Genomic DNA, 72,089 nt, shown 5'->3' on the forward strand with positions numbered 1-72,089 from the left:
TACTCTAAGAATTTGAGAGTCATTGGCACACATGAGTTTTCCCAGCTCTACCAGAGACATTATTACAAATAATGTAAACATTATTTGTCCTTTCTGAGCCTATGATGGTGTAGATAGATAATTACTATTTTTTGTATCGTTATATTATACTAAAATCATCCCCTGTATGTATTCTAAAGGTTAGAAATTACACCTGCTTTTCCCACTACTATTAATTCTTGTACTTAACTACTGGAACTTTCTAATTCATCTTCACTTCTTTTTCAGTACTGAGGATTAAACCCAGGGCCTTTTGCATGCTGTGCAAGTGCTTTACCACTGAGCTATAGCCTCAGCCTTCTTATTCATATTTGTTCCTGTGTATTGCCTACCTCTGGTACCTAGTAATAATAATCGGTCTTTTGACAAAACTTTAAAATTCTAAATAATTCTTTTTGCTGTATTTATCTAAAAATTTTGTCATTATGATGTAGGTGTCACATAGAGAGCAGTATTTTAAATTTATAGTAATACTTAACAGCCAGGTGTGGTGGTGCACACCTGTAATCCCAGCAACTTTTGGGAGGCTGAATCAGGAAGATCATAAGCTTGAGGGCCAGCCTCAGCAACTTATCAAGACCCTTTCTCAAAAATAAAGAAAGAATAAGAATGTAGCTTAGTGGGAAAACATCCTTGGGTTCATTCCCCAGTACAGAAAAAGAATACTTAAATATCAAGAAATACTAGCTTGTTTGAATCACATGCTTTTTCCTCTACCTACAAAGCCTTTATGACCTCCTCCTTGTCTTCCTAGCAAATTACTGTATTCATACTTCAGAATATAATTTAGATTATAAATTCACCCAAGAGGTATAAACTTAAAAAGTAAATTTAGTCTGCCATTCTATTTTATATGATAAATCTCTATACTTTCTTGAGTTTATTGAGCAGTAAAGTTTAAAGGAAGAAACAGTGGAAAATAATCCAAGATTTGCAACTTATAATTTGTTAAGAAAACACATTTTTAAACTATCAGCTATTTTTTTAATTAAAGAATAATCTTTATGATGAAATCTTTCTCACTCTAGTACTGGGGATTTAAACCAAGGAGTGCTTAAACTTTAATCTTCACTTTTAGCTCATTTTATTTCATTTTTTATTTTAGACAATGTCTCACTAAGTTGCTGAGACTGGCCTTAAATTAGGATCCTCCTGACTTAGCTTCTTGAATTCCTGAGATTATAGGTGTGTGCTGCCACACCTGGCTTATGATAAACTTTTAACATTGTTCTTTATTTTCTTGTTTTATCATGAAATGAGAAAAACTTTGTCCCAAATAACACTTGAGGACTGAACTAGCCTGTGAGCATTCTTTTACCAGGTATGGTATACATGTGAATTTATTAAGACCCTTCTTAACTCCAAGAAGTCTTGCTAGATCTTTTTTAATTCTCATCTTAACTGCATTTGACACATAGTAAACAGTTAAAAAGTTAATACACATTTGAATTAATAAATCCTACTGAAAATTGTACAACCACTTTGGAAAGCAATGTTGAGATTCCTTAGCAAACTAGGAATGGAATGATCATATGACCCAGCTGTCCCAAAAGAACAAAAATCAACAAATTATAGTGATATAGTCACTTCAGTATTTATAGCAGCACAATTCACAACAGCCAAATTATGGAATTAACTCAAATATCCAGAAGAGTGAAATCATGGCATTTGCTGATAAATGGTTGGAAATCATGCTAAGGGAAATAAACCAAACTCAGAAAACCAAGAGTTGAATCTTCTGCCTCATATGAGGAAGCTAAAGCAAAATGAGGGGGAAAGAGAGTGGGGGAGAGGATAAGATATGATAAAGATATAGTCAGGCAAGATCAGTATAGTAGAAGTGGGAGAATGATAGGGAGAAAAAATGTAAGGGGAAGGGAAAGACAAATGAAATTAAACTTAACAGAATCATATACATAGATAAATATACTGAGGGAATTTCTGTATAAGTAGAAAGTATTAACCAAAGGAGTAAAACTAAGATAAGTAGAGGAGGGGGAAAAGGGGAAGGAAAGTGGGGGAAATGGAAATTGAAATCAGATTTATAGTATGTATGATTTTTTACCATAAGAACCCCAAATACAGGGCTGGGGTTGTGACTCAGTGGTAGAGCATTTGCCTAGCCTGTGTGAGGCACTAGGTTCAATTCTCAGCACCACATATAAATAAATAAAATAAAATTCCATTGACAAAAAAAAAATATATATATATATATATATAATCTCAAATACTATGTATAATTTTCATGCTCTAATAAATAAAACATAAATGAACACATAAAAAAATGTTTGTAGTCAGGTTTGAATATTTTAAATGTTTCACCATCGTAGATGTTAGTAGACATTTGTTATATTCTTTGTAATAAAGACTTGCTTTCTTTTTCTCTTAAAAGATGATTAGGTGCTCACCTGTAATCACAGTAACTTGGGAGGCTGAGGTGGAGGATTAAAAGTTCAAGGTCAGCCTTATCAACTTAGTGAATTGCTAAGCCACTTAACAAGATCTTGTCTCAAATAATTTTCTTAAAAAATAGTCTAGGGATGTAGTTCAGCAGTAAAGTTCCCCTGGGTTCAATCCCCAGTACAAAAATAAGGGAATAAGATTTTTTTAAAATACTCATTGTAATAAGTCAGGCACACTGATACATGCCTGTAATGCCAGCTGTTCTGTTTCAGAAGCTGAGGCAGGATGATCACAAACTTAAGGCCATTCTGGGCAACATCATGAGACCATGCTTCAAAATAAAAAATATTACAGGCCCAGCATTATCAGTTATAGAACACCCCTTGATTCAATTCTCAGTAATACTGAAAAAAAAGAAGAAAAAATATTTACCATATTGAAATCAAAAGTTTGCATGCTTCCAAAATTTTCTGTGCTTACACATAAATATAAGGTTTTTGGTTTGTCAGCATTTTAGAACAATGACCTTGTTTCTTCAAAACTACAGCTTTGTTGATAAAGATTTTTTTTATTACATATTGACCATAATAGAATATGAGATCCCATAGGAATTAATCAGAATGTTTTTCATTAGTCACAAAAATAAGCAAATCCCTTCATCTCACTGAAACTTTTTACTCAAGTGTAAAATAGAGGTTATGATTCCTGACAACCATACTCTATAGTTATAGGAACCAACTGAATGATAATGGTCATAAAAGTTCTTTATAAATTATGAAATGCTATGAGTCCAAACCATTGTTAGGATCACCGCTTTGAGGACAGGGAGAATGCTGATTGAGTAAAAACTCTGAAAATTTTCTGTTTCCTTTCCCTTGTTTTACAGAAAACACACCAGGAAAATCACTATTAAACTTTCCTGTAGCACACAGGAAACATTCCCAGTTTTCTGCTCTTAACAGTTTTGAATAAAAAGCTGGGTTTGACTCCTTCAAGAATACTGATCTAGTCAGGCATTCTGCTATTCTCATAAATCAATTTTAAAAGATTTGGCTTTCTGATAGTCTTCAATGACTAATTTGAAAATGCTCTTCTATATTTTAGGAATACTCAAGAAGTTTGTGGAAGAAGATTTGGATGACATTTAAAGGAAAAGATTGAAGGACTCAAGTAAAATTCCTGGAGCCCTGTGGCATATTTATGCTTGAAAAGATGTGGGAAAAGATAAGAGAGTTTCTTCAAATGGTATAATTTATGTTGCAGACAATATATTTCTTCAATTTGAGCAAGGGCTCAGTGATTTTTAGTTTGAAGGGATGGAATTTTTGTTGAAAATGAAAAGCTCCTTTGTCTTGCTTCTTTTAAAGGCCTGTTTATTTTGAGGTTTTTATAGTGGTACTTTGTATTCTTTCATTCTGGATTTTCTTACTTAACAAATGCATTTGAGATTCAGCCATGTTATGTATGTAATATTTGGTTCCTTTTCATAGCTGGGTATTTGTTTCTTTTATTTATTTTTTCATATTTGAAAGGCTGTTTTTTTAAATCTCTTTACTAACTGAAGTATATTTGTAATATTTTCAGTTTGAGGCTACAGAAAATAAAGCCACATTTGTGTATAGCTTGTGGGTGAACACAGCTTTTCATTTCTGTTAGTGCTTAGTGAGATTCCTAGAAATGTGAATTATAAACTGCCAGGTTATTCTTTAAAGTAGTTATACCATTTTCTTTCTCCAAAGTAGTGCTATATGCATTTTAGTTCCTCTATGTCTTCTCTCAATGCTTGTTACTATCAGTTTTGTTTCAAAACTGATCTTATAATTTTGTAGCACCATTTCATTGTGGTTTAAATTTGTATTTCCACCCTTGGTATGGGGATTGAACCCATGGGTACTTGACCACTAAATTAAATACTCAGCCTTTTTATTTTTTATTTTGAGACAGGGTCTTACTAAGTAACTGAGGCTAGCCTTAAACTTGAAGTTCTCCTGCCTCAGACTCCCTAGTCAACTAGGATTATAGGTGAGTGCCACCACACCCAGCAATTTGTACTTTCTTAATGTCTAAATATAATTTAAGTTTCATAAAGTCAGAGAATTTTGGTTTTGGTTTGGTTTCGACCTTTTATTTTTTGCAATACAAGGGATAGGGATCAAACCCAGGACTTCACACATGCTAGGCAAACTTTCTCACTGAGCAACAACCCCAGCCATAACATTTGTGTTTTTCAATGTCCCTTTGCCATACTTAGAATAATACATTTAAAATAAATATTAGTAACTCTGTTTGTAAAGACTTGAAAGATATATTGTCATATACAACATATTTTTCAACAAAATTGTACTTTTTTATAAAATTTGTATATATGTATAAACATGCACATTCGTGTGTGTGTGTTTGTGTGTGTGTGTGTGTGTGTGTGTGTGTATGTGTAGTGTTCTTTGTATACACACGCAGAGTTATACTTCTTCCTGTATTTTCTCTGGGTACTGTGGAAAATTCACCTGAGTTGGAACTTAATTTTAATTTTCACTAGGTACAAATAAATATCAAAAGACATAGTTTCTTTGGAAATGTATAGAAAAGCCAGATAATTTGTAGAAAGCAAATTTTATATTTTTTCTCATGTCTGCCACTAAAGTGATGAATGATCACACTTTTAATTCTGTGCTCCAGATTTTGGCAAAAAATTGGCTATAAAAGCAGGAGATTCTACTTTCCCTTTCCTATGTAGTATGATAATGACAGCACAGTCACAAGTTGAGAGGTTGTTGTCCTTTATTTAATATAGTGGTAACGTATTTTGCTTTGTTTTTCTTTTGTTTTGTTTTGTTGTTGTATTTTGTTTGTTTTGGCAGAAGTAAGGATTGAACCCAGAGACACTTTTTTTTTCATACATATGATTGAACCCAAGGGTACTTAACCACTGCGCCACATCACCAACTCTTTTTATTATTTTTTTTATTTACAGATAGGGTGTCACTAACTTTAAGTCTTTTAGGTTGGCCTTAAACTTGCAATCCTCCTGCCTCAGCTCCAGAGTCACTGGGATTACAGGCATTAGCCACTGCACCTGGCTCCAGCCCTTTTTTATTTTGAATCAGGGTCTCACTAAATTGCCCAGGCTGGTCTCAAACACGAATCCTCCTGCCTTAGCCTCCTAAATTGCTGATAATACAGGAATATGCCACCAGGCCGTGCAATAGTAATGTTATTTTTAGAGAGAATTCAAGGAAAGTGATAAGAACTCTGTTTACAATATTAATTTTGATTTGATATACATTATTTCCAGCCTATTAGGGTCTTAGCAGTACTGCAAATGTTCATTGATGGTTCAAAACTTATATGCTACAGGTGGTCCTCAAAATAGTACAGACTCTAAATAAATATTTCTTATTCTTTAGCATACATTGGAATTTCCTGGGCAGCTTTATCAGACACAGATTTCTATACACCACCCTGAGTTTCTAATTAATTAGATCTAGCGAAGAAAGAAATTTTTCCCAAGGAATGTGTAATGTTACTGTCAGGCACTACACTTTGAAAAACCATTCAAATTAGAAGCCCTTGTAAGCCCAACGTACCCATCAAAAAACTTTCAACCAAGTGATATTCATGACAAGATCCAGTAATGCTAGGAAAGAAGCACCATTCTTTTGCCTGTAAAAAGTAAGTGCTTCCAGAAGCTAAACTAAGAGAGGAGTTCTGGTGTGTGTCTTGTAGCCACAGCACTATCATTGTATGAACCACTGTAAAATGGCAAACTTAAAAATATTTTGTAGGGCTATGCATGATGGCACATGCCTGTTATCCCAGGGACTCAGGAAGCTGAGGCAATTTCAAGTCTCAAGCAAGTCTCAGCAAATTAGAAAGGCCTTAAGCTACCTAAAGAGACCATATCTCAAAATTAAAAAAAAAAAAAAAAAACTGTAGCCAGGGATAAAGTGCCCCTGGGTTCAATTCCCAGTATCAAAACCCAGCCCAAATCTTTTTTTGGTCAACAACTCAATTTGTGAAATTCTTCCTTTACATCCATAGAAAGAACAGCTAGACTTTGACCTCCAATGTTTACTTTGTCACAGCCAAAGCTTCTGAGTGACCTTTATTTAAACTGCAACAATTAAACCTCAAGCTGGGAGTGGTACAGCCAGTGCTCTAACACAGTCCTTGGCAAGCTAGATATATATATATATATAGATAGATAGATACATCTTTTTTCCCATGCATTTCTCTTTTATTTTCTGAGGAACCTATAAGGTAAAAAAGTAAAATTCTTCCAATTTTATAGAGGATTAAATTATGTTACAAAAAATAAGTAATGAATTTGTGATCTCAAACCATGTGGATTTTACATCTTTAATGATAAATTTTCCCTAAATTGCTTAAATTGCTGCATTGTGCAATAGTCATTTTGTAATCAGAAAATTACTGCCAAATAATTATAAGTTGTAAGATATAAAGTAGATACTAAATACAGACACTTAAATATTTTGTTGAAGCTATTGCCTGTATAATTAAACATTTTCAAAACGTGTAATTTATTTAAAATTGTCTCATTTTGGAAAAAATTATGTGAAGTTTTAAAAGCTATTCATAATGAATTTATAATATTTTAAAGATGTATATTTTTTGCATTTATATGACCAGTTATATATAATTACAACTGATTCTTTAAGAGAAGTATAAGAAAGATAGTGTCTAGGAAGTGAAGTATAAATTACTCAAGACATGGCAGAGAAGAGGGATGAGTAGCCATCTTTAGAGGAACATGCCTATAATCCTGGCATCTTGGGAGTCTAAGGCAGGAGAATCACAATTAAGGTCAGCCCCAACAACTTGGTGAGGACTGAGAAACTTAATGAGACCTCATCTCAAAAGTTAAGAGCTGGGAATGTAGCTCAGTAGTAAAGGAAGCTATAAATCCCCAATACAACAAAGAGGTGGGGAATAAATGGAATGGAAAGGTTTGATGTCTTTAAAACTTAACCCTTACCTCTTAAAACTAACCCTCAGTCCTTTAAAGAAATATATCATGTGAAAACAGAGTAGCATCCTGTAAGTGCTAATAGAACTCAACATTCTGGGATTTGGATTTTATTTGTTATGGGGACCGGGTACCAGGAATTAGAACCCATAGGCACTTAACCCCTGAGCCACATCCACAACTCTTTTCATTCTTTTAAATTTTGAGATAGTGTCTCTCTCACCAAGTTGCTCAGGACCTCAGAGTTGCTGCCATTGGCCTCAAACTTGAATTACAGCTGTATGCCACAACACCCAGCTAAAACTCGACATTCTGAAAATCATTTTTAAATAACCATAAACTGTCAAAAATGGACAGAATCAACTTTTTTTTAGAATCTGGAATTTAATCCAAAACTTTTAATAACCAAGAGACTAATGAAGAAAAGGGCAGCTAATTTTTTATATCAAGGGAAATCTTTTTAGGCACTGATGACCACTAAAATAATGGAATACAAACTTCAATGACTACACCAAACAAGAAATTCAGCCTTTGAGAAGAAATTGGTACAACTTACTAAACAATGACTGTGGTCCTCATTGATAAACAACAACAAACTCTGAGGCAGGGGAGAATCTGATTATTACAGTTAACACATTTACAAAGTTCAGATACCCAATTAAAAAAAAATACAAGGCATGCACACAAAAAAAGGAAAGTGTCTCATTCAAAGGAGAAAGATATATTGACAGAAATATTTCCTGAGGATTGCAGATATTGAAGTTAGACAACAGTCAAATATACTCAAAAAGCTTAAGGAAAGTCTGAATAAATAAAGAACTAAAGGAAACCAGGAGAATGATGGATGATCAAAATGAGAATACAAATAAAGAATTTGTATAACCTACTAGAAATTTTGGGACTATAAGTGATTTTAAGACATACTAGAACTAGACCTACCAAAAGGCATATACTGAACCATGCGTGGGTAATACACACCTGTATTCCTAGCTACTCAGGTACTCATGAGGCAAGAAGATCACAAGTGTGAGGCCAACCTGAGCAACTTAGACCCTACCTCAAAATTAACATTTTAAAAAGGGCCATGGAAGTAGCTCACTGGTAGAGCACTTGCTTAGCATGCACAGAATCCTGGATTCAATCTCCAGTACCAAAAACCAAAGGTATATACTAAAACTTGTTTTTTAAAGAAAGGGAGAGAGAGAGAGAGAGAGAGAGAGAGAGAGAGAGAGAGAGAGAGAGAGAGAGAATTTTTTAATATTTATTTATTTATTTCAGTTTTTGGCGGAAAAAACATCTTTGTTTGTATGTGGTGCTGAGGATCCAACGGGGGCCGCATGCATGCCAGGTGACTGTGCTACCACTTGAACCACATCTCCAGCCCCTATACTAAAACTTTTTAAGGACATACTCTTTACCCTCCTTGCAGCTTGTTCAAGTAAGTAAAAAGAGAAAGAGCATTTAGAAGCTCTGTGATGGAATTAGACACTTAATGAAAGTTGATGTCAATAATATCTAATATAAAACATCTATTAGACAAGATTTCAGAGAAGTTTGGCTTCTGTTGACTTGCTTTTCACTGGATGATTTGTCTTAAAACAAGAACTGAACATCTCACCCATAGTAGGCTGTTCTGTGAAACAGATTATCTGTTGTATGAACAAATGAAGAGTCAGTAAAACTGTACATAACAGATAAAACTGTCAATCATCCACAATGCACTATATTGGCTGGTTTCTTATTAAAACTTTTTAATCAGGAAAGAGAAAGCTGTTTTGAAAAACTGTTGTACTAAAGTCACAGAAAATTGGAATCTATTTAATTGGCTAATTTGAAAGAAAGATGCAAATAACCAAAATTATAGTACAAATTTGAAACTCATTTGTGGTCAGTTTTCTTACTCATTCCTAAAAAAAACTGAACCACATTTCTTTTTCTTTATGCTCTGCTATAAGTTAACAGTAAAAGCCAAAGAAACAGCATCAAACATACTCAGATTTTGATTGCTTTGTTGATTCTTTCTAGTTGTCAGTCTAAAAAGTCCAACTTAACAAAATTTAGGATCCAATTATCAGGTTTTGCAAAGGGTTTCTAAAGTTCTTTTTGTTGTTGTTGTTTATTTTTTATCAATTAAAAATATTTCTTTTACCAAGTCACTTTCAATGAAGATTTTCAATGGAAAGTGTGGTGTTCTGCCTCAAAATCCATTTGATTCTTGGGAAAAATTAAATCTAGCTAAAAATTAAATCTCTGGTTAAAATTAAATCTCTATTGGTTTCAGACTGTGGCTTTTCTTTGCTCCTACCTCATTAGATTTATATTACACAAGTTTTCTTTTGGAAATAGGTAAAGAATTTTCACAGCTTATTCAGGTAACTGAAGACTTTGTGTCCCCAGAACATCTTGTACAGTCATTTCACTTAACACAGGAACTGAGACTTTTGAAGGAAGAAATCAATTATGATGATAGGCTCCAGGTAAGAAATGAATGTTCAATCCTTTTATATTCAGAAATTAAAATATATGCATAATACTTTAGGCAGTCATTTTCTGGTTTGTCACAACAAGGTAACTGAAGGTTAATATTAATGTATATTTAATTGTTTGAATTTTAATGACCCTTATTATAACTTTTGGTTTAGAATCACTTTTAGATTTTGACATTTTTGTTATTGAATTTGGCTTTCCTAGGTCCCCATTAAAATTATTAATATTTTTAGCATGGTAATTGTCATTTGTCAGTTTCTCTCCAGCTTAAGTGATGAGAAATGTCAATATCTCTTTCAGGTTAAAAATATCTTGTATTATGCAGTTAGAGAAATGGTGAGAGCTTTGAAGGTACATGAAGATGAAGTAGAGGATATGGAAGAAAATTAAGTGTGTCCTGTTGGATAATTTTAGACCGGATTACCTCCCCTTGAATAATGACATGTGTGCACACTAATTTAAGCTTCACAAAACCTTCAGTGCCAAGAAATTCTCTTCGTAATGATTACTTGTTACTGACACCAGAGCACTATAGCATATGTCACAGCTCCTGTGATTAAATGTCATGAAACAAGGTAAATTTTAAAACAGCAATTCTGAGCTGTTTCTGTATCATAGTGTATATGATGTTTGTGAAAATGTCAGATTTAAAATGATGTATTTATTTTTGGTATAAAATTCTATGCTATATTGTTGATCAAGTGTAAATGTGCCCTTGTACAGTTTTATAAGATAACTGGTAGTTTTCACTACATTGAGACAGTTGCTTTGAGAATAGGACATGAACACCAGCTATTGCCTGCATTTGGGGAATTGCTGAATCGCTCAGCAGTCATATCATAATTAGAAAATTACTGCCAAATAATTGTAAATTTTGTAAGATATAAAGTATATAAAGTAGATACTAACTATAGACACTTCAATATTTTGTTGAAGCTATTGACTGTATAATTAAACATTTTCAAAAGGTGTAATTTATTTAAAATTGTCTCATTTTGGTAAAAATTATGTGAAGTTTAAAAGCTAAATATTAAACTTAATATGCTATATAAATATAGACATATATACATTTAATGGTGTATTTTTTTTAAAACATTAGCTTGCTTTTGTTAAAGTGCAAGTGTTACATATGGCTTTGTACATTAAAGTTAAAAGGGGTTTTACATTTTCCATTAAGCAGACTTTATCAGAAATTGGATTACTTAGTTTGTCCTCTTTTGACATACATACTGCTGGGACAGAAAAGAGCTTGCCGTTGAGAGTTTGGATATGCATAATAAAAAACTGTGTGGCCCCAGTAAGTAGCATTAATTTAGAATCTTGATTTTAATAGCTGATGACTATTATCAGCTATCTACTTGAGGTGTGTATAGGACTAACTATGCAAAATATTATTAAAAAACAGTTCCAGGTGCAGTGGTGCACATTTGTAATCATAGTGACTTGGAAGGATCACTAGTTCAAGGCCAGTCTCAGAAACTTAGCAAGACCCTGTCTCAAAATAAAAAGGCTTTGGGATATGGATGGGAGGGTTAGTGGCCCTGGGTTTAATCCCCTGTAGAAGAAAGGGGTGGGGTAGGGTGGGAACCGCCCAAGTTCTGGCTATTTTTCTGATTGTTTGTTTTCTTTTGTTTGTTTGTGTGGGTGGGTTTTTTCCCCTACCATTTTTATCTCCACATAGACTATTTTGTCACTGTTTACCCCAAAGTTCAGCCAGGATTGTGAGCAAATACCTTTCATGTGAACTCCCAACACTTGGCACAAGGACTAATGAGATAGCTAACTGGCCAGGAAAGAAAATTCTCTAAAAAAGGAAATTGGGCTAAGAAATACTTAATATGATTTGGTGAGCTATGACTTTTTAAAGATTACCCTGTTGATGAACAAGAGATGTAGCCCAGTGGAAGAGCATTTACCTAGCATGTGTGAGGCCCTAGGTAGGTTCAATCCCCAGCACCACAAAAACAAGACTTCCCTGTTGATTCACTTATTTTTACACATTTATTTTTGTGCTGCTGGGGATTGAACCGAGGGCCTTTAACCCCGAGCTACATCCCAAGCCCCATGAGCTTTGACTTTTTAATAACCATTTTTTCAAATATGCCTCAACCAATTGTAGTTTCTTTTGCCTGATGCTTTTGTATGTGATATCTGATTTAAGTTTTGATATGAAATTAAAGACAAGACAATTCTGGATATTACCACATGCTGGTCCCCTGGTCTGCCAAGGCCCAATTGTCTATGATGATTTTTCTCCCCAAAAGCATTTGCCTCTTTCAGTATTGCTTAAGCCACATTTTAACCATACTACAACCCCTTTCATATATCTGAAGCCAAGGAATTTCTGGCCAGGCAGAGGCTGAAAACTTGATTGATGAGATTATTCTATCTATAGTCTGAAAAAAGTTGCCATGCTCTGAAATTCATGCTAGTGAACTAAATTGTACTAAGTCTATGGTGGAGAGAGAACACTGTTGTGCTTATATCATAAAAGATATTTGTAAACTTTGGAAGGCTGGGGAATTGCAGGTATATCCTTGCCCCTTTTATTTTTTTTTATGTTGAGGCTGGCCTCAAATTTGTGGTCCTCCTTCCTCAGCATTCCAAGTCACTGGATTTGCAGGCATGTGCTACCTTGCCTGGCTAAATGTGTAAAACAGAAAAATCAAGATCAAGGAAATGTTTAGAGTGAAACTTGTGCTGAATAGTTTGGACCTTCCCATTTTATTATATAATGTTTTATGGATTTCTTTTTCTGATTAATGAATTTACGAGTATTGAAATCCATTTCTTTTCTAATGTGGGAATTTAAACACATTAGAAATCAGTATGTTACTTCCATTTTGGGGGTATGGGTTTAATAATGAGATAAAAAATATTGGTGAACGAAGAAAAGTGCTCTCATACCTCTATTTTACTCTATATGCATATATTGAATATATAGAGATAGATAGATTCAGTATGTTCTGTTCTAGATTCCGACCTATCAAAAATATTCTGAAGACCTGATTAGATAAGCACTTTCATCCTTGGGGAGGAAAAAAGAGAAAGTGGTTTAGTTAACATTCAATACACTGTGCATTATGAATTAAGGTGTAGCACATTGACCAAAATACAAAGCTTATACCATTCTCATGTTACCAAGAGTCAGACTTGGAAGTTTCCTAATTGTGAAATTATTAAAACCTTGGTTCCTTAATAGGTTTACTTAGGTAATTATACCTTGAAGTCACATGGGAAGTGTGAAAATACTTAGATTCCCACAGTAACCTATTTTGTATTTATTTATTGGTACAAGGGGCGGAACCCAGAGGTACTTTACTACTGAGCTACATCTCCAATTCTTTAATAGTTTTTTTTTTTACATGTTGTTGGTCCTTTATTTTATTCATGTTTATATGCAGTGCTAAGAACCAAACCCAGGGCCTCTCTAAATTACTAAGATTGGACTTGAACTTGTGAGCCTCCTGCCTTACCCTCCAGAGCTGCTGGGATTACAGGCATGCACTTCCACACCCAGGTACCTGTTTTTTTTGTTTTGTTTTGGTACCAGGGATTGAACTCAGGGGCACTCCACTGAGCCACATCCCCAGACCTATTTTGTATTTTATTTAGAGACAGAGTCTTACCAAATCTCACTTTTGCTGAGGCTGGCTTTGAACTTGCAATTCTTCTGTCTCAACCTCCCAAGCCACTGGGATAACAGGTGTGCACCACCGGACCCATCCCAGCTATCATTTTAAATGAAAGTTGTTACTTAAAAATGAAAAATGTTGGCAGGCTATATCCAGGTCACACTAGCTGTATAGGAAGTTGAGTTCCCTTTTGTTAATAGGGTGGTTTTCAGAGCAGACTCAGCTTTTACATAAGCTCAGTAGGCTTGGGATGTAGATCAGTGGTACAGTACTTGCTTACTATGCATAGGACCCTGGGTTCAATCCCCAGCACCATCTAAATCAAAAGTCAACTCAGTGTAAATGAGCCATCCAAAATGCAGTCAGAATTGGAGGATTGCCCTATTGTGGTTTTTGTCTTTGAAAATACCTCAGCTCTGTAGCCAATGAAGGGATGTCAAGGATGTGCTATATATGGGGATCAGAGCTGGAATACCTTGAGGAGATGCATTCTAAGGACAAGTGAGGAGTTAAATTGTGTTTCCCAGCTCTCTAGTCTTTGACCCTAAATTTGACAGGTATGGATGATGTAAACAGCAGGGGGGGTGGATGTCAACAAATACAAATGAGAAGTACAAGCCAGATAGAACTGACTTCTTTCCCAAGGAGAGCTGTGTGATCTTCTCTGCCATCACAGAGGATGGTGACTCCCTCTCAGGTCTGTCACACTGTTCCAGAAGAGGGAAGAAAAGGAACAGTTCCTAAAAATCACTGCACCATCTGAAGTTCACAGTGAAAACTACAAAACTTATAAGGAATAAAGCTTTAGGGCATAACACTCATAAAACTTCAACAATGACACTCAAAAAACTTCAACAATGATACATTATAAAAGAAAAAAAAACCTGGGATTACACTTTTGGTGATACTAGGGGTTGAATCCAGGCTGTGAAGCATACTAAGGAAGCTCTCTTCTGTTAAGCTACACTCCCAGTCCCATAATATTTTAGATTTTCACCACTAACTATAAGAGGAAGGCACTACAAGAACAATTTTAGAGAAAAAAGTTTATTTGGGGCTCAAAAGTTTCAGAGGTCTCAGTCCATAGATGGCTATCTCAATTGCTCTGGGCCCAGTTGAGACAGAACATGTGACAGAAAAGCAGCTTTACAGTCACACCCTACCTGTCCACAGTTAACCATATCAGTGAATTAACACACTAGTTATGTGTAAGCTCTCATAAACCCAGTCATTTCACCTCTCACATGTGAGATTTTTGGGGAACAACTTCCATGTAAGCCACAATGTGCATCGAATGTTTAAAAATTATAAATAATACAAATACAGGCTTCCTACCTTGAAGACCTAAAGTTTGCTTATGGAAGTAGAAAGGGTTTGTTTTGAGTCATGAAGTAACTAGTAGGAGGATGGTTATGTGAGATTAAAGGGAAAGGTAATAGCAAACATAATTGGGTACAGATCACTACTACCACCATAACTAGGAAATAGTTTTGTGCATTCGTTTCAGTTTTGATTGAAGGAGAAATTGCCAAGTAACCAATTCACATTCTGCTAAAGTTGTCCCCTTATATATTAATCATATTGGAACCAATTTTGCATGTTCAAACTAAACCATGGCCTGACTATACAACAGGAGATTCTTTGAATCAAAGCCTTCAAAGCCGATGAAGCCATAGGATCTCAAACATTAGAAATTTTGCACATCTATTTAGTGGTCATCATATAATATAATCTATCATTTTCACGTTACCTCCCATGAGATATGAGTAGCAATTCAACCCTTTTAGATTAAGTCAAGTGCCAGTGTCACATATCTTCTAAGTACAATACAAGCTGCAGAATATTTGTTACTTTCACATATTCAGAGTTAGGGATGACTTTGTTAGAAGTATTCCATTCACATCTCTCAAACTTAAGTAGTTAAATTTTTCAGAGTCAATCTAGTGTGTTCCAGTATTTGAACACATATTCCACAGTGCTCAGTGGGCCAGGAGCCAGTATTGTCAACTAAACTTTGGGGAGGGATTTGATTCAAAGGTAGAGGGCTACGGGGCATGACTCAATGTAGAGTGCTTGCCTAACGTGTGATGCCCTAGATTCAATCCTAGTACCAAGAAAGATTCTCATTTTTAATTGTATCCTTGGTTCCTTCACCCTTAATCGTATCATACCCGTAATGCCCCACCCTTTTTAATTCTATTCCTGATTTAGTACATATGTTAGAGAAGCAGGCTAAGAACTGCAAAGATTTACCCAACCTTCACTCCAATTCATGACTACTGAAAAATCCTAATGAACAAGACTATTCCAAATATTTTTTGATTCTCCAGACCCAGTACCTAACTGTGCCCCCCTCACTTTTAGAAAAATGGAAGGATAATCCACTTAAGACTTCTTTACTTTTTTTGAGAGGGAGAGGGGTATACTGGTGGACTTTACCACTGAGCCACATCACAAGATCTTTTTAATTTTTGATCAGAGCCTCACTAAATTGCTGAGGCTGGCTTTGAATTTGTAATCCTCCTGCCATGGCCTCCAGTAGTTGCTGGGATTATAGGCATGGGCCACCATGCCCAAGGTCCCCATTTTATTTTTTGATAGGATATCACTAAATTGTTGATGCTGGTCTTGAATGGGACCCTATACCTCAACCTCTGAATTCACTGGGATTACAGGTCTGTGACACTGAACCTGGCACAGGTCAGCCTTGAGTAAACCCTAGCAGCAAAACATGAAAAGTATGAGCAGACAGAAAATAAGTGGGCAAGCCTCTCATCCCTGAGCTAAGTTGGCCCAGTTCTTAATGGCTTTTATAAAAGGAGGCACACTTCCCACTTTAAGGTGAAAATACCCTTTAAAAAAAAGAAAAAAAGAAAAATCCAGGTGCAGCAGCTTTTAAGACTGAGAATCACAAGTTCAAAGCCAGCCTCAGCAACCTAGTGAAATCCTATGTCTAAATAAAATACAAAATAGGGCTGAGGCTGCAGTTCAGTAGTTGAGTGTCCCTGAATCTGAAGCACTAAGATTCCAAGTTCAAAGCCAATCTGGGTCATTTAGGAAACCCTGTCTCAAAAGGGCTGTGGATGCCCCTTGGTGGTAATAAGCTTGCATACCATGCATGAGGCCCTGTGTTCAATACCTACTACCAAACAACAAAGACAGCAGTGGCACAATACTGTACTCCCAGTGACTCCAGGCAGTTCAGCCTATGGACTGAGACAGTAGGAACCTGAGTTCAAAGTCAGCCTCTGCAAATTATTGAGGCCAAAGAAACTTTGGGATACCCTCTCTCTAATAAAATATACAAAGATGCTTGGGATGTGACTTAATGATTAAGTACCCCTGAGTTCAATCCCCAGTACCAAAAAATAAATAAAGAAAGAAAGAAAGAAAGAAAGAAAGAAAAGAAAAGAAAGAAAGACAAGGCATTTAAGTTAAAGACACATTCAAGGTTATCCAGTTGACCTGTGAATAAGGAAAACAACTCAGTGAGACCCTGTATCTAAATTTAAAAAAAATACAAGATAGGGCTGGGGATGTGGCTCAGTGGTGGAGTGCTCCCAATTTCAATCCCAAGTACAAAAAAAAAAATGTATGTATGTATATTCACACATATACACATAGAATATGTAAATATTCTATGTAAATAATATGTAAATAATATATTTGTATGTGAGACACAAAAGTACCCATTGTAAAAAGCAATAAGTTCCAGTATTTTAATATCTTGAACTCACTTGAAAAAATATGTGCATTTCAATAATCCTGATAAAACACTAGAGAAGAAAACATTTTTTTTAAATTAATTTTTATTGTTGGTTGTTCAAAACATTATATAGTTCTTGGTATATCATATTTCACACTTTGATTCAAGTGAGATATGAACTCCCATTTTTACCCCGTATACAGATTGCAGAATCACATCAGTTGCACATCCGTTGATTTACATATTGCCATACTTATGTCTGTTGTATTCTGCTGCCTTTCCTATCCTCTACTATCCCCCTCCCCCCTCCCCTCTCCTCTTCTCTCTCTACCCCCTCTACTGTAATTCATTTCTCCCCCTTATATTTTTTCCCCTTTCCCCTCACTTCGTTTTGTATGTAATTTTGTATACCCCTGAGGGTCTCCTTCCATTTCCATGCAATTTCCCTTCTCTCTCCCTTTACCTCCCACCCCTCATCCCTATTTAATGTTAATCTTCTAGAGAAGAAAACAATTTTGAAAAAAAAAATTATTATTTTTTTTTGGTACCCAGGATTGAACTCAGAGCACTCAAATACTGAGCCCCATCATCAGCCCTATTGTTACATCTTATTTAGAGACAGGGTCTCACTGAGTTGTTTAGAACCTCATCATTGCTGAGGCTGGCTTTGACTTAAATATTCTCTTTTCTCAGCCTCCCAAGGTGCTGTGATTACAGGCATGTGCCACTGCGCCTGGCAAGAAACTGATTACTTTGCAAATAACACCCTCCTATTATGTTTCTTTTAAACAAGATTTCCAGGTTGTATGAATTACCATGGCACTATGATCTAGAAGTATTACTCCATACTATTGGGTTTTTCAAAGAAATGTTTTCTGAAAAGATGAAAATGAGAACTTGGGATCAGGCGTTAATACCCAGTTACTTATCTGGATTCAACAGGTAAGTCCAGGAGGACTTCCAAGCTTGATGCAAGCCAATAGATCAGGAGGCAGAGGCAGGAGGATCAAGTTCCCAGGCCAGGCTCAGCAACTTAGCCAAGACTCTATTTTTAAAAGGGGTGGGGATGTGGCTCAGTGGTTCAACAGCCAGGTTCAATCCCTGGTACCCCCAAAAAGGAACAGTACAGTGAGAGAGCACCACTAAGAAGACACAAGACCCACCTTACTCATACAGAACAAATTATTTGGGGGAAGTAAGCTATTCTAAATCCCTTTATTTGCCTCATAATAAACAGAAAAGATATAAGAACACCTAGCAATCCTAGCCAGGAAATGTCCAGAGACTACAATGTAATAAAGAAAATAAACATTATTTAAATCTACTTTGGAATGTATTCTGCTGCAAAGGAACCATCTCAGTCCTAGTCAAAACACACATAAACCAGATGCAGTGGCGTGTGCCTGCAATCCCAACAACTCAGGAAGCTGAGAATTGCTTCAGGTCAGCCTGGGCAATTTGGCAAGACCCTGTAAAAGGGAAAAACAATTATGAGGCTAGGTTTACAAAATCTGGGATGTTATAACACTGAGATGAACAAATTAATTAGAATAACTTTTAAGATGGTTTCATCTGCAACACAATAAGACAGGAAAAATCTGACTTCTGCATGATCTCTTCACCCTTCCTACTTAGGCTACTTTCCTCATGGAACATGGGAGCCTAACCCTACCCACTGAACCCAATGAAGTCCTCACTCCCTCAGGAAGCAGTATGTGCCTCAGTCCCACAATTCCACACAGGAAGTACATGCTTTAACATACCTAGTGATCTGCAAAGAAATGTTTTGTTAAGATCCTCTTCTTCTCCAACCCCTTCTCCTAGAAAAAAAACCACTCACTCACTGTGCTCCACTGGGTAAAGGTGCTACAAGAATGGCTGCAAGCTGCTTAGAGCAGCCCTGGGCACTTTCCAGGTGAGTTCCACCAAAGAAAGACTTGGAACATTTAGCTCTTGTGGATTTTCACTTGATTTTTTCCAAAATTTCCTCAGGAAATTCTACACTCCCCTTCAACACCTTTAAAGAGGAAAGGGATTGCAAAATAATAGGGGAAAATCTTTAACACACCAAAATAATAATTTGATAGCATCTGCTTAAATTCCTATTCAAAGTTTACAATAGCCAGATGCCATACAGTTCCTTGCTTTTCAACCACCAACCAGTCAACAAGGGTATAAAACAATTATTTTTTTGATTTCTTACAATCAAATACTGCCAACTAGCATTACTTCTACTTATGCATCATTAAAAACAAAGGATCATTCCTTAGTATTTTTAATGATGAATTATATAACAAAGTTAGAACTTAAAATGCACCCTGATTAATTATGTAAACTGGTAATTTTTTTAAAAAAAGCATAACGAATAATTTGGTTCCTTTCTTCATAAAATGGAAATTTAAATATTTCTCCTGATAGTCTTGAGGTCAGCATTATGTTATTAGTGCAAAATGTGGGTATTAGTTTCATCTAGAAAAGTGTGTAACCTATACACCTTACTTAAACAAACAAAATGTGCATAACAAAATGCATACAGTCAATGCATGATAGAAAGCATGTTTCAAATATATGGCAGGCCCTCAGGCCACCATATTATTTAGGTTTTACATTATCATTTATGGCATTATAGATTAATTATACATAACACACTTTTATACATTTTAACCCTGAAGAGAAATAATTGGTGATTGAGAAAATTATTCTAGGTAGCCATTTGGTTTGCATCGGGAGAAAGTGAATCTCCAAGAGTTTACTGTCTGTAAGGTGGGAACCATTAGCTCTAGTGGGTAGATCAGCTACTCAATATATTTCATAGTGACTGATTCTCACATCCTGGCAATGCTGCTCCTGCCAATCAGCCAGATGGTAAATCACATCTGGAATTACTCTTGTATGTGGTTTTCCCTTTTTTATTGTTCCTTCTTTTCTGGATTAACTGTGTTGCTGTATTTCTTCTGATCTCTCCAAAAGCCTTCCATTTCAATTGTTCATCAGTCCTTTCAGAAAATCCTTAGACAGATCCATAAGTGGAAGTTGTGGAGATGGAAAATCCAAGGGAGGAAGATTGGGTATTGGAATATCCTTGGCTTTCCCAATATTTGCTGCAAATTTGTGCCAGGTTGAAGAAGGTGTGGCAGTGTCCGAATGTAGTGGCAAGCTCTATAACGCTGACTTTTCTATAGAATCAGCATCCACATCCAGCTCCTTATCTACTGGACCTTGTACAAGTCTTGCTTTTTCAGCTTTTAGTGCTTTATTTTCTTTCCTTAATCTTTCATTCTCAGCCACAAGGAACTCCACATGCCTTTTCAAATCTGCAATTTTGGTTGCCTGCTTCTCAATAATTGTTTTATCATCCTTCGGGGCTTTGCTTCCAATACATGGTTGTGTTGGCTCACTCTTTTGCTGAAGTAAAAATAATAGTGTTTCTGAATTCCTGTCAAAGACTCCATGAATCTCAGAAAGGTGTTTTTCTGTACAAGGGCTGTAGTTCTGAGAAAGAAGGGGACTCTGACCCTCTGCATCCTCAGCAGAGGGTGTGTGAGATGCCTGAAGTTGGGTAGCTACATCCTTGTCTGTGTTCTGAGCTTTTGATCGTTCTTCACACTTTGCCCTTTTCCACTTCTCCTGGATGAGGAGGGACTGTTTTATGTGGCTATCCCTTTTTAATTCCAGTGATAAATGAGCCTATTTCACAAAAGGAAAATTACAATTTGCAGAGTTAAATATTGGAAGTCTTTTTACTGTTAATATATGCTATTCCAAGAGCCTTTCTGACTTAACACTTAAAATTTTTATACTGTTTGTGATTTAATAAAGATTCAATAACAATATCAAAATAATATAAATTAGAGAATGGTGTATTTTTTTTTTACTTAAGTGAAAGCACCATTCATTAAATTGAAGTCCTAATCTCAATAATTCAGACTTTTTCTGACTGTGCCTTACACTTCCTCCATCTGCAATGCCATGCCATTTGTAATCATCTTAGAATTGGAGAAATTCTTTCTCTTTAGAACTCAGTTCTATAGTAACCAAAATGAAAAGTCTTCCTGTTAAGAGAGATTTAGAAAGCTCAATGCAGGCAGATACCAATAGCAGGTTCTATAGTATCAAAAACACAAAGTTAAAATATCCTATGATTCAGTGTTAAGAAGTAAGTGGGTTTTCAATGCCACTGATATCCCTCTCAGAAATTATCTCCTTATTTCAATTAGATATATATGTACTAAGTACTTCCTAGGTACCTGAAATTTTACAATCAAGAAATCAGAAGCCAGGTTGGGTGGCACATGTTTATAACCCCTGCTACTTAGGAGGCTAAGGCAGGAGAATCACAAATTCAAGGCTAGCCTGGGGAACTTACCAAGACCCTGTCTCAAAATTTAAAATAGGGCTGGTGATGTAGCTCAATGGTAGAGCACCTGTCTAGCATGTATAAGGCCCTGAATTCAACTCAGACCCCTGTTAAAAAAAAGATATTTAGATAAAGGTATTTTTTAAACCTCAACAAGCCTTCCCCTAGCATAAGAAATAAAGTCACTGGTGAAACAAATTTTGAAGTTAAGAACTTTTTAACATAAGGCAGGGCGCATAGTGGTACAAGAAGCCTGTAACTCCAACCATTTGGGAGGCTTAGAAAGATCAAAAGTTCAAAGCAAACTTGGGAAAATTAACCAGACCCTGGTCACAAAAAAAATAAACAAAAAGGGCTGGAAGGATGTGGTCCACAGGTGGAGCAACCCCTAGGTTCAATCACCAGTAGAGGGAGGAAAGAAGTCAAAAATAAAGAAAGAATTGTCTAAGAATTCAAGAACAGACAAATGGGAGACTTCATATTTAAAAAATCTTCAACAAGCAGATTTATCCAATTGAATCCAGTCATGGTGGTGCACACCTGCAATCCCAGGAGCTCAGGAACCTGAGGCAGGAGGACCACAGTTTCAAAGCGAGCCACAGCAACTTAGGGAGGCCACAACAACTTAGCAAGACCCGGTCTCTAAATAAAAAAAATAAAAAAAGCTTGGGATATGGCTTAGTGGTTAAGCTCCCCTGGGTTCAATACCAGGCACTAAAATAAACAGCCCAACGATGTTCAAATATGAGCTACTAACAGGATGCAAGTTTCGGCATGTCTAAAAGAGCAGGAATGAAGCTGGGGGAGAAGGTTGTTTCTGTATGCCATTATATCAACAGTTCACTTAGTTTTCACATTTTACACATTTATAATATAGCACTTAAAGACCTACATTTGATCCCCCACCATCAAACAAAAACAGAAACCCTGCAAATTTTACAATTAAAGAACTTAAAAAGGGGTAAAATGCTTTTTTTACACACAATTCTAGTCTCCATTAAAAAATCTTTTTAAAATTTTTCTGTAAACCTTAAGAACATGTCTTACCTGCTCAGACTTGGTCAGCTTCATAGCATCAGAAAGATATGCTGGCCAAAGAAAGAGGAACATTAATATATGAGTATCATCCTATAATTACTGGGTAAAAGAAGTTTTAATACTTCTCATACAGAAAAAAATGATCTTACAAGCAGTAATGCTATGATTAGGTTTTGGAAGGATTTTTTTTTTTTGCTTCAATACTGGTGAATGATCCCAGTGACTAAATAAGGGTTAAAGCTCTTCCACTGAGCTACATCCATAGCCCTTTATACTTTGAGATAGAGTCTTGCTAAATTTCTGTGATTGGCCTGGAACTTGTGATCCCCCTGCCTCAGCTTCCCCAGTCTTTGGGATTACAGGCATTTGATAACTTAACTGGCAGGTTCTATGCTTTAAAATCCCTATGGAAGGGCTGGGGATGTGGCTGAGTGGTAGAATACTTGCCAAGCATGTGGAGACCTACATTTGATCCCCACCATCAAACAAAAACAGAAACCCTACAGATTTTACAATTAAAGAACTGAAGATGATTTCATTTGAAAAATAATGTTAAGGAAGGATTAAAAAGTAATAAGAACCAGGCAGGTATAGTAGTATATACCTGTAATCCCAGCAACTCAGAAGGCTGAGGCAGGAGGATTGGAAGTCTGAGCCAAGCCTAGACAACTTAGACTTTGTCTCAAAAAATATAAAAATAGCTGGAGATATTTCTCAGTGGTAAAGCATGCCTGGCTGGGTTCAATTCCCAGTACTTAAAAAAAATTAACAAGAACCTGTTAGGTACTTAGTCCAAAATAACTCCCATTTTGAAAATTAGCACCTGGCAATGAAGCATGACCTTCCTTTTAGGCCCACCCCCAAAGACTCCCTAACTACCAAAACTATAGCAATGGTACCAAATAACAATCACAGTGTTTTTTAACTACTCCCTTGTACCTGACTATATATTTAAAAGACATTTTTTTCCAGCAGGCTGCAGCACCTTACAGAAGGGCAGTCTAGTAGATAGTCTCTGTCAATAAACCTTTGCTTAAACTAAGATGTATGTCCCATGGATATTTGCCCCATCTACCCTAAAAAACCTTTCAGACCAGGTGCAATGACAAGCACCTATAATACCAGCAGCTCTGGAAGCTGATGCAGGAGGATCTGAAGTCCACAGCCAACTTCATCAACTTAGCAAGGCACTGTCTCTAAAAATAAAAAAAGGGCTAGGGATGTTGCTCAGTGGTTAAGTACCCCGAGTTCAATCCCAGGTACCAAAAACAACAATAACCACAACCCTCTAATCTCAGGATCAAACTCTGGGTGACTTACTTTGAAGTAAATTCTTAATTTTCCTCTTTTGGAAGATTGCTAAGAGTCTGCTATGGTTTGAATCTTAAATGCCCCAGGAAGCAAGCGCAAGTGTTGAAGGTTTGTTCCCCAGCTCCTGGCATCATGGGAAGGTATTGGAATCTGTAAGGGGTCGGGCTTAGTTAAAGGAAATTGGGTGACTCAGGGTTTAACATGAAAGGCATATGTGTCCCCATCCCCTTTCCCTCTCTGCTTTCCATAACCATGAAGTGAGCAGCTTTGCTCTACCACATATTTAACCATGATGTTCTACCTTGCCACAGGACCCAAAACAACAGGGCTAATAAAACATGAACTGAAACCATGAACACATGAAACCTTTCCTCCTTTCAAGTTGAATCTCAGTTATGAAAATCTACAACAGAAAATTGGTAACAAAAAGCAGCAAAGTCTTTGCTATCACTATACCTGATAGTGGCTGAGAAATCTTTTAAATTGAGATGGAGGAGGTGTCATGGCTTAGAGATGTTGACTACAGAAAGCTTGTAATGTTGTAAACAGCTTAAAGTGCAATTCTGGTGGGAACTCAGAAGACCAGAATGCTGATAAGAATGTGTAAACTAAAGGCCAAGCTCATGAGGTTTCAAACAGAAATAAGGACCCTATTGAGAACTGGACTAGAGGCCATTCATGTTACATTCTGAAAAAGAACTAGTATTCATTTTATGTATATCAAGATTCTGTAAGGCTGAATTTGAAAGCGATGGACTAATTAACTTGGTGGAGGAAATTTCAAGGCAGTGGTCTGTGTTTAGCTTTCAATTAATATACCATTGAGAATGGGAACAAAAAAGAGAAAAGAAAGATTTGAAAAACTTTAGTTTAGACAGAAAAGTAGAACTTTTAAAGTTGTGGCCAAGTAAGGTACCAGTGCTAAAGAGATCAATGCCATTAAAAAGAAGCTAAGGACTTTGCACCTCAGGAATCAGCAAGGCCCATCATAGACTCAAAGACTTTTATTTGATAAGAGAGCCCAGGGGAGCCCTACACCCACAGAACCAGGGAATTGTTTTCCTTGTGTTCATCTTTCAAAGGAATCAGACTCTGCCATAGCTGTTGTTGAAGCAGGTCTTTTACTGCTCCAGCTGGTAGCAGATTTGTCATCCATACAATGGTGCTTTTGCTAACATGAAGAATACAGGAGTTATTACATGGGATCCTGGGGGAATCCCATCAAAACTTCAATCAGCATATGGCAGTCAAAGCGCCTGCCAAGTAGCCCCTGAGAAGGCAATGTGTGAAGCTGTGAGAGTGAAGCTAAAGATGCAATGGAGACCCCAGTAAGTCAGACATGCCAGGAATGTAGAAGGCTTGCCAAGGGAAGTAACAGGCAGAGAGTAGAGCCAGCCAAAGTGAGTGGCCACATGCACTACAGTTGGCAAATCCAGAAACAGGACTGCCTAAACCCTTTGGAGTTCACATCATTTCACTGTGTCCCAAAAGCAGCACACGAAGCTACAGAACTCAGTATTTGCCCTGCTGGGTTTCCATCTTGATTTGGTCAAATCCCTTTCTTCTTTCTGCAGTCCTATTCCTCACATTTGGAATGGGAATGTTTATTCTATGCCACTGAATGTTACAAGTATATAACTTGTTAAATATTCCAATGGCTCAAAACCAAGTTTGCCTTGAGTCTCAGAGTAGACTTCGGATTTGGACATTTGAGTAATAAAGGAACTGTTAAGACTTTGGAGACTCTTTAAGATAGAATAAATGCATTTTGTTTCACAAGATGGACATAAGCTTCTGGGGCCAGCAGCAGAATGTTATGGTTTAGAACTTGAATGCCCCCTTGAAGGCTCATGTGTTGACAGTTTGATCCCCAACTGATAGCATTATGGGGAGGGAGGTAACAAACTCTGTGGAAGGGTATGTGTAACAGAAGGAAGTTAGGCCATGGAAGGCATGACCATGAAGGGGATACTGGCCCCATCTTCTTCCTCTCCCTCTGCTTCTCAAGGCCATGAGATGAGCAGTTTTCTTCACTACACACTCCCTACCATTAATTTTGATACAGGGCCTTGTTAATTTACCTAGGGCCTTCCTCAGTTGCTGAGGCTAGATTTGAATTTGCAATCCTCAACTCAGCCACCCAAGACACGTGACACAAAAAAATGATGGGTCTGAATGACCATGGACTGAAACCTCTGAAATTGTTAAAAAAATTCACTTTTTCTCCTTCTACATTGATTTTCTCAGGAATTTTGACAATGTCAAAAACAACACAAAGAACTAATCATAAGTTCTATAAATATTCAAACTCATGGTACATTTTGAGGTTTATAATATCAATCTGTTTTTCATTTTGTGCTGCTATGGATTTCTTCATTTACTTATTTTTACTTACATTCTGTATTTCATTTTGTTTCTCTGTGAGACATTTTAAATATGTTTTTGAACAAGATGGGATATAAATAACATTAATAGTGGATCTATTTCTTATATTTTGTTGCCTGATCTTTATTTGTATTTTAATGATTTTCTGATTTCATGCTTAGAAGTGTCTGCTAGGTTCTACCATTCCTAAGAAGCAAATTAATTAGACGTTCTTGTCCAAAGAAAACTAGGTGATTATAGTTTTGATCGAGCCTTACATGCCAGATTTACATTTTTCTTCACTTTGTTCCTGTATTAATTTTGCATAGCTTGTGTATTTTTCTTCATTATCATTTAAATTTATTGAGATGTTCTATCTGCTCTGCAACTGTTCAGATACATTGTGGATGAATTTTCTTAGTTATTACCACCTACCTGCATAAATTTTTTCTCCTTGTCCGAACTACACTTTGCTTTACCCACTCCTTTTTTTTTTTTGGTACCAGGTTTCAAACCAAAGGGCACTTAACTACTGAATCACATCCCCAGCTCTTATTTTTTATTTTATTTAGAGAAAAGACCTTGCTAAGTTGCTTAGGGCCTCACTTTTGCTGAGGCTGACTTTGAACTCACAATCCTCCTATCTCAGCCTTATGAGCTGCTGGAATTACAGCAGTATGCCTCAGCATAAGCTGTTTTATCTATTTTCTTATCAAATAGAATAGCTTTTGCAAAACTCAAGAAATGCCTCCCTTTGTAGAGCCTTAAAACAGTATAATGCAGTAGTGCATACCTATAATTCCACCAGCTAGGGAGGCTGAGGCAGAAGAATCAGGAGATCAGAGTTAGCCTCAGCAATTTAGTATAAGGCCCTAAGAAACTCTGTGAAACCCTGTTTCAATTTAAACAATGGCTAAGGATGTAACCAAGTGATGAATTGCCCCTAGGTTAAGTCCTAAGTAATAAAAAAATAAAAAATAAATAAATAAATCTCACAACTGGGAGTTGGGGCAGGGGCCACATGGGTATAAGATATTGAAATCTGGGGCACTTAACCATTGAGCCACATCCCCAGCATTTTAATTTTTAATTTTGATACAGGGCCTTGCTAATTTACCTAGGGCCTTCCTCAGTTGCTGAGGCCGGATTAGAATTTGCAATCCTCGAGTAAGCCACCCAAGTCACTGGGATTACAAGCATGTGCCACATGCCTGTTTTTTTTTTTAGAGAGAGTAAGAAAGAGAGAGAGAGAGAGAATTTTTTTAATATTTATTTTTTAGTATTTGACAGACACAACATCTTTGTTTGTATGTGGTGCTGAGGATCGAACCCGGGACGCAAGCACGCCAGGTGAGCGCACTACCACTCGAGCCACATCCCCAGCCCACACATGCCTGTTTTTTATTTGGAATTTTTAAAGGTTATTTTAGAAGGATAAAAAAAAAAAACTTTCAATCTGATTGCATCATAATAGATTTCCTCCACAAATTCAAAACAGGAACAAATGCTCACCAAGGGAAATTTGGTAAAAGAATAGGCATCTCAGGAAAAAAGAAAACTAACAATTCTGATTAAATTGCTTTCTCCAAATAGGAAACAAAGCAAATATTTAAAGTAGATATTAAGAAATGATGGGGACAGGAACTAAGAAAATCTGAAGAAACTACTACTTCTTCGAGCAAGGCATGGTAGTGCACGCCTATAATCCCAGAGACTGGGGAGGCTGAGGCAGGAGGCTCACAAGTTCAAAGCCAGCCCCAGCAACTTAGTGAGGCCCTAAGCAACTCAGGGAGACTCTGGCTAAAACTATGAAAAGGGATGGGATGTGGCTCAGTAGTTCATAGGCAACTTCAATCCCAGGTATCAAAATAAACAAAAAAACCTATTGTGAATAAGTCAATTTAGAATACAATGAGCTCATTCCAACACATCAATTTTGCAACTCTAATACATGGCTATTTTTTAAATATATATATATATATATATATATATATATATATATATATATATATATATATATATATATTTTTTAATTTTAGTTGGACACAATACCTTTATTTTACTTGTTTATTTTAATGTGGTGCCAAGGATCGAACCCAGTACATCACACATGCCAGAGGAGTGTGCTACCCCTAGGCCATAAAACCAAGTCTAAACTCCAAATCAGCCCAGTTGGATTTACTAATCACATTAAGTTCTATCTCCATGATTTAAAGCTAATGATTTAACAAGCTATCATCTTTTCTAACCTAAGAATGTCACAGAATTTAGGCCAGGTCAGGGTGATATTTGAAGCCCAAAAGCAGTTTCAATTATTCAAATATCAGATTAAGATGAATGCAAGTCTTTTCACTTTATTTATTCAGTTAGCTGGAATCTTTGGTTTTGTTGTTGTTTTGGTACTGGGAAGTAAACCCAGAAGCATCTCAACCACTGAGCTACATCCCCAGTGCTTTCTTAATTTTTATTTTGAGACAGGGTTGAAGTTGCTTAGGGCCTTACCATGTTGCTGAGGCTGGCCCTGAATCTACCAAATTGCTGGGATTATGGATATGTGCTTATGGAACTCATATGTAACATGACTTAAATAGTTAAACAATATGTTGCTTTTGTAACGACTAAAATTTAATAATTCAATGGATAACAAAGTATAGTTTAGAAAATATTTAACAATACTGAATTCACAAGAGTTAATATTGTATAAAACCCCCATAAAACTCACCATAAAATATACAGCTTTATGTGGTACCTGCCATGTGCCCATCTTGCAGCACAAATGTCAAGTATTTGAAATTCAGACTCCTTTAAACAATATTTACTATGAATTGGCAGACTTCTTGGAATTGGCTCATAAGTCTTTAGGAATACAGCTGTGTATAAGAACTATATACCAAGGTGCCATTTATGCCATCTTCATGTTTCAGACAGAAGACTGGTTTAGGAGAAGCTGGGAAATCCATCATATTTGAAAAATACTCTTAAGCTAATTTTCTGGGTGATCAGCAGAATGATCTAACATGCATATGCAGGACAACAAACACTACTGTTGTGATTTCCATTCTAAATAAAGTGGTCAGAGATACTGGGAAAAACAAATTGCTCTCATTTTTACAATCAATATTTCTTAAAAAGACAACTTACCCACAGCCTTCTTGTGACAAGAAATAGCCTCTTCATATTTTCCTGCAGCTAATAAACGGTCTGCTCGTCTGCTCTGCTGATAAGCCTAGAAGACAAACATCTATAAATTACTATTAAGTACAAAACATGACTTTAGAAAACAACAATAGAGGGTGAGTTAGAATACCTACTTACTGTAAAGCTTTGGGTTCTATCACTAGCAACTGCCCCCAAAACAAACCAACCTTTTAACAAGATAAATGATATTATTTGTTGTCACACCTCAAGTCATCATTACAGCTGTATCTATATCAGGATCTATGAAAAGAGTAGATCGAACCTAAAACTACTGCATCTAAATAAACCCTCTCCCAGTTAACATGAGGCACTTCAATGACCCACATTCTTCAACTCCAGAAGTTAACTAGAAAGAGTCACAATTATAGTCTGTTACTCAAAATGTTTTTTTTTTTTTTAATTTTTCAAACTTCTTTCAAAATAAGAGTTATTTCATAGACAATTCCATTAGTCTTAGGGTAGGGAGAGTGAGCATGGAATGAATAGACAAACTCTAGATAGGGCAGAGGGGTTGGAGGGGAAGGGAGGGGACATGGGGTTACAAATGATGGTGGAATGTGATGGTCATTATTATCCAAAGTACATGTATGAAGACACAAACTGATGTGAATATACTTTGTATACAACCAGAGATATGAAAAATTGTGCTCTATATATGTAACAAAAACTATAATGCGTTCTGTTGTCATATACAAATAAAAAATAATAATTATAAAAAGCTATTATCAGAGAACCACTTATCATATGGTAAAATTTATCAGTTCATTCTTCCATTTCAACATAAAGCTGCTATTTGTCTCAGAAATGAGAAATCTGTACTGGGCATGGTGGTATTTGCCTATAATCCTAGCTCCTCAGGAGGCTGAGGCAGGAGAATAACAAGCTCAAGGTCAGCCTCAGAAACTTAATGAGATGCTATTTCAAAAAAAAAAAAAAGAACTGGGGATGTAGTTCAGTGCTAAAGCACCACTGGGTTCAATTCCTGGTACCATTTTAAAAATTAAAGAAAAAAATGTTTGCACTTGAGGCATTATGATACCAATACGTAGTATTAAAATGATTTTTTTTAAATCAGATACAACTCACCAAAAGAACAAAGGGTAACTACAAAATTCTATAAGCAAATGACTTAAGGATCCCTACATTTAAAGGTAAACAGATTAAATAAGCAATACTGGCCTTTTATTTATCTATATATTTTCATGGTACTAGGGATCAAACCTAGGAGCACTTTACCTCTGAGCCACATCCCCCAGTCCTTTTAAAGTTCTATGTTAGGGCCTTGCTAATTTGTTTTAGGGCCTCAGTAAGTTGTAATCCTCTGGTCTATGCCTCCTAAATTACTGATATTATAGGCATGTGCCATCATGTCTGGCTATTGTATGAATTTTAACCACAGAGTCAGACTAAGCAAAATATATGTTCAAAACACATAAATGTTTTCAGGTACCTAGAAATGACAAACTCTGGGGAAAGAGAATATACATAATGAAAAAAAGTAGTAGATACAAGAAGTTATGAATAACATTATTTTTCTAATGAATATATTCTGATATTATTGTTAAGGCTTTTCCTTGAATTTCCACAGACCATCATAACAAGGAGTGGCACAGTGTAGACCTACCCCTACCAAGAATCAGGGACTCTGGTATCAAATTATTGCTCTCCCACTGAAAAAGTTAATTTATTCCAACCCTCAGGGCCCATTTGCTGACCTATAAAATGATGAATTTGGACTAGATCCATGGTCCTGAAGTTTTAAATGGAATTCAAATCATGAGAACTAGGTGAAGATGTAAATTCTGGGTCATTAGGTTTGGAATAAGGCTTAAGATTTTACAGAGGTATATAGCTAGTTTTATAGCTGCTGGATCACAGACACATTTTAAGAGGCAAAAACAAGATGGTATTTGAAATTACTGCACTCTAGTACTGTCTCTATAATCTTTGTGCCTTTGGGGACTCCAATCACTTTCCACCTTGTGCTATGGGTATTTGTTTGCCTCCATAATTAAACTTCAAGCTCTGATGACAAAATAAATGGTTACTTGAATTTCTGAACAAGAACAAAAAGTCCCCAATAGGTGAAGTCAGGACTTCTTAGCTCTCCCATCTTCCCTAAAACTTCCCCATGGAAAAATCTAATCTCCAACTCTGCCCATTCAGGATTTTCCTCTCAATATAGACTCAGATATAACACTTTCTAATAAACACACTCATCAATTTAGGTTATTTCAAACCACAGCAAATTCCTTTTTTTAAAGTATAGTTACTATTAAATTCTTATTAAACATCTACCAAGTGCCGACAGGGTAGAGCTGAGGTTCCAGCTTGAACACTTGTATAAACACATGAACTTGGCTTTAACTATCTGTTTCAATTTTCTTATCTATAAAATGAGTGTTATTGTGAAAATTAAACTAATTAGCACACCCTAAGTGGTTTTTTATACTAAGTACCATGATAGACAATAAAATTGGAATGTTATTTTTTTTTTATCACCAAGAGGTTGACAATGAACAGTGGGACACACCTGTAATCCCAGTGACTTGGCAGGCTGAGGCAGGAGGGGCACAAGTTTAGTATCAGCCTCCAAAATTTAGAGAGGCCCTAAGCAATTTAAGAGAATCCTGTTTCAAAACTGGGGCGGGGGGGGGTTAAAAAATAAGCCAGACATGGTGGCACATGCCTATAATCCCAGAGGTTAGGGAGGCTGAAAAAGGAGGATCACAAATTCAGAGCCAGCCTCAGCAATGGTAAGGCACTCAGTATATCAGTGAGACCCTGTCTCTAAATAAATTACAAAACAGGGCTGGGGATGTGGCTCAGAGGCTGAGTTCCCCGGAGTTAATCCCCAGTAATCAAAATTAAAAAATAAAAATAAAAAATAAAAACCTCTGGGTGATGTGGTGCACATGTGTAATCTCAACAGTGCAGGAGGCTGAGGCAGGAGGATCTGAGTTCAAAGTCAGCCTCAGCAATTTAGCGAGGCCCAAAGAAACTCAGGGAAATCCTCTTTCTAAATAAAATATTTTAAAAAGACCAAGGAGATGCGGCTCCATGGAAAACACCACTGGGTTTAATCCCATGTACCCCCTCCTCAAAAAGTGATAACAGACTACACTAAAGTACATATTTTAATAATTAAAGATACTTCAGGAAACCTATTTTGGTAGTAATTTTCTTATTTTTAAAAAAATCATTAAAGATTTCCCATTTTAAAACTGATCTCCTTAAATACTGTTCTTAATAGAATCAAGTCATTAACAGTAGCTATGGTGTGATGACGAAAACCTGTAATCCCAGTTGAGGCAGAACTGTAATCCAAGTCTCAGCAATGTAGAAAGGCCCAATCTCAAAAAAAAAAAAAAGAAAAGAAAAGAAAAAGAAAAAGAAAAGTAGTACATGTATAAATTTCTGTTATTTCAAAGTAAAAATTATGAAAATTTTATAATCCATGAGTCCTATCTTACAATAATCATAATGCCTTGTCCATTAGACACATTAAGAATCCCTTCCAGATTTTTGTTGGGTATTTTTGTTTGTTTTATGTGATGCTAGAGATTGAACTCCAGGCCTTGTGCATGAGAGGCAAGCACTCTACAAACTGAGCTACATCCCCAGCCCCCAAATTTCAATCTTAGAATCAGATACTAAGTTAATAATGTCTCAAGAGGTTGTAAATAATGTGACATTCAGAAACTTGGAAACACAGGTAGAAACAGTTCTGTAAAGAGAAGTGAAACAGTCAGCCTAAAGAGTCAGAGACTCCTGTCTGAATCTGAGGCTCCCTATGTTCTTAGACACATGTATACTATACCCCTGCTTTTCCTGCTCCTTTGTTTAGAGTCCAATAAATCATCTCTTTTTGCTTAAGCTGATTTCAAATGGGTTTTCCTCATTTGCAACCAACAAAAACCTAGCAAATATAACCTGTTACTAAGTGGCTGATGTCACTAACAAATATTTTCTTTCTACCTCTACCGGCTTTGTTTTTGGAACTGAGGATTGGACCCAGGAGCACTTTACCACTGAGCTACAGCCTCAACTCTTTTCACTATCTTTTTAAATTTTGAGACAGGGTCTCAAAATTTCCTGAGGCTGGTCTAGAACCTAGAATTTTACTACCTTAGCATCCCAAGTTACTGGGATTTACAAGAATGTGCACCTGGCTATAGGCCACTTTTAAAATACACATTCCACACTGCACTCTTACCCAAAGGAAAAAAGTATTATCTTCTATAACCTTCTATTTATTAGTGCATTTAGGGGAGAGCTGTAAAGACAAATGAAAAGAAACAAAATGCCAAAAAGTACACAGAGGAAAATATACCATACTCCTGACTTTATAGTAGGGTTGTCTGTTGGGAGTCATCCACTTCCCCCTTCCTTTCTTAATCAATAGAGTAAACTACAAACAACTAGCAAGTAGTGTCTACAACCAGTAAGCATTGAAAAGACTACTAAAATTACATTTAAGATACTCAAGTCAGGAGTGGTGGTTTCAATCTCACAAACACTATCCACTCTAAATTTCCATGTTTTCATCTGTAAAATGTGAAATACCTCATATAGTTATTAGGAAGACAAGATAAATAATATACATAATGCTAATCCCATCACTTAGTAATTGCTGGAAATATTTTAGTGCTCCACTGCCTTTTCCTAGAATATTTACATTAAGCCCAGCCTCATTTGTGATAGAAGGTTACTTTTCCCTAAAATTTTCAGGGCAACAATAAAAGGATTCAAATAGCCCTCTTTACCTTAAAATTTCACTGCATATAATATAAGAAAGTCACAAAGACTCCAGGAAAATACAAGGCTATTCCTCCTTGGACCAACATATAATTATTTTTCTTGGATTAGAATCTCAAAAGCAAGTGGATTCATTTACCTCAAATAAAGAGAGAACTGACTACTCTGGAGGGAAGCTCAGTTACTCAAGAAACATTCCAAACACTTAAGAGACAAACATGTAGGAAACACTTTGACCTGCCTTTGCAGCACAGGTGAGTAAATCATGACCAATGGTCATATGTAAATTAAAACCTTACATCATCTCCCAAACTGGAAGCAAACAAACCAAGAAATGGAAATAATCTCACGTAATTTTTTTTTTTCCAGTACTGGGAAACTAAAACACATTCTACTAGTCCTTTCTCCCAATTTTGTAAAATTTTAAGACAAGGTCTCCCTAAATTATCAAGCCTAGCCCAAGAAACCTCAACCTCTCAAATTGCTTGGATTACAGGAATGTGCTTTGCACCATTTATCTCACATTAAGTTTTAACATATGTTACCAGCTCACAATACCAAAATTAAATGTACGAAAAGAAATGCCTAAATAGACACTAAGAAGTTTTATATTACAATCTTTCCATATTGACAAAAAGAAGAGGAAACCCTTTGGGGAAAAATAATAATAATAACCAGATGAAACAAACATATTCAAAGTTGAAAGACTATTTTTTCTTCAATTGAAGTGAAATTTATTTTTCTTTTTAACAACTTTTGGGGGAAAGATGCATTATTTGTACAAATTTCCTTTATTTCCCTTTTATTGGAAATACTGGGGATTGAATCAGGAGAACTCTATCACTGAAACATTGAGACACAGTATCTCTAAATTGCAAAGGATGGTGTCAAATGTGTGATCCTCCTGCCTTAGCCTACCAAGCTACTGGATTACAGTTATGCACCACCACTCCCAGCTTGTTCTAGTTAAACATTGGAATGACTATTTCAAATTCTTCCATATCTTAGAAAATTTAATTGTGAGAAATAAGCCTTAGGGCCCTTACTGTAAAACTAACATAAATGAATCAATACTACAGCAGAGGCAATACATGCTGACATAGGATCTACAGTTCAATATAGATAAGGGCCAAGGTGAAATGAAAATGAGAAAATTAATAGAGAAGCACTGCTAAAAAAGCATCCAAAGCATGAGTTTGATCAATATTTTACTCAGTACCCAAGAATATATTAGGTCAATACCTAAGTAATTACTTAATTTCTCTCAATGTAGGTTTATCTGTAAAACTTTGAAAAAGTTCTTACTAAACCCCAAGAATCCCTGAGGACACATGATTATAAATCCATGTAATAATAATCCTGTACTAAGTCCTTATACAATGAACTTGGACAATACTAGAATGTGCTTAGCAAAATTTTGATAGAGGCCTCTCAATTTTACTTAGTAACACAATTATTTGTTTTGTTTGGTACCAGAGACTGAACACAGGGGCACTTAACCACTGAGCCACATCCTTTTTATTTTTGGGAGGTACTGGGGATGGAAGGCAGGGACACTCAACCACTGAGCCACATCCCCAGCCCTATTTTGTATTCCATTTAGAGACAGGTCTCAATGAGTTGTTTAGCTTTTAACTGGCTTTTAACTCCCAATCCTCCTGCCTCAACCTCCCAAACCCAGCAGCAGGAATTACAGGCATGCATCACCATGCCCCGCTATTATTATTATTATTATTATTATTTATTTTGAGACAAGGTCTTGCTAGATTGCTTAGGGCCTTACTAAATTGCAGAGGCTGGCTTTGAATTGCCGATGTTCCCGCCTCCAACTCCAGAGCTGATGGAATTATAGTTATGAGCCACAGAACCTGGCTCACTTTTAAAACCCTTCAAGTAAATATTAACCTCTCTTCCACTATTATCTTCCAATAAGTAGCTAGCTAATAAATCATATCTTTCAAATCTCAAATGATTTAAGAATTCAAGATGCCAAACATGCTACTTGCCACATAGTTTATGGATTATGAAATTGAACTAATCTTTTAAATATAATTATTTCAAAAGATAACACAAGCCTGGCATGCTGAAGCATGCCTGTAATACCAGTGGCTGGGGAGGCTGAGGCAGGAGATCTTGAGTTCAAAGCTAGCCTCAGCAACTTAGCAAGGACCTAAGCAACTTATATTGACCCTGTCTCTAAATGAAATTACAAAAAAGGGCTGGGGATGTGGCTCAGTGGTTACATGCCTGCTGGGAGCCATCAGTCAAGTAGGTATGACAATTTTTTTGCCAGCGTACCCCCATGTTTCTTTAGTGGAAGGACTCATGGAAATAGGACATTTTGCAGCAACATTGCATGTAAGGTGACCTTGCTCAAGGACCTGGGCAGATCCGTGTTTAGGGTGTTCCCGGTTTAGGATAATCCGGGTTTAGGGAGTTCCCCGTTTAGAATAGGGTGTATCCTGCTGCCTGAGTTCCCCTTGAGTTCTCACGGGATTCAGAATACATTTGGGAGACAGAAGCCCAGTGGTGGTGGATTTGGGCAGAGAACACGGATTTCCCCGTAGAGGCCGGTGACAGTTCAGGAATAAAGAATTGCTGTTTGAATCTACAAAGCTGTGAGTGGCTCGTGATTTGGGCCCAGCCAGACTGCGGCACATGCCCCCACTAATTTTTCCTAAACTGCTGACTCTGTGCTTTATTTTTACCACAATCACCAGTTTCAGTCTTCTCCTAAGCCATGACACACCTGTAGAGCAGCTGACTGGGGCTATGCGGCAGGCTGTAGCCAAATAAAGTGAAGCTAACTGGAACTGAACCAGTGGTCATTTTGCAAGGACACTTGAACTTTGAAGCACTTTGTAAATGGCTGATTATTTCTAATACCCCTATTAAGATTCAGTATTGAGTCACCCAAGTTTCATTGCAAACTATGTCACCTTAAAACAAGAAAGGTACAAGACAGTTTTCTGGCTTAAAAAAACTCCCTAATGTAGTCCAAAGTTTCTAAGGGTAAAAACAAAGGGGGGAGGGGATGGGAGAGGGGCCAAAGTAATAAAACTGCAAGAGTTTCTCAGAACAGCTAACCTGCCAAAGTTAAGTTGGAATAATAACTTCAGATGATACCAGTGACTTTGAACCACAGCCACCGGTTAGAATCTTAGGCTTTAAAGCTCACCAAATTCAAAACTGTATAAGTGAGACTTTAAGTTATGGGCTTATGGTCTCATTATAATAATGGCAAACTCATACTCTACTATGTATCAGATACAGTACTAAGTGGTTTGCACTTATTTCCTCCTTTAACCCTAACAAAAAACCTGAAACAGTGAGATCAAGTAATTTGCCCCAGGTTAGGCATCAATTAAGTGACAAAGTCAGAATTTACCCAAGCAGTCTGGCTTCAGAAACTATTTTCCTAAACCACCAGGCTCCATTGCTTCTCTATATAGTGTGAACCAGTTCAAGGCTCTTCCAACACAGTAGGGTTGAGAAGTCCAATGTGAGAAATTATTCCTCCATAGTCCTTTTTCCCAATTCCACCAGCACAAATAAACTGCAAGCCCATGACTAAAAAGTTCCTCCTGTCTGCAACCTTAGGTGTTCTAAGTTTTATAGATAGATAGATCTATATCTATATCTATATCTATACCTATACCTATACCTATATATCTCCTAGATTAGAAAACTCACAGATGCAGCGGCCAATCTGGAAAGAACCGTTTCTTATTGCTTAAAAGACTTTAGACAACCAGTACTTTTTCTGAGAACAACAAATAGCTTTTATACTTTATGACACCTAAAGTGATGAAACTGAGCTAAAAACAGAATGGTCGTGTTTTCTTCCCCCAGCTATCCCTAATTTATTCGGGGAGAAGAGAGACTATTTATGAACGCGAACCAATATAGTAAGTAGGTGAAAAGAAAACTGGAGTTAGGGGTTTTACTCCACCTCTCCAAAGTTGAGGAGCTTAGACTCGGGCCCCCTGTGTTGAAACTTACAATCAGCATTATACACAATTTCTGTCCTAGCCAAATTCCGTGCCTCCCAGGCTTCAGAGAGGCTGCTACCTGGCGTTTGGAGGCATCTCCCCCACTGCAGGAGAGGAGAGGGCATCCCCAGGAGGCGGCAGCCCCTCGCCAGGGGCCCTGCAACAGGGGGTGCCCAAAGTCAGTGGGAGCTTCCCCACCATCTCAGAGGAGGGCAAACTCTGAGGCGGCTTTCCTGGAGCCTCTTTAAACTGAGGGCCTGCGGGTGGCCCTCAGCTTCTGTGACTGTCACTGCTAAGACTGCCCCCTGGCATCAAGGGTCTACCTGAACTCTGGGGACTGTACCCGACGACTGAGGCAAAGGCACCCACCGTGGACACAACCCTGTGAGCCACTTACCAAGTTGAGAGGTGCTTCCATTACTTCCAACGCGTGAGCAGCGTTGCCAGTACACGTAGAAGGAAGTAGAAAAAGAACACGAGGAAGCCTTGGCGACAGCCACCCCTCAGAGAGCCCAGAGAGATTGTGGTAGGCGCAAAAGAAGAAACCACCCTACCACTTCCTTTTCCAGTGCCTGGGGCTGACCCCTGAGCGTTGCTGTGGCCACATCGACTTCTGACGTCACTTGCCGGGGGCTGGTTCAAGGTGGGAGTGAGGACGATGAGTAGGTGGGGCTCACAGAAGGCGGGGCATCGGCTGATGTCTGCTTCAAGAGTTTTGTTTTGTTTTTTCCCATGAAATATCTTCTGAAAGAGTAGTCAGATGTTTTGTGAGTAGGTGCAGGCTTTTAGTACCTTAAGATGGCTATCTTCCAATATTGACTTCTCTCATTTCCTTCTCGCCTGACTTTTTTTGAAATTCACTCTGCTTAGCTACATCCTCTCTTGCACTTGTGTACCCACCTTTATCCTTGTACCTGTTGATGTTTTTCAAAAAGTAGATCTGAGGGCTGTGGTTGTAGCCCAGTGGTAAAGTGCTTGCCTAGCACATCTGAGGCACTGGGTTCAATCCTCAGCCCCACAAAAAAAATAAGTAAATAAATAAAATAAAGGTATTGTGTCCATATACAACTTAAAAAAGCAAATTTGAGCAAAGTTAAACCATATACTGAACTGGGCCATGATGGGAGTTAATGTGAATTATTCAGCAGGGCTCTGCCTTGAAGTTGAACACAAACCAATAAAATAGTATGTGTTACAAATAGACAAGTATAATGATGCATTTAACAATTATATTCTAAGCCATGGTGTTACCGGTGTTTACCGGTGATGAGTCCTTGCTTCCCCAATGTTGAAGTATAACACCAGAGAAGCATGCTGAGGCAAGGTTAGGGGAAAGTAAAAGCTTTATTAAAGGACAGAAGAAAAGACTTCTCCTGGAGGAAGAAGGAGGACCCAAGAGGTGGAATCCATGGAAGGGAGAATGTGTTACCCTTTTATAGCTAAGGTCTTTTTTTTAACTTTCCCACATTCCTGTCTTCTGTTCTGTTACCTTTCAGTGATGGAATGTAAGTGGGAAAGCCCAAAGTGTGGGGCACAGGTGGGCCAAAGGAGTATTCTGGGCAGGAAAGACCTTTGGATTAGCATCTCCAAGTTTGCTGGGAGCTGTTTCATTAACATTTATTGGGGATCCGCTCTGGGCCTTGGGGGACATTAACATTCCAAGAGTTGTTCTGCTTTTCTCTGACTCCATTCTCAATGTGGCCTTCATTTTGGATTTTACTCGATATTAGACCTGATTTACCTAACTACACTGACTACCTATCTTTAAATCAGTCTTCAATGGCACAAAACTATGTCATGAAATCCACTGACAAAAGTGATTTATGCTGCAAAGATGGACCAGAGCTGTGATGGAGAATAACCAAGATGCAGTTGGGTGGTGAAGGAAATTTTCCCAGGGGTGTGCGATTTTTCAGATGGAACCTTTAAAGAGCCAGCTAAGCAAAGAGCCTTTCAAGGAAAGAAAATGTACTGAAACTCTAAGCTTAAAAAAAAGAAGAGAAAGAAAGAAAGAAAGAAAGAAAGAAAGAAAGAAAGAAAGAAAGAAAGAAAGAAAGAAAGAAACAGACAAAAAGAAAAACAAAGGCTGCAGCATCTTTATTATGGTGGAGACAGGCAAAAGAAGATGTCAAAAGTAGTGGGAAAATGCAGCCAGGCATGATGATAAATGCTTATAAACTCAGCTACTTCAGAGGCTGTGGCAGAAGAAAGACAAGTTCAAGGCCAGTCTGGGCAATTTTAGCAAGACCCTGTCACAAAAAGGGCAAGGGAAGTAGCTTAGTGCTAAAGAGTAGGTTAATGCAAGAAAGAACATGAATGGCCTTAAGTACCATCTCTCTTTTTCTTTCTTTCTTTCTTTAAATCAAGGGTTGAACCCAAGGGTGTTTAACTACTGAGTTATATCCCCAGCCCTTTTATTTTTTATTTTGACACAAGGCATCACTAGGTTGCATACAGCCTCACTAAATTGCTAAAGCTGGGGGCTGGGGATGTGGCTCAAGTGGTAGCACACTCACCTGGCATGCGTGAGGTCTGGGTTCGATCCTCAGAACCACATACAAACAAAGATGTTGTGTCCGCTGAAAACTAATAAATAAGTATTAAAAAAATTCTCTCTAAAAAAAAGTAAAATAAATTGCTAAAGCTGGCTTCAATTATGTGATTCCCCTCCCTCGACCTCCCAAGCTGCTGGGATTACAGGCATGTGTCACTGTAGCTGGCTTTTAAGTACAATTTTAATGCATAATGAAGCATTTAGATTTTATTCCAAAGTGCATTGGAAAATGAGTGAAAGTGTTTTTCTTCTCCTTGTTTTGTTTTGTTTTTCTGCAGTGCTACTACTGAGTCTCAAAGGAGAAGCACCTAAATGGAGAGGTGGGACATACTTGTGACGATTGAGACACACAGTAGTCTAATTGTTCCCTTCATGCTTTGCTGCTCTGCCATTGAAGGCTTATTTTTAAATGGACATTTTTTTTAATCCCAAATCTTGGAAAAAACAGGATTGCCCTTCTTCCACATCCTAAACCCAGTTATCAATTCTTGAGCACACATCTATCTCAGGAATAAAGTAATTCAGATTTTGGGAGTTGGATCCAGAAGATCTAAGTTAAGATCTAAGTTAAGATACAGTTAATCTCCCAAATTAACAAGTGAATTATGACCCCTATTAGGACACATCTAGAATGTACCCTTTGAATCACCTTCAAAAATCGTCTGTTCCCACTGATTGGTAGAATCACAGACTCTGGAGACAGAAGTTACCTGTGTTTTTACTTTTCTAACAAAGCAATAAAATTTATTTTTTCCTTTTTTTTCCTCTAAAACCATGTCTCATTATTCTGTTGGCAACAGGGGCAAGAAGCAAATTTTTGGTAACAGAAGAATGTCAAAGTTGAGGCAGCCTCAATAATTTAGGGAGACCTTCAACAACTTAGTGAGACCTAGTCTTCAAATTAAAAAAATAAAATGAAAATAAAAAATTCTGGGGATGCAACTTAGTGGTAAAGCACCCCTGGGTTCAATCCCCAGTACTGGAGGTTTGGGGGGGGGGGGTTGGGGGAGGAGAGTGAGAAAGAGAGCACTCAAGAACTTCTAGAATGCAGGAAACACCCATGAACATTTGACATGCAAAACAGGAAACACTTGGGCAACCCATCCATGCCCTTGACCCAGGTCCTTGCCTGCAAAAAGTAACAGGACACCAGGGAAATAAGCTAGTGCTAGAAAAACTGGTGTGAAATTGTGTAACAGCTCTGTCTTCTGTCTTCAGCCCTTAGCTATTGCAACCAATGGGTTGCTGTTTCTCCCTCCAAAAATGCCTTGCATTCTCCCTTGGATATCTATCTGATTTTTTAAATAAATTTTTGTCTCTGATTGGCATGCACTGATTTTTTTTTTCATTCTTGTATGCCAAGGACACCACTTGTTCTGAGTCTAGTTCCCCTTTCTGGGACCTCCTCTAATGACAGAGCCCCTCTTTTTATTTTAGGTTCCTAGAATCAACTTAGAACATTATTAATATTGAACAGATCCTGCCCAGAAGCTATTTGTAAGTGTTCTTTTCTGTCACTTTAACCTTTCAAAATGTGCTCCATTGAAACAGTGGTCCATATTGTGCTTTGAACATAACCCTGACTGCTCTAGCACTGTAACATATATGTAAAACAGACCTGTTTCTTTGTTTTCCTCTCTCCCAGCCCCTCCCTAATCTCTACTCCCTAATCCCTAATCCCAAAGGAAACAAGATTACCTTTCTTCCCCATTCTAGGCGGAGTTATCTGTCTCTGAGCACACACCTACCTTAAGAATGAAATAATTCAGACTTTGGGAATGCCTTCAGATCTCAGAAATTACTATCTTCCAAATTAACAAGTGAATTACAACTCCTACAGAGTGAGTGCCTTTGCTTCACTTTTCTTTATATTAGAATTGCAAGGGCTTTGCCTGAGTTTCCCAGTAAAACAAATCACATTTGGGTCTTCATCTTCTCCCTCTCCTTTCTTTTTTTATTTTGTTGTAACATTGCTGATAGTATTCAACAGCATAACACTAATTCTAGATTTTTATGATCCAATATTTTTTTGTTCTGAATAACATTGTTATTGGCCAAAAGATAGGGTAGGAACTCTAGCCCTAATGTACTGTAATTGCCAGGTTGCCCATGAGGGGAAGGAGTTCCTGATGTTGGCTGACGTGGGTGGTCATGGCCAACATATATGCTCTGTTATTTCCAGAAAGACCCCTGATCCCCCCTCAGGGAGGCTCCCCTACCTCTACAGAATTACTTGGTCCATTCCTTGCAGCTGTATAACAGGGGTTCCCTTGATGCTTTGACTATATCCCTTGTGGCTTTGAAACTTACAAATTGTTTTTTTCTTTTTCCTAAACTTTTTTCCGGAACTTCTCTAATGTTTTTCTTAACCTCCTCCTGATTTTCTCTCTGATCTTCTCCTCCCTGATATTTTCCCTAACCTACTCCTCCCTGATCTTCTCTTTTATCTTTCCTTTAACTTTTCCCTGATCTTCTCTGATCCTATTTTCCCTAAACTTCCTTCCTCATTTTCTCCCTGATCATGTTTTTTCCTGATCTTCTCTGTTTTTCTTTTCCCTGACCTTCTCTTCCCTGATCTTATTCTCCCGGATCTTCTCTTTCCTGATAACTCCTTCATAATGTCAAAATTTTCTCTGAATTATCTCGATAAAAGCCCCTGTTTCTGAAAATGGGCAGAATCACAGTCTTTGTGACAGGAGTTTCCTGTGTTTCTCTTTTACTAGCAAAGTAATAAATCAGCTTTTTCCTTTTCCTCAAAACTGTGCCCTTGTTATTGGGTCAGCATCAGGGACAAGGACTGAGATTTTTGGCAACTGTTGAAGTTGGGATTAGATATGTACAGAAAAAGAGTTATACCCTCTACGGATGAGCATGTTTCCTGGTTATGATCCCCTGCCCTTCCTGTTCTGCCTCCCTCTGGCTTTTTGTGAAAGTATGAAATCCAGCATCTTCACCCTGATCAGGCCCAGTTGAGGAAAGTTCTGCCGCAATCTGCCTGCAGCAAAATAACCAGGGGTAACGAGCATCTAATTAACATAAACTCGATACAGCAGTCAACCAATTAGGAATCTCCACACTTAATGTTTCACTGGCGTTACTTCACAAACCACTCCCTCTGGCAAAATGTCAGGCTCCATCCTGACTTGTTTACAGACTCTAACAAGTTCAATGTGGCAGCTTCCAGGTTTAAGCTGGTGTACTTCCACCTCTTCACCCATCAGTGAGTCCAGGTCCAACATACCTGCTGCAGGATGCCTGCAGTAGGTGACTAAGAGTGTTGGAATGGGATGGAATTTTTCCTTCCTACTGTGTACTAAATGGGGAAGTGAGGGGCGAGAAAGCCATACTGCTGAGTTCTGTCTGGCATTACTCCCTTGTGTAAAATGGGGCAACTGGTTGGTGAGGCAGGCTCTGCTTAGATTTGGTTATAACGTGAACCTGAAGGATAACCAGTATTCCATTGAATTATTTGAGAAAAAAAAAGTAATATAATTTTATTTTTGTCTCTCGGCAAATAAATATGTTTTTATTTTTAAATTATATATATTCCTTGAAATCCATTATACATGTAATGTATTTAACAGATGTAACTTCAGTTTAATGCTTTTCTGTGGTATTTTGTACTCTGATTAAATGAATAATCATTCTGGCATCTAGAAACCAATTTTTCTCAAACTTTATCATTTTTAATTTTTTTGAATGTACCTCCTCTTTCCTCCTAGGCCCCAGATTTCCACTGTGTTGACAAGTATAGCTCTAGCTTTATGCTATCATGTAACTGTATACTGTCATGGTACACAAAAACTATAATTTCTATAGGTCTATGCTGCTTGGAGAGGAGTACTCCATATGTACATAAACAGTTTTCATGAAGAAATAACAGCAATTTCTACTCCATCTTTACTTCCTGAGAATTTGTTGTGTTTCCTCATCAATATTCTGTATTCTTTTGGTTGTTGTTGTTTCTTACTGAAAATTTAAATCAGGGGCACACAGAGACTGGGTCACACATAGTTGCTTAGGGCTTTGCTAAATTTCAGAGGCTAGTTTTGAACTCAGGATTATCTTGCCTTAGCCTCCCAATCCAATGAGATTAGAAGTGTGTGCCATGGAACCTTGTTCTATTTTATTTTTATACTGAAATATATATTACTTCTGAAAATAATTTATTCTTGATATTAAGAAAGCATAGAACATTATTTTTCCCACAAATGACCCCCTTTTTTTGGAAAAGATGTCATTTATTTATTTATTTATTTATTTATTTTGGAAAAGATATCAGTAGTACCAGATGTATACTTTATTGTCTTCTAAATGGAAAGATTATTATTATTATTATTATTATTATTATTATTATTATTATTATTATTAAGCTATGTATGAGTTACAAAAGTTTATCTGTTCATATTGTAAGGTATATACTCTTTTCTATGGCTTCATAGCATACTTCAGTGTGTATCAAAATGACCTGTTGGGGGTTGGGAGGGAAGAGGAGGGTTCATGGTGTTAGAAATTGTGGTGGAGGGCTGGGATTTTGGTTTAGTGGTAGAGTGCTCACTTAGCACGGGTGTGACTTGGGTTCAATTCTCAGCACCACATAAAAATAAAGGCATTGTGTTGTGTTCATCTACAAGAAAAGATTCTCTCTCTCTCTCTCTCTCTCTCTCTATCTATCTATCTCTCTCTCTCTCTTTAAGAAAACTTTATTAAAAATAAATGATGGTGGAATATGATGTATATTATTATAAAAAGTAAATGTATAAAGAAGTGAATTCATGTAAATATACTTTGTATAAAACCAGAGAAATGGAAAATTGTGCTCTATATGTTTAATAACAATTGTAATGAATTCTGCTGTCATATATAATTAAAAAATAATTAAAAATAAAAAATAAATGATGGCATTATGTTCTAATTCTAGTATTTATTTCTACTCCTTTTAAAAATTGCAAAAAAAGGTCTGTTGGTCAGTGATAAATTTTATAAAGTATAAAATGTATCCTGAATATTTGGTAATACATAAACCAAGACTTAGGTATTTATAGTGTTTCAGCAAAATTTAAAAAATAATAATAATGTAGAGATCATTTCTTGCAACATATTCTCATAATTATATGAAATGCATTTTATACATATACATATATACTACCATTATATATAATTAATAAATGATTACTACATCTCTCATTACCACATTTATTTCAAATTAATTTGTCTTTTGAAAGCACCAATGTATGACACTCATTGGATATATATACTTGGTGTGTCTTCAAATTTGTCAATTTATGTATTATGTTCTTTACTCTACTTTTGATAGAATTTCCTTTTTCAAATTATTGAGATTAGTGAATTTTAGACACTTCAGTTTAACAGTGCAGTCTGTAGATTTTCTTTTTAACTTCAGGTAAAATACATTCCACTTTTTATAGGCTTATTGTTATGTAAATGATGTCTAAAACCCGGCATATATAACACCCTAACCTGAATTTACTCTGGACTATTGATATCTGAGTGGAGGGGATCTCAAGTGATCCATGGAAAAGGCAGGGTTGGGATGGGTCAGGATGTGAGATTGGTGGATGCTGAGTATGTAGTAGTGAGTATTTATGAAAAAGTACTGGTGGAGTAGATAGGGGTAGAGAAAAAAAGTGCTGTGAGGGAAAGAGGGAAAGAATGATAAGCTCAAGGGTTCAGATTTAAAAAGTCTAGTGGTGGATCAATAGTAGCATGAGGGTAAGGGGTGGTTTCTTTGGAGGCAGAAATAAGGTAGAAGCTAAAGAAGAAGGTAACTCTTTCACAGTCCCCAAAAGAAAGAATCAGATGAATGGATTATGTGTTTATTTCTTCCCACATTGGAGTGGAAATGATAATTCACACAGTATGTTTCAGTAGGTAGTATAAAACCATTTCCAAGTAGCTTTACAAATTTGTGTGGCCACAATCAACATTTGACAATTTTAATCACATTAACTCTTTGTACTTTTTTATTGGTTTTATTTATTTATTCATTCATTCATTCCATTTTTTTTTCATTCACTTTTTCTTTACTGTTATTGTGTATATACTCCTGGTGAGTATTCAATGATACATACACACACACACACACACACACACACACACAATGGTATATATATATATATATATATATATATATATATATATATATATATATATATATAATGCTAACTTCTATAAGATTATATTCTAAAACATTAAAGTCAGTCAGCCTCAGCAACTTAGTGAGACTGTAAGAAAATCAGCAAAACCCGTTTTCTTTATAAAATATTTTATTAAAGACTGAGAGTGTTTCTTAGCAATAAAGCATATCTGATTTCAATTTGTAATATGAGAGAGAGAGAGAGAGAGAGAGAGAGAGAGAGAGATCTTACAAAACTTAGAAAAGAAATTAGTGACACTCTTAGTGTCAAGGATGTAAATATTTTAAAAGTAATAATGAGCTAGTTGGAAAACACATCTAGGTTATTAACTGCTGCTTTGGAAAGTTAGTCTGCTCTCCAACATATAAAAGTGAGAGAGGAATTATTTATTAAGTTTTGTATAAGAAAAAAGAGGAGTTTTGACATAGTTTTTAGTTGACCCAGACTGGGTCAACTTTAGTGGGTGATTAGGGTTCTGCCAAGATGATAGATCTTTGAGTAATTTGGAATAACGTGATTTTATCTAGTCTTCAAAAACAAAGATTAAGGTCTAATATAATTCAGGCCTGGCCAAGGATAAAAACATTTAAATGAAAAGTAAATGTATGAATAAACACATAAAACAATATTTAAGAAAAAGTTAACATTCAGAATATTTATTCAATTATATAATATTTATTCAATTTTACATTTACCAGTAATGTAAAAACAATGACAACAAATTAAAAAAATGAATTAATAAAGGAACAAAGAAATAATGGAACTAATTAATTAATTAATAACAAGTGCAAAGATGTAATGTGACTGGAATTGTCAAAGTCAGCTTGTAGCCATAACAAAGTGTAAATTTACATCGAAATGGTGTTTTACTACTTACTGAGACATACTCTATGAACTATAAATTCCACTCCTAGGTGGGAAGAGTTGAACACAGAACAAATTCACCTGGTTCCCTTTCTTGGGAACTGTGCAAAAAATTACCTTTTTCTTTTCCCCCAAATTTTATTACCGCTTCCAAGAACACTACCCCTCTATATTCATACTATCATTGTAGACTTGTAGCAAATGAACTCCTCTACTGCTCAAGTTCTTTTTTTCCATAGCTCTTTTTCTCCCTACTCCCATATAGTCCACCAATACTTATTTTGTAATGCAAAATCTACATACTCAGCAAACTCCAGTCTTACATCTTACTATATCTATTTCCTGCCTTGTGTATGACAACTCTGAGATCCCCTGCATCAAGACATCAATAGTCCAAAGTGATAAGACTTGGGGGTAAAATATGCAGAATTTTAGAGGTCAGTTACACAACAAGAAAGTTATACAAAATGGGCTTCATTTAAGGGTGAAAATAAAAAGAAAATCTATAGACTTCACTAGTTAAAATAAAGGATCCAAGATTTATGAATCTCAATAATTTGAATTATATCTGTGAGTCAATTTTTTAGGGGGAAGTGATATGGGGACATTGCTAATGAGTTTAAAGCTCAAACTGTTTTTTTATGAGACAAAAAACATATAAGTAAAAAAATATTAAAGAAATTGTGATATCATTTTTATAAATAAAAATATAGACATTTATTCACAAATTGTTTAAACTTATAAACAGTTATAAATGCCAATGCACTTCCCTCTGGAATAGGTCTTAGTATTGGAAGAAAACTTTGCCTTAAAATAACCGCATTCACAGACCCTCAAATAATAATAATAATAATAATAATAATAATAATAATAATAATATGACATGGGGATGATTTCAGGGTTGTGAAGCATATCTATAATATAAGTTACTTGAAAAGAAATCACAAAAAGTTTTATATACTGTCTGAAGACATATATGTATAAATTATATATAAAAAATGTTTATGAGTTCTGTAGTGGGGGTGCACAAGTCAAATACACAGTCTTTATTTTTTCTTGAATATTTTTTGTTGTAGATGGACATAATACCATTAGTAGTTTGTTGGTTGGTTGGTTTTTTAATGTGGTGCTGGATGTTCAACCCAGTACCTCCTGCATTTTTGGGAAGCACTCTACCACTGATCCATAACCCTAGTCCTCAAAGTTCATTACTAATTTATTTATTTTTATTTTTCCGGGAGTGTATGTGTGTAGTGCAGGGAATTGAATCCATGTCCTTATATAAGCAAAACAAGCACTCTACTGCCTAAGCTATATTCTCAGCCCTGATCTGTAGTCTTTTAACAATGACAATGGAGCAGCCTTTCATTCAGACTTTGATTCTGTGCCCACTTGGCTCAGGTTGGAGGCAGTGCCTGAAGCCTTGACCAGTCTCTTAGGTGAGAACTGTCCAATCCTCACACAGCTGGAGATGAGAAGGCGGGCTTCCACAATCTTCTGTTCTTTTGGTGTCTGGAGCCCACCATTCTTTCAATCTTTTTGTAGGCTTTCTGTCCTGGATCTGGAGCCCAGTTTTCTGTGTTATGCAGAAGCTGAAAACAAATCACAGGGAGAACGCTGAGAACCCCAAAAGCCAGGAAATGGTATGTGTGCCTTGTTATCTTGAGACTGGGTAGGAAGGTTTCTTAAAGCTGACAGGAATGGCAATGGTGGAAACTGGCAGTCGTGGCTAGGGACTCTTCCTGGTTCTCTCCAGAATCTTGTGGCCAGAGGGTCTCTGTGGGGCAGTTTAGTGTTCACCTGCCTCTGACTAGTCTAGTGAGGCTTAGATCAGCAGTTGAAAACCTGGGCATTTTGTTCCATAATTGTATGGTGGTTTCAGCTCCTTTCTAAAGCCTTTTGTGGGCTTCCATGTGTCATGAGTCCAGCATGTCACCAGATTGCATAGTGAAGACTGAGATAATTATCAGGAGAGAACCACAAATCCATTTGTTGTACTCATGCATGTGATAGGCTGTTGACTTTAGGGCTTGTTACTCATTAGAGTTTGTTTGTTTATTTATTTAAATGTGTGTGTGTGTGTGTGTGTGTGTGTGTGTGTGTGTGTGTGTGTGTTGTTGTTTTCTTTTTGGTACCAGATATTCAACCCAGAGGCTGATTCACAATTCCACCTCTTTTTTAAATATTTTTATTTAGAGACAGGGTCCCTTTGAATTTCTTATGGCCTCACAAATTTGATGATGCTAGCTTTTAACTCATTCTCTTCATGAGTCCCGAGATTTTTAAATGTAGGGGAAGCAGTATCTCAAATTCAGAAAAAACATTTTGAAATCCAGAACTTCAGTTTAGCTCTCCAAAGGTCTCAGAATAAACCCCTAGTTTTCTAGCTCTTTGTTCACATATTCAAAACTAGGGTTCTTGGTTCACAGTGAATAAGTATAAAATAGAATAGATAGTATAATGACAATGCAATAAAGATAATGGGCCTCACTCAAACACACCTGGCTGCTAACTGAAAGATATGTTAATGAGCACCACTAAAGCCTATTTCAAATGTAAAAGACCTTGGAAGCCCACTTGTGGGAACACCTTCAACGACGTCCTTTGTCCCAGGGGTGATTCCTGATTGAATTTTAAGTAAAAAGGATTGGTCACAGAAAAAATGAAAGTGAACCCATAAGGTAGTCAGGATGCCTTTTCCAAAGCCTATTCTAAATGCATTATGCTCCCTGTTCTGCCCAAAACCATTAGTAAACTTCTAAGATGGCATACCAAAATGAAGTTTTTTTTTTTAACTGAAGAAATTAAGATTTTAATAGAACCTTCATCTCAGAAGACTTTGATTATTCATAAAGGGCAAAGAATTGCTCAAATCTTGTTACTCCCCTGTTTATCTATCAGAAACTGAGCTATTTCAAATGAACAAAGACAAACAAAAGGATTTGGCTCTAGTGATATGGCATTTTGGGTTCAAAAAATTCAAAATTCTCGTCCTATGAAAAAACTAGAGATTCAGGGAAAAATAAATCATGGTTTATTAGATACAGGAGCAGATTTGACTTGTATAGCTGGAAAAGATTGGCCTTCAATCTGGCCTACAACAGTAACTCCCTCAACACTTATGGGACTTGGAACTGCTACTAATGTAGCAAAAAGCACTCAAATACTTAAATGGGCTGATGACAAATATTCAGGAACTTTTCAGCCATATGTTATTCCTTCACTTCCCTTTACTTTATGGGGCCGAGATATAATGTTTAAAATGGGAGTTTCTCTCTGTAGTACTCTTGTAGAAGAGGCTCAACAGGATTTTTAATTGGGGCCATTGTTGAAACAGTAGATAAAATGACTTGGAAAAATGATGAGCCTGTATGGATAGAACAATGGCCCTTAACAACAGAAAAATTACAGGCTGCAGACTTGTTGGTTAAAGAACAACTTAATTTAAAACACATAGAACCTTCTAATAGTCCATGGAATACTCCTATATTTGTTATTAAAAAGAAATCAGGTAAATGGAGATTATTACAAGATTTAAGAGCTATAAATGCTACCATGGAGGATATGGGTTCCTTACAACCAGGACTCCGCTCTCCAGTAGCTGTCCCTAAAGGATTTCATGTTATGGTAATAGACTTACAAGATTGCTTTTTTACTATTCCATTACATCCTGATCATCATAAAAGGTTTGCTTTCAGCCTTCCCTCTGTGAATTTAAAACGGCCATATCAACGTTTTCAATGGAAGGTGTTGCCTCAAGGTATGAAAAATAGTCCTACTCTTTGTCAAAAATATGTTGCATTAGCAATACAACCAATAAGAGATAAATATAAAGATGACTATATTATTCATTATATGGATGATATATTAATTGCTCATAAAGATGTCCAGTTGCTTCATCATAGATTATTAATGTTGACACAGTCTTTACAAAATTTTGGTTTAATCATTGCTCCAGATAAAATTCAGCAATCACCTCCTTACAATTATTTGGGTAGAAATATAAATACTCAAACTGTTTCCCATCAAAATTTAAAATTACAGATTGATCATTTACAAACTTTAAATGATTTTCAAAAACTTTTAGAAGATATTAATTGGATTCATCAATTTTTGAAGCTTACTATTGCAGGTCTTAAACCCTTATTTGATATTTTGAAAGGAGACTCTAACCCACGTTCTTCTCATATTTTGACAGAAGAAGCTAAATTGGCTTTAAATAAGGTAGAAGAAGCTATTAATAAACAACAATTGCAAAGAGTTGATTATACTCAAACTTGGGATTTTCTTATTGTACCTACTCCTCATACACCCACAGGAGTATTATGGCAGTCAGGTCCTTTAGAATGGATTCATATGCCGGTTACTTCTAAAAAGGTTATTTGCTCATACCCTACTGTGATTGCTTTATTAATAATAAAAGGAAGACATAGAAGTAGAGAATTATTTGGGAAAGAAATGCATAATTTGGTGATTCCTTATTCTAGAGATCAATTAAATACACTAATGGAACATTCTGAAGATTGGCAAATAGCTTTACAGGGATATTGTGGTCATATTAAATTTCATTTGCCATCTCACCCTTTGTTATATTTAGTTAAGAATCACCCTGTTATTTTTCCAAAATTGTTTTCTTCTGAACCTTTACCTCAACCAGCAGCTTTAGTTTTCACTGATGGCTCCTCAAATGGACGAGCATCTTTAGTTATTAATGATAAAACCTATGTTCAACAGACAGAGGAAACCTCTGCTCAGAGAGCAGAAATAATAGCTGTAATTATGGCTTTTACCCAATTAAAAGATCAAATGTTTAACTTATATACTGATTCTCAGTATATTGTGAAAATTTTTTCTCATATAGAGACAGCTTCTCTTCCTCAGCATAAGACTACAATTTTTCATCATTTAAATTCTTTACAGAAGTCGATTTTAGATAGACAACATCCTTATTTTATAGGGCATATTCGAGGACATTCTAACTTACCAGGAGAATTGTCACAAGGCAATGCATTGGCAGATTCATTAACTAGACCCCAAATTCTTACTGTTCAGGAAGCTACAGCTAGTCATGCTTTACATCATCAAAATGCTTCTGCCATTCAACAGCAATTTTATATTCCTAGGGAATCAGCTAGAACAATTGTCAGAAATTGTCAAACCTGTCCATCATTATTGCCAACTTTAACCACGGGAGTTAATCCTCCTGGTTTAAGACCTAATGATCTATGGCAAATGGATGTTACTCATATTCTTTCATTTGGAAAATTAAGTTATGTTCATGTTGTTGTTGATACTTTTTCTCATGTGATTATTGCCTCAGCAAGAACTGGGGAAGCATATAAAGACGTAGTGCAACACTTGTTTATTTGTTTCTCATATTTGGGAATGCCTAAAGCATTAAAAACAGATAATGCACCAGCTTATACTTCAAATGCTTTTAAAAAATTTTTGTGATATATTTAAATTTTCTTATTCTACAGAAATCCCTTATAATCCTCAAGGACAAGCTATAGTTGAGAGAGCTCATCAAACATTGAAAGCTCAAATTGCTAAACTTCAAGAAGGAGAATATAAATATAGTTCTCCTCATCATGTTTTACAACATGCTTTGTTTGTGATTAATCATCTTAATTGTGATTATAAAGGAGTAACTCCCATGTTAGGACATTAGGAAAATGAAAAAATATCAGCAAAACCCTTGGTAAAATGGAAAGATCTTTTAACAGGTAAATGGAAAAGACCTGACTTGTGGTCAAGGATATGCTTGTGTCTTCCCACAGGGCCCAGATTCCCCCATTTGGATTCCTGACAGACTGATTCGACCCTATGTCCAGCCTCCAGACCAGAAAGCGGAACAGATCGTGTCCTCCAAGTCTCCGATACACCTCACCATTGACCACAGTTCCTGAGGAAGATTTGATGACTACCTTGATTCCATCTTTCTCCCGAATGAACTTTGATGATCCTCAATCCTTATTCAGACGATCATCTTCTACAAGATCTGCAGAACTACCAACTTGGGGACAATTAAAACAATTGACTCATCAAGAGTCAAGAACTTATCTCTATTCATTCAAACCCCTGCACTCCTGAGAAAATGTTTGTTGCTATGCTAGCTATTTTTGCCTGTCAGGTAACCAATGTGTCTTCTGAATATTATTGGGCATATTATCCTGATCCACCTTTATATCATCTCACTACTTGGGGAAAAGGAGATATTAAGGTATTTACCAATAATACTAATCTCCTAGGGGGTGAATCTAATTCTTTTATTACTCCTATATCAACTCATAATTTTAGTTTTAAGGGTCATAGTCATTTACCTCCTCTGTGTTTTAGTTAAAATGTTATTCAAATTGTGGGCTGCATATCACTTAATTATAGAACTTTTATGACAAATTCTCCAAATGAGGAAAGTGATATAAAGGATCTTTGGATGCTTTCTATTTTAGCTTTAAATTTTCCTGACTTTAAAGAAAATTTGCCTTCAGAAAAGCCTCCTTCTATGTTTCAAGATTGTGAAAAAGCTGAGTCCCATCTTGATCATTCATGGGTAAGAATAGATAGACAATTTGGATTTCCAATGTGGCATAAATGTATGTTTATTGAAAGAGGATTTAAAATCTTTCCAAAAATTCTTCTTTTCCAATATATGATTTTTCTATTTCTAAATCTGATTATAATGCTCCTAAAATTTTATCATCACCTTCATGGAATACTCCTCGAATACGAATTATTAGGTGCATTCCACTTGAACCCATGAATGAATGGTTTCTCAGCTGGATGGGTTGCCCCTTTATATTTTACTAAAATTAAACAACATTATCAGGTTTATACAGAACTTTATAGGTTATTGGCTTCTTTAGACATAATACATATGATTAGGCCTTCTTCAGTACATGAGAGTCATTTTGTTACAGCTTGTGTAGGATCTCCTTATGCAATATTACTTAAAAATCAAGGAACACTAAAGATTTCAAAATTAGAGGATGAAACTTATGATGTTGTTTGTGAAGGTAGTACATTAACAAATTGTATTGATCCTAGCATATCAGCATCCAGTCATATTTTAATTGTACATCAACCTTCTTATGTTATGTTGCCTGTTAAATTAGATTCTATTTGGTATGATGATGCTGGGTTACAAGCACTAGACTTAGTTAATCAAGCCTTAATTAGACCTAAACGTTTTGTAGCTACCTTAATTTTAGGAATTTCAGCATTAATTGGTATAATAGGGTCCATAGTTGCTTCCACCACTGCATTAGTTAAAGAAGTTCATACTGCTCATCACGTAAATCAGTTGTCAAAAAATATTTCTACTGCACTTATGATTCAGGAACATATAGACAGGAAGTTAGAAGCTAGAGTTAATGCTTTAGAAGAGGCTGTTCTTTACATTGGTAATCAAATTCAAAACATAAAAACTCGAATGACAACTAGATGTCATTCTCAATATAAATGGATTCGTGTTACTCCTCACACATATAACTATTCTGAAGAAACATGGTCCCAGATACAATGTCATTTACGAGGATTATGGAAAAACACTAATTTAACTCTAGATATAGAGGAATTACAGGAAAAAATTAAAGATATTAGCCAGGCACATATTTCAGAAACAACCATTCCAGAATTAGCTGACACTTTTGTTTCCAAATTAAATTCTTTAGTCTCCAGCAAAACTTTATTTTCTATTTTAATCAATAGTTGTTTAAGTATTTTAATTATTCTTGTCCTTATGTTTGTCCTTCCAGTCCTGTTTAGATTGCTGAGTCATGGAATTCGTTCAGCCCATCTGGAACTAAAGTTACTCCATTTAAAAAATAAAAAAAAGGGGGAATTGGTGAAGGCGATCCCCCACTCACTGTTTTGACAGGGTCACAGTGAGAAAAAGTGTTGGCAAAGCCGCTCTCCCACTGTCTTGACAGGGTCACAGTGAGGATGGATGCTGGAAAAGCCACGCTGGTTGGTGGGCAACCAAAACCATGAGACCCTTTTTAATGTAATTGGGACTTTTCATTTTCATGCTTATGTTTCTGACAGGAGGCATGAGTGTGTTAAATGCCAAACAAATTAAATTTCAGATGGCTAGAACATAACAGGTAGTTCATGCCTTGGAGGCTGTTCTACTACCCCTCAGCATATCAAGGACAAAACAGAAGGCTGTTCTTCTATCTCAGTACATTGTGGACAAGCCTGATAATGGACAACAATCATCCTTTGAAAGGTCATGAGAATTTTAGGCACCACGTTGATTAAATCAACTAGAACCCAAGCCCATATTTCCGCCCTCTTAGAAAACCTAATCAGTATGCTTATTTTACAAAGTTCACCACATGTAGTCTCATTTTTACATTTAGGAAAGTTAAAACATATAAATATGTATTTTTTCTCTTTTTATAAACTCTATCTTACTTTACATAGGGATATATGATGAGCATACTTAATATTGGTGGAAAGTGGATTGATGTTTAGAACTTACTTTCTATTGAGAAAGATTATGAAGATATGAGAACTAGTGCACCTTGACTGAGAAACAAAGAAACTCTTTGAGAAAGCAGCTCAACCAGTTTTATGAGAATAAATTTAGGAATTAATTAAAATAGCTTTATAAGACACAGTTTTAGAATAATGTTAGAAATATTATTTTATTTAGATTCTTAAGTTTAGAAATTTTAAAGTTTTTAGTTGTATAGGTTTCTGATATGTTTTAAGAATGATTTATAAACTTTAGGATATTTTAAATATAAGATTTAAAGGGACTTTTTTAGATGGGAATTTTAGATTAGAAATAAAGTACAAGTATACTTTAGGTTAATTATTGGTTAGGAGACTTAGAGTCTGGTTATGTAGCTTGGCATTAGTTAATAAGAAGATAACATATCTTGGGAAAAATAGTAAATCTTGGAAAAATCTGAAAAATGTAAATTAGTGACATATTTTATTAATGATTCTGTACTTTTAATAATTATATAACTGAAGGACATATCCCGGAAAAATGTAAATTAATGTTACATTTTTTGTACCCCTAATCATGGTTAAGGAAATGTCATGTCTTGGCAAAGTTTTAAATTATATAATCAATGACGTATTCTGAATCTATAATGATGAGAAAAATTGTAATAAAAGATGACCCAGAGAAAGCTGCATTAGCTCTCTCTCTGGAGATTGCTCAAACGGGACGACTCCTGTCTCATCTTTTAGCCGATGCCACTCATTCTTCAGGACTCCCTGGACCCCGCTAGGGCAGGACCCCGGCAAGTGTGGGTAACATTAATACTAATATCACCAGTGACTTGTTAGGTGGACAAAACATCAATAACTTTCCTACATATCACTTTTACTTTTTATCATGACAACTTAATAGTTGTCTAGGTACTATTTCATTTGAAATGAACAGAACTCATAATTTTTTAGCAATACAAAAAAAACTTTCTTTATAATAGATCATATATTAGAATACAAAGCATGTCTTAATAAATACAAAAACAAAATAATTCTATTTATCCCTTATCATATCACAGTAGGTTGCAATTAGAAAACAACACATACAGCCTTTTTAACAAGTGGGTCTGGGAAATAAATACATACACACATGAAGAGGAAAATCAACTCAAAAGTGAATCAAAGATTTAGGAATTACACAAGAAACTCTACAACTGGTAGATAAAATTGTAAGCTGAACTTTTCAGCATATTATCACAATCATCAGTGGTCCTAACAAAACTCCTAAATCAATCTTATAAAACCAAGAAACAATAAGTAGGATGGCAAAAAATTAAAAACTTCTGAACACTAAAGGAAACAAATGAAAGCATGAAGACAGAGGCTGCAGAATAGGAGATCTTTGCCACCTGATCCACAAATAAAGTTCTACTCAGTAAGACATCAATTAAAAGAAAAAATGGCATTTGTTAGTAAATAAATGGAACTGGAAAATGTCCCACTAAGTGAATGTAAATATCCTGCTCAGATTCAAAGAGTCAAGGGTTGAATATTTTCCCTTATGTTAAGAAGATAGATAAAAATAAAGGAGAAATAAGGGATTTCCTAAAAACACAAGAGTGGTCAGTGGAGTATAGGAAGGAGATTGAGAGGGATGGAGGAACTGCCAAAGGAAGTGTCGTGAAATGAATCTTAATTTTTTTTTTCCTTTGTGCACTTGAGAATATAACACAATGAATTTGACCTTTATGTATATCAATGATGCACTAATTAAAACAACTAAAAATAAATACAAGAAAGAACAGTGGAGTAGAAGAGAAATAACAGAGGTAGGGATGGGAGAGATTACTGGGGATTAAACTGGAAAATTGTATACCATACTTGTATGATTATTTAAAATGAACCTCAATATTATATGTGAATTGATTATCTAATTAAGAAAAAGAAGCAAAAGGCAAGTAAAACTACAGAAATTGCATGAACACTTGAAGAATGAATAATACAGTTGCATAATCAAAGGTCACTAATGAAATCAGGGGGAAAAGTTTTAAATAAACCTGAGAACCACATGAGAATTAAAACACAACATCTATACATTTATGGGATAAAGTAAAAGCAGATCTTTTTTGTTGGTGTTTTTTTCTTCTATTGAGACATTATATATATATATATATATATATATATATATATATATATATATATATATATATATATATATATGATAGTGGGGTTCATTATAACATATACAGAAATGCATATAACATATTTTGATAAATCTTACTGCCCAGTACCATTCCTATCCCTTCTGATGTCCCTCAACTAATCCACCAAAGCAGTTGTATGAGGGCAGTTTATAGTAAGGGCTACTTCCATTTAAAAATCTGAGATATTTCAAATTAAAAACCTCATGATGCATCCCCAGTTCTAAGAAAAACTTCAGCAAATTTATTCTAAAACCAATACAAGAATAGAATTAATTAAAATCAGAGCCAAAATTATAAAATAGATATTTAAAAAAAACATAGTAATAAAGAAACAAATAATTGGTTGTTAAAATGGGAAATAAAATTGATAAACCCTTGGCCAAGGGAACTATAAGGAAAAAGAAGATACAAATGAATAAAGCTAGAAACAAAAAGTAAAATATTAAAACAGATACCACTGAAATCCAGAGGATCTCTGGAGACTATTAAAAAGCTTATATTTCAATAAACGGGAAAATCTAGACTATTTTAAAGAATAAAATTGAAAGATAAATAAATCTAAGTGATATTAATGAAATATGGCGTAAAATATTGAATCAAATGGGTAGAGAAAAACATAGCTCAATAACAGGCAATAAGGTTGAAGCAATAATAAAAAGTCTTCTGGACCAGAGGTTCAGAGGTGAATACATGGATAAATTTTATCAGATATTTAAAGAAGAACTTATATTAATTCCCCATTACATTTAAGAGCAAAGGAAAGATGCTTCCAAAGTAATTCTGCAAAGTATTACCCTGACTGGAAAAGTGAATATTGGACAGAACAAGAAAAATCTAGATATCAATATCCTTGAGGAACATAGTATAAAAATTCGCATAAAACCTCTTCAAACCACATTCAATAACACATTACAAAATAACATACAGTATCAGGCATAGTGGTATAGGTCTATACTCTCAGAAAAGCATCAGGTTGTTTGAGGAACACTGTAATTTCAAAGCCAGCCTGGGAAATTTAGTGAGACCTGCTATCAAAGTGAACAATAAAAGGTGCTGTGGATGTGGCTCCTTGATACCATGCTCCTGGTTTGAGTCTCTAGTCACATACAAGAAAATTCATAAAAGCTGATTTTGCTCCAGGATCCATGCAAATCAATAAAATTAATACAAGGCATATGGAATCAAGAGCAAAATTACATGATCATTTAAAAAGCTACAGGAAAAGCCTTTGACAAATTCAATGGCCCTCATGACAAAGCCCTGAGAAATTAGAAATAAGAGAATTTTATTACAAGATAATAAAGACCAAGTATATCAAATCCAAAGTCAATAGTAAAATGAAGAGGAACATTTTCTCTAAAATAAGAAAAAACACAAGGATGTTCATTGCCACCAATCTCACTAATCAGAGTACTTAAAATTTTAGAAAAAGAAAAAGAAATAAAAGGGATTCAGGTAGGAAAGTTAAAATGTTAAATTATTTCTATATGCAAATAATTTAGTCTATTCTTAGAAGAACATAAATAATTTATCATGGAAATTCTATTTTGATGAATGAATTCATCAGAGTAATAGGATACAAAATAAAAATATAAAAATAAACTGTTTGTCTACATACCATAGCAAACCTTGTGAGAATAAAGTAAGAGTAATAGATCATTCAAATAACTTTAAAAATAGCTAGAAATAACCCTAAGCAAGGAAGTGAATGACCTCTTCATGAAAAATTACACATTGATGAAAAAGGAAACTAAAGAAAACAATAAGAAGTAAAAAGATCTGCTATGTTCATAGAGAAGCAGAATTAACATTGTTAAATGGCCATAGTACCATAAATGAGTTATAGATTCCATGTATTCCCATTCAAATTCAAATGATATTGTTTGCAGAAATGGAGGAAAATAACTACGTCTACGTTTGTATGGAAGAAAAACAACAAACAAAAAAATATTTAGACAAAGTGATACTGATCATAAGAGAAACAATGGATAAACCACAATGCCCAATTTCAAAATATAAAACAGAGACATAGTAATAAAAACCATGGTCCTGGTGTAAAGAAAGACCCATAGACCAATGGATAGAAGAGAAGTCAGAGACTAAATTTTGGACATTGTTTATTATTACCACTTCTTTATTGTTTATCTGAGTCAAGTCAGAGAGCAAACCCACACAGGGGGTGTTTTTGGGGAGCATCTATAGTTGTACTTGTTTCTTCTCAATTCTAGCCAGAACAGGCCAGTACTGGTTGTGGAGTCTTGAATGTTGAAAAGTTTCATTCGTGCCTACCAGGAAGTACTATAGAACCATTTATATATGAAGAGGTAAATCAGTCAAAATATTGTTTTTGTTTTATTTTTTATGTACCTGAGTATGGGGCTCTGGTTAGAGAAGAAGCTATCAAAAAAACTCTAGGACATGGAGTCTGTGGGTCAGTCTGTGCTGAAAATCCCAATTCCACACTTCTTTCAGTGAGCTCAAGGTCATGCAAGATGTCAAGTCTCTGTGGTTGGTTTCACTTTGTCTAAGCATGATAGAGATGGACTGCATGCAGGTCTGTGCTTGGTTGGGGGAGATGCAGGAAACAAGCTTTTCAAAAGATCTTTCAAAGCATTCCAAAAATATCCTGCCCCCCAAAATCACATGCAACTCATCTTCTTTTCTTTTACTAATCTCAAAACACCAGTTTTAAAAGGGAGATGTCCCCACTGCCCTTCATTCTTTAAGGCAGTCAACCATCACACCACACTTCCTGCTGATCAGAGTTTTCAACATATCTCTGTTAATCTGGACCAAAAGGGTGGGTATCCACAATTCCAGTAAATAGAGGCATTTCTTGTGTCTTGGAGATAAAACATACAGGAGACCCTGATATCTCAAAGACAGAGTTCCAGCAATGGGACCTTTCTAAAGAGGGAACTCCCTTGGTGAAACACCAAGGGAATGACTATAATTGCTTCAGTTGAAGAAGTGGAGGTTCTTCCTTCACATGCCTCTAAGAACAGTGAGATGGCCAGACTCTGGAGATCAGCTCTCCTCTCTGTAGATGGTAGCAGCAAGTTTTTTTTTTTTTTCAGAACAAATTCTGACTGTCTTCTTTCACATTGTTCCTACAGGCACATTTAATTGAAACTCACCTCAGTTTCTATCCCTTGGATGACCATGTAACCATGACTACAGCTTTTCAGAGCTCCTTACAGATCTGTGTCTCAGGTACCTTTGTTGATAGAGCCTGACTTGTGTTGTTGATTACTCTTTACATGCCAAATTCATGTCTTTGTTGGGTCCTGGAAATATAAGAACATAAACGCCAGGGTTTTTGATCAACCATCAAGAAAGTCTAGAAAAATGACCCCAAGTATAGAAGTTTTTTTAGTAAGCCCTCTGATTCTGCTGAAAAGAATCTGCAGGGCACCTGTCATCCACTGACATCTCAGGCAGAATTCAACTGGATAAAACTCATTACTATAGATAAAACTAAAAGTTGGTTCTTTGAAAAAATAAATAAGATCGACAGACCCTTAGCCATGCTAATGAAGAGAAGAAGAGAGAAAACTCAAATTACTAACATACAGGATGAAAAAGGCAATATCACAACAGACACTACAGAAATACAGAAGATCATGAGAAAGTATTTTGAAACCCTATATTCTAATAAAATAGAAGACAGTGAAGATATCGATAAATTTCTTAAGTCATATGATCTGCCCAGATTGAGTCAGGAAGACACACACAATTTAAACAGACCAATAACAAAAGAAGAAATAGAAGAAGCCATCAAAAGACTACCAACCAAGAAAAGCCCTGGACCAGATGGGTATACAGCGGACTTTTACAAAACCTTCAAAGAATTAATACCATTACTTTTCAAGCTATTTCAAGAAATAGAAAAAGGAGCTTTTCCAAATTTTTTCTATGAGGCCAACATCACCCTGATCCCGAAACCAAAGACACTTCAAAGAAAGAAAACTACAGACCAATATCTCTAATAAACATAGATGCAAAAATTCTCAATAAAATTTTGGTGAATCGAATACAAAAGCATATCAAAAAAAAATTGTGCACCATTATCAAGTAGGATTCATCCCTGGAATGCAAGGTTGGTTCAATATACGGAAATCAATAAATGTTATTCACCACATTAATTGACTTAAAGATAAGAACCATATGATCGTCTCAATAGATGCAGAAAAAGCATTTGACAAAGTACAGCATGCCTTTATGTTCAAAACACTAGAAAAACTAGGGATAACAGGAACTTACCTCAACATTGTAAAAGCTATATATGCTAATCCTCAGGCTAGCATCTTTCTAAATGGAGAAAAACTGAAGGCATTCCCGCTAAAATCTGGAACAAGACAGGGATGCCCTCTCTCACCACTTCTATTTAATTTAGTCCTTGAAATACTAGCCAGAGCAATTAGACAGACAAAAGAAATTGAAGGCATAAAAATAGGAAAAGAAGAACTTAAAATATCACTATTTGCGGATGACATGATCCTATACCTAGAAGACCCAAAAGGGTCTACAAAGAAACTACTAGAACTAATAAATGAATAATAAAGGTGGCAGGATATAAAATTAACATGCATAAATCAAAGGCATTCCTGTATATCAGCAACAAAACTTCTGACATGGAAATGAGGTAAACCACCCCATTTACAATATCCTCAAAAAAAAAAAATACTTGGGAATCAACCTAACAAAAGAGGTGAAAGATTTATACAATGAAAACTACAGAAGCTGGGGATGTGGAGCGTTCGCCTGGCATGCGGGTAGCCCGGGTTCGATCCTCAGCACCACATACAAACAAAGATGTTGTGTCCGCCGATAACTAAAAAAAAATAAATATTAAAATTCTCTCTCTATCTCCCTCTTTCTCACTCTCTCTCTCACTTTTTCTAAAAAGAAAAAAAGAAAAAAAGAAAACTACAGAACCCTAAATAGAGAGATTGAAGAAGATCTTAGAAGATGGAAAAATGTACCCTGTTCATGGATAGGCAGAACCAACATCATCAAAATGGCGATATTACCCAAAGTTCTCTACAGGTTCCATGCAATGCCAATCAGAATCCCAACGGCATTTCTTGTAGAAATAGATAAAGCTATCATGAAATTCATATGGAAAAACAAAAGACCCAGAATAGCAAAAGCAATTCTAAGCAGGAAATGTGAATCGGGAGGAATAGCGATACCAGATTTCAAACTGTACTACAGAGCAAGAGTAACAAAAACAGAATTGTACTGGTACCAAAACAGGCAGGTGGACCAGTGGTACAGAATAGAGGATACAGAGACCAATCCACAAAATTACAACTTTCTTATATTTGATAAAGGAGCTAAAAGCATGCAATGGAGGAAGGATAGCATCTTCAACAAATGGTGCTGGGAAAACTGGAAATCCATATGCAACAAAATGAAGCTGAACCCCTTTCTCTTGCCAAGCACAAAAGTTAATTCAAATTAGATCAAAGAGCTTGATATAAAATCAGAGACTCTGTGCCTGATAGAAGAATAAGTTGGCTCCGATCTACATATTGTGGGGTCGGGCTCCAAATTCCTTAATAGGACGCCCATAGCCCAAGAGTTAAATACAATTATAAACAAATGGGACTTACTTAAACTAAAAAGTTTTTTCTCAGCAAGAGAAACAATAAGAGAGGTAAATAGGAAACCTACATCCTGGGAAATAATTTTTACTCCTCACACTTCAGATAGAGCCCTAATATCCAGAATATAAAAGAACTCAAAAAATTAAACAATAAGATAATAAATAACCCTATCAACAAATGGGCCAAGGACCTGAACAGACACTTCTCAGAGGAGGACATACAATCAATCAACAAGTACATGAAAAAATGCTCACCATCTCTAGCAGTCAGAGAAATGCAAATCAAAACCACCCTAAGATACCATCTCACTCCAGTAAGATTGGCAGCCATTATGAAGTCAAACAACAACAAGCGCTGGCAAAGATGTGGGGAAAAGGGTACACTTGTACATTGCTGGTAGGACTGCAAATTGGTCCGGCCAATATGGAAAGCAGTATGGAGATTCCTGGGAAAGCTGGGAATGGAACCACCATTTGTCCCAGCTATCGCCCTTCTTGGTCTATTCCCTTAGGAGCTTAAAAGAGCATACTATAGGGATACTTCCACATCAATGATCATAGCAGCACAATTCACAATATCTAGACTCTGGAATCAACCTAGATGCCCTTCAATAGATGAATGGATAAAAAAAAAATGTGGCATTTATACACAATGGAGTATTACGCAGCACTAAAAAATAAAAAAATCATGGATTTTGCAGGGAAATGGATGGCATTAGAGCAGATTATGCTAAGAGAAGCTAGCCAATCCTTAAAAACAAATGCCAAATGTCTTCTTTGATATAAAGAGAGCAACTAAGTACAGAACAGGGAAGAAGAGCATGAGGAAAAGACTAACATTAAACAGAGAAGAGTGGGGGGAGAGAAAGGGAGATAGAAGGGAAACTGTATGGAAATGGAAGGAGACCCTCATTGTTACACAAAATTACATATAAGAGTTTGTGAGGGGAAAGGGGAAAAAAAACAAGGGAGAGAATTAAGCAACAGCAGATGGGGTAGAGAGGGAAGATGAGAGGGAAGGGGAGGGGAGATAGTAGGGATTAGGAAAGGTAGCAGAATACAACAGTCATTAATATGTTAATATATAAAAATGTGGATGTGTAACCGATGTGATTCTACAACTTGTATTTGGGGTAATAATGGGAGTTCTTAACCCACTTGAATGAAATGTATGAAAGATGATATGTCATGAGCTTTGTAATGTTTTGAACAACCAATAAAAAACATGGCAAAAAAAAAAATTATAGAGGGTGTGAGCCTACCAGAGAAGAGCTTCCACCTAGCCAGGTTTTCCCTGAAAACTGCTGCAGTTAAATTCTTTGTTGAACTCTTTTATTTCTCTAAAAACATATTTTTGGTCTTATCTGTTCATTGGCTCTCTATAGTTTCACTCCACTGCGTGTCCTTACTCAGGTTTGCTAAACACACTAGTTGATTTGACTCAAATTCAGGGTGCAGTCAGTAACCACTGTACATATCTACATATATATTTTTTACCATAGTTTAATATTTTGTAATTATTTCTTATGTGGAAACTGTATTGAAAAAGAAAGAAAACTTTTACAAAACGAGTTTATCATTTTATTAAACTAGTTTTCCTATAAGTAAAAGTTTCACCAAAAGAAATTTAGATTTCTGTAAGCCCTTGCATCCCTGAATAAAACAGTGGGAACAAGGCTTCTTTTCTACTTGATGTGACATAATTCAGTCTCAACACCAAAAGCTTATAATTAGAATGTTTCAAATGTTTAATGATGTGTAGCAAATGTATATATACATATATATGTATGTGTATACAACTTACACTTTATACATGTCATATAGTATATATGTTATATATGGTAGAAGGTCCTCTTATTTTATTGGTAATTTATGAATAGTGTTCAGTGTAATGAAGTTAGTTTCTGATAAAAATATGCACATCAGTTAGTGTACTATTGGTATCTCTCTCTCTCTCTCTCTCTCTCTCTCTCTCTCTCTCTTTCTTTCATTTAGCTGTCAATGGACCTTTGTTTTATTCATTTATATGCAGTGCTGGGATTTAAACCCAGTTCCTCACACATGCATGGCAAGCACTCTGCCACTGATCCACAACCCTAGCCCTCATGTTGATAGTTCTCTACTGTCCTTCTATCCTGTTTTTTTAGATTTAGTAGAGAAATGAATATAATATTTGACTGATTTGCAGAGGACATATAACACTCTGATATAAACTATTTCAATTTTTAATGTGTACTTCTCTAGTTTTTAAATCTAATTTATTTCAAATCTGGAAAATTAGGTGTCTCCTTAGAATACTAATTAGACAATATTCATATAATTCATTAGTGATATAATTTTACCAGATGACTATCTCTCAGATTCTTCCTCAGAATAGTGTTGGTCATTCATTTGGTGATGCACGTCAAAGGGAAAAATATGGTATAAATGGGCATACAGAAGGTAAGAACCACTCATTATAAAATTATTGGATATAATGCATGTTTAATACATGAGCACTAGTATGATTTAATAGTGGAAGAAATGAAAATAATAAATAGTATGGGAGTTGAAATAGTGTATCTTATAAAGTTGCAATCACAGGGTAAGTTGAGTGGTCCTAGAGGAACTGAGTTATTAGGTCCATTTCAAGAGCTGCTTAAATTAGAGGAAAGTTGGGACATAAGAAAGGGGAGAGAAGAATTTGGAAATGAAGAATGAGAAAAAACTGTAGACAACAACAACAAAAGAAAAAAAAAGAAAAAGAAAAAATAAGCAGATGCACATTGATGATGGCCTGATAAAACATTCCCTGGAAAGATTATGACTTCTAATACATCTACAAATTAGAGTACAAAATAGGGAGAATTTTAAATAGGTAAAATAAATGGCCAGGCACAAGGTGCATGCCTATATTCCCAGGGGCTCTGGAGGCTGAAGACAGAGAAATAATTTTTGTTTTAAAGCCAGTAACTGAATGAGGCCCTCAGAAATTCAGCAAGACCCTTTCTCTAAATGAAATATAAAAAGGGATGGGGACGTTGCTCAGTAGTTAGACACCCATGGGTTCAATCCCCAGTAACAATAACAAAATAACAAAGCAAAAAGAAACACCAAATAGGCATGTTAAGTTAGAGGAATTGGTAAAAGATTAAGCGTGCATAAGAACTCTCAAATTTTATTGAATCATATGTTGGGGACCATGTACAAAATCTATGTTCTGACTCAGAAGGTCTTTGGTTCTACATCCTGAATACATTCAGAGATGCTTCCAATGCTCCTTGATGCACAGACTACATTCTGAGTTAAAAGAGCAGTTGAATAAATTGCCCTTTAGAAAATCTAATTTAAGAGCCATTTCGTCTTAGTTCATGGCATAACCACATTAAATTAGAGCATAAATAGTGCTTTGTTTTTAATTATGTTTGTTGGCAAAGGGGTAGAACAAGAACACATAGAAATTGTATTTTTTTAAATTTTTTTTTTCGTTGTACAGAATAACACTATTTATTTATTTATTTATTTATTTATTTATTTATTTATTTTTATGTGGTGCTGAGGATTGAATTCAGAGCCTTGCACGTGCAAGGCAAACACTCTACCGCTGAGCCATAACCCAAGCTCCAAAATTGTATTTTTTAAAGATTTTTTTTTAAAATATTTATTTATTTTAGTTTTCGGCAGACACAACATCTTTGTTTGCATGTGGTGCTGAGGATCGAACCCGGGCCGCACGCATGCCAGGTGAGTGCGCTACCGCTTGAGCCACATCCCCAGCCCCTTTTAAAGATTTTTTTAAGCTGTAAATTGACACAATACCTTTATATTATTTATTTTATATAGTGCTGAGGATTAAACCCAGTTCTTCACATGTGTTAGACAAGCACCCTGAGACTGAGCCAAAACTCAGCTACTAGAAATTGTATTTTTAAGATACAGTTACTGCATTGGGAAGAAAAAGTAGTGGGAATAATCTAAACAACAAATGTAAAAAAAAAAATCAAGACCACAGATCTAGAGATAGCTTTTGAAAATCCAAGGGAGGGGCTAGTGAGGAGGAAATAAAAATATCTATGTAATTTTGAAGGTAATCATAAGGAGACTGAGACAATGCATTTCAGCTGGTTTCACTATATTTGCCTTCAATCAAAAGTGAGAATTACTGGTCCAGAGATGGTTTTAAGCAGGGGAAACTGTTAGAATTGGGGCAAGCAGCCACTTTAATTTCTTTGCTTCAAAACTACCAAGCATAAGGAAGTATTGATATCAGTATTTGAGATCAGAAACATACCATTTAAGAAACATGGGACATTTTAAAAGACAGTTTTTTTCCTTAATGAAACCATGGCTTTGGGCATGCTAGGAATACACTCAATTACTCTTCCAAGTCCTCATCTCTAAATAGCTAGTATTCTGATATGACACGTATTTTATGAAAATCTTTGAAAGTCTATGAAGTTATATCAAACAATGGTCATTTTGTAAACCACAGACTCTTTAGGTTAATTTGTTGAATACCAAAGCTGTTATTTTTGTATATATTCCAATGAATTTGAAATATAAAAGGTTATTAATTTCTGATAATACTTTTGCATTTCACTTCACTTTTCCCCTTTGGATTACCATATATTAATATTTTATGCTTATTAAAAATTATTTCTTAGATACAATTCCTATGTCTTCTCAAATGAATGAATCAAGAAACTTTGAGTGGGTCAGACCAGAGGATATAATAAAAGAAGATACACCACTGTCCTCCATGTGTATGGAAAAATGATTATTTTAATAAGTGTATGCCAAAGCTGATCATATCTCAGATATTTCCTCAATGCAAATGAATTATAATTTCCACTTGACGGTTATCACAACATTAGACATACTGTATTGTAGAACAAATGGAGGAACAGGATACATACCTGTAATAAAGTTAATGAAATGATTGTGATAGGCTACATTAAACACACTTGCTGTTAAATTATTTTCTTCATTTTATATATTTATGCCCCAAAGTTTCTCTTTGTTCCTCTGATTAGATATCCCCTTTCCCTCAATCAATCCGCACCTTACTTGGTATGGGTGCATTCCTTATTATATTTATGTAATTGGAACTGTAATCTCACTTTTGAAAACTTAACTCTATGCTTAATTAAACTAATATTGGATGTTTTTCTTCAATATATTTGAATTATGCTGCTGTACTCAACAAAAACCAGCAAACACAGAAGTCAAATGCTAAAATATTATTTATCAAAGCTAACTCATGGAACTTGACTCCATATCAATTCAGCAGGAAGGTGCGGGTGATTTTGTCATATTCATGTTTTGTGGATTGTGTATCCCTTTTGCTTTTCAGCATTTCAGAATTTCACACATCCTGTTGTGAAGGTAATTATAATCTTCTATGTTTATCTTGAATTATTAACTGTGTATAGTATAAAATTTACAACATGTATTTAATATCTACTTTCCAAACCCATACAGCCTATCTTAGACAGGAGGTATTTTCTTTAAAAGAATACAGTGGGGACAACAGAAGAAACAATTTGCAAATCAGGATATATATATATGTATATATATATATATATATATATATATATATATATATATATATATATACACACACACACACACACACACACACACACACACATACATACATACACATTCCAGTGTCTATATTGGCATACAAGTTTGAAATTATATCTTTAAAGTCACAAAAAAATGATTTCTATAAAATCTTTATCTCAGACATTTTTAAAATTAAAGTTCCTGGAATTCTTATACCTGTTAGGTGAATTATGAGGCTCTATTTTCCTCCAAGATTTTATAAAATCTTATTGCACAGCTGCCAATAATTTTCAAATCTTGGGAGATGAACATAAAAATATGTGTCTGAACCAAGAGATTAAGTATAGTGTGAGAAACAGGACCCACATAACATTTAATTTCAATTCTAATATAATACCCACTTTATTGAATAATTATATTGAACCCGTGTTGTATTTTATACAGTTGTGGATTCTATGTCCATCATCAGTTGTGAATATCTCTGTATTAAACCATACAAAGTATTATTGTGTATTCTTTATATTATTCATTTTCTATAAAACTAACAGAGTATTTTTAGGAAATTACTCTTTTATGATTTTTATTGACCCACAGTTGTAAATTCAAAAATACTTACACAAACCACTTTATATATTCCCTCTTCATGCTTTTCTTTCATTTTGTTTGTTTGTTTGTTTTTGTTTTTAGTTTACTTTTCAGTGGTGGGTACTGAACACAGATACTTTGTCATGCTAAGCAGTGGCTCTGCCACAAAGCTTTTTCTCTTATTCATTGGAAGGTTGGGTAAATACAAGATTCAGGAAACTGACTCCCAAGCACTAAAATGTGTCCCTTAACATACAAAAATGAGAAATTCAAACATTACATGGTAAACCCAAAGAATTTAAACAGTTGAGGTGTTTTATTTTACATGCCATTTGAAACCTTGTGTAACAGTACAGAGCCTCTTATTCCAGAGACCCAGCTTTGTCCTTTATGACTTAATGAAACTTCATTCTACACTGGTCCCAGAAAATGATATATCCTCTATTTTTCATGGAACATTTATTTTTCCATTCTGGTCTGCTTTCTTCTATTTGGCACTCCTGCCACCTTCTTATTCATTTCTGCTCATGCATATGCTCGCCACACTCATCCTAACTTCAGTATTTGGAGCCATCTAGCTAGAACATAAATGTGACTATGAACCTCTCTAGAAGATAAAACGCCAGCTTTTAAAATTACCCAGAAAACTTTCATGAGTTCAGCCTAACACTTTATCCTTTCTTTTAATTTTACTGTCATCTGGATGGCTTCTCACCAATCCCTATATTTTCAGACAAATACTGACCCATTTAATGCTTCACTCTGTGTCTAGCTACAGCCTTTTAAGCTTTCCCCATTTTCTGCCGCTGACTGGTAACCTCATTCCTTTAGTCGCTGCTGAATCCTAGCTCTAGGAAAGCCACTATTCCTGGCACCTTTTTACTCTATTCTCAAAGGGAACGTAATAATTCTCGGTTCAAATAAACTGTTGATGCTAAGGTGATGTAAAAGAGGTCTTCTCAAGTTCAGGAGCCAAAGGGCTAGACAGGGGAAGGAGTGATTTACAAATCAACTGGTAGATATCCAGTTGAACAGTGGATGAAATGCTGAGATACCTCAAGGGGGTAATAAAACAGTTTATGACAAGAAGATTGATAATCATGCAGGACTGAACAGACTACGTCTTACAGAAGAATACATTTTTTAGAATAATGTAGAAAAACATTGCATATGCAAGATGTTCATTGATAACAGTATAGAAAGTCTAAGTCACTGTGGAAATGACTGCTGATGAATAGTTGTTTTTAAAAGTTACTGTTATGGGGAAGAGAATAGCAAATTGTGTATATCCCCACATTTCTATAGTGTTTTTAAAATTTACTTCTGGCAAATTTTCATTCATCTTGAGTGGATATACCTTTGAGATATTCTTGTTTATTAAACCTGGTGATACATAGTGTCTCCTCAGGTAGACTGTTGAAGTTTTATATTACTAAAAACATTCCCTGAAAAAAATTCTCTGCTGGTTACAGTGGAACACCTGTAAATACAGCTACTTGGAAGACTGAGACAAGAGCATGGCAAGTCTCAGGCCAGAACAAACACTTTATTGAGATCCAGTTTCCAAAAATAAATAAATATACAACTCTGGCAGAGTCTTGCCAATGTTTCAATGTTCTAGGTTTAAATCACTGAGTACACACAAGTATACCCCAACAATAAAAAGTTAAAGAAGTAATCTCACCTAAAATTCAAGCTTATTATTACTTTTTATTTTTGGCAGACTATCATTCTCTCTAAATGCTCTAAGTAGTTCACGTAAATCTTCATACATTTTTCAGCTAAACCACTTTGGTTCTCATCATCTGAAGAAGAGGAGGAAGGTCTGATGACACCAAAAATAAGC

At 35.8% G+C, this 72,089-nt stretch overlaps 1 pseudogene; it reads right to left on the reverse strand.

Moving 5' to 3' along the window:
- Positions 1 to 20,233: 20,233 nt before the first annotated feature.
- On the reverse strand, positions 20,234 to 38,693 carry LOC143385841 (nuclear receptor-binding factor 2-like; annotated as a pseudogene).
- Between the last annotated feature and the right edge of the window lie 33,396 nt (positions 38,694 to 72,089).

This window comes from Callospermophilus lateralis (assembly GCF_048772815.1).
Source record: "Callospermophilus lateralis isolate mCalLat2 chromosome 11 unlocalized genomic scaffold, mCalLat2.hap1 SUPER_11_unloc_3, whole genome shotgun sequence".
Classification (NCBI taxonomy): Eukaryota; Metazoa; Chordata; class Mammalia; order Rodentia; family Sciuridae; genus Callospermophilus; species Callospermophilus lateralis.